Source organism: Pagrus pagrus, assembly GCF_965226575.1.
Source record: "Pagrus pagrus genome assembly, chromosome: 14".
Taxonomy (NCBI): domain Eukaryota; kingdom Metazoa; phylum Chordata; class Actinopteri; order Spariformes; family Sparidae; genus Pagrus; species Pagrus pagrus.
The window spans coordinates 21,286,605-21,357,759 of NC_140198.1; the positions used below are offsets into that span (position 1 = coordinate 21,286,605).

Genomic DNA, 71,155 nt, shown 5'->3' on the forward strand with positions numbered 1-71,155 from the left:
AAAAAAAACACATCTGAAGTGAATTTGGGACACCCAAAGCATCAAACACATCAAGTGTTTTGTCTATTATTTTGGAACCTGCACTATATTTTAAATTTGCCTGCTAATGTATTGGTTGCTTTCTTGTTCAAATTATGACAATGTGCCGTGGTAATATTGTCCTTTATCTTCCGGGTGTGTCAAAGTCCCTCTCTTGCTCAAGTGGAAATAGGATGGATGAGAGGTGGCTGCTTACTTTTTATTTAAAATACAATTTTCTTTCCTCAGTCACAACTGCAAGTGATTCCCAACAACAAATAGTTCTAGAGCCAGTCCTGGTCCAAAGTTTGATGTGGAAACGTGAAGCCTCGAGTGCACGCACACTGAGAATGGAGACATCATGTGTCCAGCAGTTAAACTTGTGAAATGGAAAATATTTGCAGATTCCTATAATCTGGAATTTTTAATGAGTGAGAAGGAGAAGGTTTCAAGGATTTTAATGGGGTTCGTTATTTCAAGGGTGTCACATTGTGTTAAAACGTGGTGGGGACATAAGGGTTAGATGAAATAAAACATTTTTAAATGGTCTTCAACATGTGCGATGTTCAGCAATGTAACGAGGGGATGAGAAGACGCCGGAGTCGTAAAATTCATAATGTCATATGAATCATTCCATCATAGTTGTTAAATAACATTTCTTCATGCAAGCTATATGCCGGGGCATATTTAACAAATCACGCTTTTAAAGGTGCACTACGCAACTTTATTTTACGGGCCTATAAACAGAGACAGAGCTCTTGATATATAGCAGTTTGCAAAAGCTAACATGAGCTTTCAATACACTTTAAAGCCAGATGTTTACATTTGTGTTTGTAAATCTCAAAGCAAAACAGGCCTACGGTTCATGACTATGAGACTTTGCAACCAAAACTGTAAACAATGAAATGTTGCATAGTGCACCTTTAAAAAAAAAATAATGGGGGCAACTATTTAAAAAAGCACCCCAGGTGTCTAAATGACACCTATTTGCATTATTAATTTTAGCATTGGGATATGGGTGCATATGTGTGTGTGCATGGATATGCAATACAAGTCAAATGAAATGTGCTGCATTCGTTTTGGGGACCAAAAATATCAGATATGTCACATAATAAACTACAAATATGGAAACACTTAAAATGTTGTGAGTGAGATTTTTCTAGCAAATGACCCGGAAATCATAATGAAAGTTAATGAGCAGAGAGGGGGAAGATAACACCCAGCTTAAATAATAAGAAACAAATTCACACTGTAAGAAATGATCTGACATTTAAAAAAAAAACAACACATTAAAACCGTGCACCTGTGAGTTTGTGCGAGTGGGGAGGAAGGTTGAGGGAGGAGAGAAAAGAAGAGGAGGAACTCCACAGAATGAAAGTATTTTGCAGTAATCCAAAAAGTAAACACGCGCCTCATGTGGGGGGAGAAAACAAAAAGCTCCCTCCTGCCCGCCCGTGCGTCATACCAATGAGTGTGCGTCGCCCCTCTTCCCTTTAAAATAGTTTTATCTGCCACGCCCACACCATAATTCCCACTCAGCTGTTACAGTAGGACGCCTTTAGCCTCCACATTGCATTGATTCGCAGATCTGTGCTGTTGGACAGCGGGGAAGTCGCGCTGAGACCAGTGAGTCCACTGAGTCCACGCGTCGGGCTGATCTGCTCGTCCGTCACTTTTGAACAACTTGTTGCGCAGCTGCTATTTCTAACCTCCTCTGAGCTGCGGATAGGCGCTGTCTTCTGCTCCATCGGTGGTATTTTCTGTTTAAAACAAGACAGATGGATGAAGCCGAGGGGGGACTTTCTCCCGCCGACCTGTTTGTATGGGTTTTTATGGAGTCCTGCAGCCCACAGTGAATTTCCGAGTGTCTTTAATATGATCTCAGAGACAGGGGATGCGGGTCATCAGCCGTCTAGACTGGAGCCACAGCCTCTTCTACCTGACTCTACTCCTGTGGACCAGGCGCATGAATGGACTGGCTGATTTCTCAAGTAAGATGGTGATGGTGGTGGTGATGCAGGAGGGAGGGGATGCATCAGCATGGTTAAAGATCACGTTTGTTGCTGTCATAAGGAGTGTATTAATAACTGTGTTCAGATGACATGTGGTGTATGTGTTCCTAAAACACCAGCCATTTGCCCCAAATATCCCATTTCAGATCTGGCATGAAGCTGCACACCTGTCTCAGAAAGGGTCGTGTAAAAGACACAGTGTGGTGGCTTATCTTGTGTCAATGTCATTTTCATACTGGAGTCAGAGATAGGCACCATTCTGCAACTAATGATTGTGTATTGTCGATCAATCCGTCAATTATTTTCTGATTAGTAGAATGGTTCATAAAATGTCATAAAATGGTTAAACTGTCATCAGTGTTTCCAGAAGCCCAAGATGATGTCCTCAAGTGTGTTGAAGCTATTCAGTTTACTGTCACAGAGGAGCGAAGAAACCAGAAAGCATTCACATTTAAGAAGCTGGAAACAGAGAAGTTTGATTTGAACTTTTTCTTTCTTAAAAACATTACTTAACCCACTTAATTTAGTATCAAAACAGTTGGTGATATATTTAAAGGTGCAACACGTAAGAATTTTAGTCAATACCGTTCAAAACTAAACTTATCAACAGAATGTGGAGAAATATCTTTTTTTTTTATGTTATGACATCTATGTATTGTTGTTGAGATATCTACTGAAGATTGCACGCTAACCAGCTAGCTCCGGCCTGTCGCGGTTCAAAACTCCTGTGCTAGCTAGTGTGACACACCAACGCTCCCAGTCTGGACCACTAGCTGCACGCCTAACTGAGCTAACGACTGAATGGCAGCGGGTTATTCTGGTGATATGCTGCCCCCTATTGGTTTGGAGTAAGAATTTTGACAGGTGGCCAATTCTAACATAATGCACCTTTAAAAGTTGACTAATCAATTCATCGTTGCAGCTCTAAAACCAGTGGAGTCAGACACCTGCCATTCTCTCTACATCGATCAGTCCTGGACCGTTTAAGACAAATCATGCAAACATCTTAAGATAAAGGACTTTGACTCAGATGTAACTTAATCACATCTGCACACCAAGTGAAAAAAAAAAACAGTTGGCGAGTTTGCCACCCAGGAAAGAAAACTGGCAGTCAGCACTTGGTAAGCAACATGAGGAGACTAACAGAGCTCCAAAGAGGCCATACACACTACTCCGAAACCACAGAAGAAGAAGATTGAAAAATGAAACCCTTCAAAATAATTTTTCAATTCTATAAGTCAAAGTTAAAAATCCTTTTCTACAAGTTTTTTAGTTAGTGGGTCTATTTGTCCTTCTGTAATAGGGGGCCACCTGGAGGCACACCCTCCCTCAGAAGGTCACTCTGCTTATGCAGCATATTTAAGTGGATTTAAGAGGCACTCTAGTGATTTTGTATTGCACTTTCATAAATTTCAGGGACTCATGAGAGACAGGATTAAAGAAATAATGGTGAAAACTGAGATGACCAAGGCCTGACTTTTAGTTTCCAATATGGGCTGAGTTCCAAAAATGTCTGGTAAATTCCCCCTTCTATCAAACTCCACTACTACAATTCATTCAATGCAGACTTTCTGTTAAAAAATGTGTCTCACGACCAAACTGAGATGGCCCTGATGACATCATAGTTTTTTTTCCCCTAAACACTGGAGAGCTCCGCCCAGAGCCACATTAAAGTATATTAAACTACTGTTATCACAGGCTGAGTTGTACTCGTCTTGACAAGTAGACTGAACTCAATGAGTAAAATTGGTGGAGTGTCCCTTTAATTCATTTATCTGTGTTGTCTAACAGACTACCTGTCCAGGATCATCACCAGTCACTCTGCTCAGGCGTGTGACGGGCATCCTCTGCGACTCCACTGTCCACGTCACTCCACCATCTCCATCCAGTCTGCCTTCTACGGGACGGGCGAGGCGAGGCTGTGCGGGGCGGACCCTCCACTCAGAGCCCACAACAACCACAGCTGCTCAGCTTTAACTGCTCTACAGGTGCATTTTATAGATGGGACATGCAGCACTTTTTACTCTCCCTGTGTCAGTTATGTGTTGGTGGGTGTTCGCCAGTTTCAGCTGATTTATTGGAGGCATTTTCTCCCCATATGTGTTTTAGTTTTGTAGCGAACACACTCGTAGATGATGACAGTTTACTTCTGATCTACATTGTGCTTGCTGTGGATAGCAACATCAAATCCTGAGTGCTGACTGTCACTGGTGTTTGCTGTGCAGAAACTCCTGTCAGAGTGTCAGAGCTACAGAGATTGCCAGCTGCCTGTCAACCACCTGCTGTTTGGGAAGGACCCCTGCCCTGGCACTACCAAATACCTCCATGTGGACTACAAGTGTAAACCAAGTGAGTTCAGCAGCTCAGTTCCCGTTCCTCCTGACCTGTTCACAACCCCTCAGTTTCCCACTGCCATTGCCCCTATTACCTCTTCATCCTTTGTGTTTTTCCCCCTCACTCAGCTGAACACAAAAGACATGTGGTGTGTGACGGGGGTACGATGATCTTGCGCTGTAAGACCCCCAGGGTTCTGAACATCTATGCAGCTGTCTACGGGAGAAGCCTGGGCCAGAGCAACACCTGCCCCTCACACCTGACAAGACCACCCCCGTTTGGTGAGTCAACTGGATACTCAGTACTCTAACAGATGATTGTTTTTTACACAAGTTATATAATATCTTAGTGAAAGAGGAAAGTTTTAGGTGAAAGAAGTTACAGCATGCTAAACAGATAATCAGCTTCAGAGCAACATTATGTAATGGGTTTGTTTGTAGTCAGCACCTAACAATTTGTTACAGACCTGGATTTGTGTTTACGACAGTGGTGTTGCAATCAGACAATGTGTGGGTGCCAACTTGCACAGAATGCCAATTTCTACATAACGTTGCAGAAAGTAACAGATTTCACTGCTTTTCGAAACAGGCAAGATAGAAAATATTTAATATCATTTAATAGTTTTTACATTACACTTGAAACCTTTAGATAACCACTATAAACAAGCAAGACCATCTCTATTTTAATTAGCAGCATCTGTTGATATTTTTAATTATGTTTTATATATACACTGTAAATATAAACAAGATATGAATAGAGAAAGATAATAAGACGTAAGAGTAAGTAAGAAAAAATATATAAAATACTAAAATATCAAGATAATTTAAAAAAAAGTACATTAAAACTATTATATGCGACAACTTTCTATATACATAGAAATATAAATAGAGATGTAAATTGTACTACACTTTAGCTACAGTGTAGATAATACTGAATCCTACTGCAATATGTTATAATTGGCTATAATAAACAGTATAAATAGATAAAATATACAAATGACCCCTGTCTCTCTCGGTGACCTACACAAGCCTGTGGATGATTTGTTTAAGTTGTTCAATGCTGCTGGACTGTAGATGTCTATGTGAAGGACCCGGGTCAGATTTTCCACTGCAGCCCAAAGCATGTGACTTGATGCACGTTCTCGAGTGCCTCTTCCCAGCGCCTCTCTCTGCTTCACTGACAGAGAGCAACAGTTCCACAGAGCCCTTTTAAAATAGATGTTACCATTGTGCGACTCCACATCTGTCAGTAACGAAGCAAATGACAATGATTAGTGGTTTTTTTTCTCAGCAGACATTTGAACTTGTAACAGCAGGACAAACACAGGTGTTACCAATAACATGAAGTGTCCCAATAAGCAGTGACAGTGTGAACAATGCCAAAGCAGATCAATGGAATTCATCATTCATTTTATTGCATACATCTGTTTTCCTCCTGAGACATGACTCAGTATGCCTTCTATCCAAAAGGCCTGTGGCAGACGGTGACATAAGTGAAGGGTCCCATGGAGATATCAGCTCGAACCTGCTCATTAAAACCAGAAAGTTGCTTCACGACACACAGCAATGGGGATTTTATGGGCAATCTGGTCTTAATTAAAGAGAAACGAAGCAAAACAATGCAGTAGGCGTTTTGAAATGCAATAGCAGAAAATGCACAGGTGTAACTAATAATGTCAGTAATGGCTGCATTCCATTCTGCTGTCGGGAGTGTTATTGGGTGCACCTGTGCTTTTCCTGGTGTGAGGAGCCAAAAATGTCTGCTCTGAAGAAGGCCTATAGGAGAGAGGTTTATAATGGATTCTTCCAAATTATACTAATTCTACACAATTCTTTACATTTATTGGACCTTGAACTATTAACTTTGATGCACTGGGAACTATTTGCTTCATCTGTACAAAAAAAAAAAACATCAGATAGCTGCCAAAAAGTGATTTCATTGTAGTTAAACAATAACCAAAGTCCTGCAAAATATTGAATCAGTGGTTTGGGTATTGCAGCTAAAGTAACTAACATATGAAGTGAGCCTTGTTCCAAAGTTGAGAGAGCATCACACACACACACACACACACACACACACACACACACACACACACACACACACACACACACACACACACACACACACACACACACACACACAAACTGTTTCTTATTCACTGACTGGCTCTCTTTGCTGTTCCCCACAGAGTGTCTGAACCACGAGGCTGTGCACCTCGTGTCCAAGTCCTGCTACGGCAAACAGAAGTGTGCTGTTGCTGTCAGCAACCAGACCTTTAGGGACCCCTGCTTTCCAGGAACCAGGAAGTACCTCAGCGTGGTCTATTCTTGTGGTGCGACTCTCTCTGCTTCCTCATTCACAAGATGCAATTACACGCCTGGTGATAAATTAGAGAAAGGGGGGGTGGGGTTCAAAATAGGAACAGAGCTACAGCTCACGTCACGTCTGTTTTTGTTTTCGCTTTATTCATTATGTGACAGTGAACTTTTGTAGTTTCCCCCTGTGGATTGTTATCTGCAGATCTCAGCCATCAGCTGTTCTTATCATTATCACACCCAACAACAACACAGTAGCTGGGAATAATAGACTGTGAGCTCAGATGTGCTTGGTTGAGGCTGACATCCTGGTAAACTTCCTACGATTGGCACAAATGCCAGTGAGGTCATGCAGCGACATTGTTCACGTATCAAAATTTGGAGCGTTGACTTCAGCCTGGCGTTGGTGTCCGTCGGCTCCATCTCACACGAAACAATGTGTGTTAACCTTGTAGACCGGTTATCAAAAAACTAGAAGAAAAAAGCATTCATAAGTTGAGAATGTCATTCCATTGTGGGCCCAGTTTGTATGTGGGAAGTGGCATAAAGACTCTCTTTCTTCCTATAGTACCACAGACTTTATTGAAAGAGGCAGACCCTCACATATTCAGCTCCACCTCATCTCCTACTGTGGACACAGAAAAAGGTAACTGCATCGTGATCTGTTGCAATTACAGCTTTTCTGTGGCATTTTTTAAAAACTTTTTATTCAACCATACGATTCGTGCTTTCCATGATTTAGTAAATTAACATCTGCAAATTCTTTTATATATTTTTTACACATAAATCTCATGGAATAGAGACATATCACTGTAGTGTTTGTAATATGTCTGTTCACAACATCCTGGCTTATATTTTTAGTTGTCATGGTGGGTGTTCATTCCTTGGGGACCAGCTGTATGTTGACAGTCATGACGCTGGGCTCATGACCCCTGTGTTGAATGCCACAACAGGTTTGGCATTGTTGAAAGCTACCTCTGGTCGGTGCAACAGGGGCTGTGTTTATGGTAGAATCCAGTGCTGGAACAGTAAAATGTCTTGTGAATACACAGTATATTGTAATAATTGAAGATATACAGTATCAGCCAGTATTTAACTATAATCCACTGTAAATGTATAGGATCAAAACAATCACTGACAGATTACCTCTATCGACAACTTATTAAAAAACAGTTAAGTGACTGTTATTTTAGATAACCTTTTTTCTATTTTACTCAAAAATCTGTATTTTGACAGGCAAGTGTTGCAGATTGATTGAATAATTATATGTTGTATAAATAACATAATTATAAGATAGCAACCTTTAAAATTGCAGACTTCAAATGTTTTTATGCAGTGAAAATGAGTGTTTCTACAAAAATTTGACCATTAAATTACAAAGAAAGTATACAGGGGAAAGCTGTAATTTTCAATATTCATTCTTGAACTTTGCACAGTATTTTATGGGAAATGTTTGGCAACTTTTGCTGCCGGACATTTTACTATTTATTTATGTTTTTAAGAAACAAATTCCCCCAAAAAACAACAAACCTGATTTAAAGGGGCACTGTGTAGTTTTTGAGAAGAAATTCAAACTCAGAATTACAATATTAATGAGGTAATAATACAAACTCTAAACAAGCTATCGTAATAGTTTTTATCTGTGGCATTTTATCTCACATCGTTATTCTAATGTACACAGCAGCTCCTCCTGCAGATGTGGAGGAGCCTCTCTCCAATGGGTCCAAAAGGCCAGTCAACTCAGGAGCTATGATGAGCAACTCCCTGCTGACCTACGCCTACATCAAAGGTAAACACTTTTCACATGCATGCCTGCACCCATGAATCTACTCTGTGTTACAACATCTCCTCCCTTCACTTCCCACACAGAGCATCCAGAAATGGCAGCGCTGCTGTTCACCTCCAGCGTGTGTGTCGGTCTTCTGCTCACGCTGCTGGCCGTCTCGGTCCGGGTGACCTGCAGATGGAGCCGGGTCAGAGATAACGGACGTGCACCCAAGTCCGGTAGCCAGACCGTGAACCACCACCAGGAGGAGGAGGAGGAAGATGAGGATGACGAGGATGAAGATGACGGAGAGGAGACAGAAAGCTCTTTAATCTCAGCCGCAGAGAGGAAGGCGATACACGGCTGGGAGGAAGTGACTTATGTGAGCGAGGCTGCCGAGCGGGCCGAGAGGATCGAGCGCAGAGAGATGATCATACAGGAGATCTGGATGAACGCCTACCTGAATGGCAGCTCATGTTAACTAAACCGTGACTGCTGGCTGCTGTTCAGCGCCTTCAGGAGTGTGTTCAGGATTCTCAGCAGCTGCTCCCAGCCTTGAATTATTAACAAAACAAGATGTTATATTTGTTTTGTTTTTTTACATTGTAAAGCAGTCTTTTGTGTCTTTTGCCATTTTTTAAGGAGCACTCAGTTTATGAAGAATGTCATTTTTGGGTGATACTGCAGTACTAGTCAGTTTTTAAAAGATTCAACAGGGTTTAAAGGTATAAAATAGGTGGTCTCGTAAATTCTGTACTTGTTTAAATGTATTTATTCACATTCTTCACCAAATGAAGCTAGGATTTCAGGTTGAAATACTGTTTACTGCCATAAAAAAAGGTAAAATCACTGGTTTTAACAGAAGTCACATAGCTGCCACATTCATTCACATCAAGTCAATTGTTTTTATAAAGCCCAATATCATTAATTTACCTCAAGGGATTTACAATCCGTACAATATACAACACCCTTTATCCCCAGACCTTTGTTTCAGATAAGGCAAACACCCCAAAAAAATACCTTTATCTGGGAAAAATGGAAGAAACTTAGGGAAGAGCAACAGAGGAGGGACCTCTCTTCCAGGGTGGACAGACATGGCCTGTTAGTCCAAAATAAACCAACAACTAACGTTAAGAAAGTTAAGATGAGCTAAGGCATCGAAAATCATGTCTAACCCAACCGAGATCTGGACTTTGAAACCTTGAAAAATCACACAGTTGTCAAGAGTTGTATTGTAGGTCCAACAAACGGCCAGTGATCTTGGAAAAGTTCAGCTAGAAGAGGTTGGGGAGGCAGGTAGGACGGCTTTAAGTGACTATGGCCGACGGCAGTTGCTCACCAAGTGCACTTAAAGTTGATGAGCCAACATGGCACATTGTAAATACACCAGCACCGACATCAAAAGGACGGGCAAGTGTTGCTTCAAATGTAATGACAAAGTGATGTGACATCAAGGGTGCTGACTGTAGCGAGTAGGTTCATGGAAAGATAGTTGTTGTTGATGGTTTTAAGTCCCAAATTGAATTGAATTTTACATCAGATTTGGAGGTTACATTGAAAATACACTTACAGGTTAGGGAAATAATTACACCTTTCTTAACCCAAGCCCGAACAAGGGCATTGGTATATGTAGTAAGAAAATGTTTGAGCCATTTCACAGACTAGTCAATCCAGACTGTGCTGAAAAATCTAATAATCCATCAGTAAAGCTTTGGTGTACTTAAAAAAAAACTAATTTGAGGGTCTTGTTGGAGCTGCAGCTTTCAGTAACAGGTCAACCTGTGGAGCTGCCAGTCGATGATGTATTGATGATATTAAAAGAGCTCATAACATGGCATAACAGCTGTATCAGTGAAACGCATAAATAATTATGAACCAGATGATGAGTCAGGGAACATGATCTGTCATAAATCCTCCAGTTATCTCCTAACTCCCTCTGGGCTTTAACTCCAGAATGAAGCACTAATTTATTATGATTAACAGAAATATGCACATTACCCTGTTTTTCCTATAGTACTACATAAGTGGTGGTAAAAATATACCCAATTTCACCTGCCACATCTATTTACTGTCTCTTTAAAGATCCATCTGAATTGAATCTACACATTATGTCCTGCTCCGTCTCACATTAGTCACAGTTCAACCTTCTTGTTCTGAACAGTTTCCACATCCCTGCTGGGACAAGCGCTGAACAACCATCTACTATGTGGCAACTTCCTGCTTCACAGCAGCACCAACTTTCAGATGGGATGGGAGACAAAGAGAGGAAAGGTGTAGCATCCTTGTATAAAACTATGTTCCAGCTGAATCACTACCTCCGAGACTCTGTTGAATGTTGACAAATCGTTAATATAAATTGTATGAACATTGTGTACACATACAAGCTACACTGGTAACCATCCTGTTAGATTTTTCTATACACACAATAAAAAATGTACAGCAAATTAACTTAAATTTTATTTTTTTCGCTTCAATAAAAATGTAACTTTTCAACAGGGTTAAAACAATTGGTAAAGGAACACATTTAAGTTCAAATAAATCAGGTTTATCACAACATCAGCTTCCATGTGACATCTTTTCCTGTTCTGTCGTACAATAAGTCCAGATGTCTTCTTCACATTTCCATTTCAAAAATACACCTACTGCAAGGCAAACCTCAAATAACAAAGACACTGAAGTGATTTCAGGTTTGTGATAAGGCATCGTAGTCAGTTGCATATAGAGCTGTAAAGGTCAGAGCTGCAGCTTCAAGGTGGGAATCTGAGTGTTAGTGTTCATCATCTCGGTCCCCATTTGATGTTGGTGAGGCCTTGAAACTGCTTTCTCAGGGCCTGTCTGTCTGACCACTCTGAGTCCAGGTGGCTATCATCATCTGCCTCCTCCAGTTTCTGAAAAGAGTTACCGGGAGAAGGTCAGAGAGGCACGTTCAGTACTAAGAGCAACATGTTCTTTAATCAGCCTTTCCTCACCTTCAGCTCCTCCTGCCTCCTGTGGTAATGCATCATCATCTGTTTCTGCTGCTCGTCAGTGATCACAGGCTCTCTCGCCGGTGCCCCCTGCCCTTTCTGAAGGGAATGACAACAAATGGTTTACAGTCTACCGAAAACTTATGCCACAAAAATACTTGCTTTGGATTTGCTAAAATCGCTCTCACTTTTTGGATTTTGACCACAAGCTTTGTCTTTTCATTTTTGCCAATGTAATCCTGTAGTTTTTTCCCCCTCTGCATTTCTTTGGCAGCCCACCATAGCTGGCACTCGTCCTCTGTAATCACCTGCAGAGATGCCTGAGGTACGGAGACAGATGGAGAGGAAAGGAGGGAGAAAGACAGATCGTCAAGGAGACAGTGAAGACAGCTTCACCTTCAAAAGTAACAAATAACTGAGAGCTGATACTTGAGACAGGTTCAGCTGTTCACCTGTGTTCCTGAGAGGTCTTCCTGGTCCTCAAACTCCATCCTGATAGGGTCATGAGGAGGCAGCCCCATTGGATATACGATCATGACCGCACCCCTGAGCTGATCCAGGGCTTCCTTTACCATCTCCATGGTGACACAAACGTTAGCTTGAGCCTGTTTCTGAAAGACAAAGAGAAAGACAGAATGAATCAAAAACAATGAGCCTTAGTAAATAAGACAATTTAAGATTTAGTGTTACTTACTTTGGAGATCAGTGCCTTTGCCTCTTCCACTGTCCTCATCAACACCTCTTTCATTTTATCATTTGGAGCTGGCAGAAGGAAAAGAGACGGATTGTAAGATTACCAAAATCCTTTAATTTTTTTCTGCTTGCTCAAAAACAAAGCTCCTTTAATCAACATATTTTCATACAAATTAAAATAAATGCTTGGCAAATTAACCTCTTACATACTTGCAATTTAACTTAATTGCAGAATTTGCAAGTCACAAGATTCATTTAATATCAAATGGATAGGATGTGTGTCCCAGTTTGCAGTTCAAAGCTACAACAACATGCAAAGGAACCCCCACAAAAGGACAGTCTAACAGGAATATGAACTGTCGACTTCTTTGTGATAATGTCAGACATGTATTTATGATAATTTCCCTAAAGTTTAAGAAAATGTAAATCTTAAATTTTAGTCTCACCATGTCCGTTCCTCCTCCCAATCTCATCCTTCCTAAGTACCGGCCCTCCGCTGGGTACGCACTTGTCTTCCCATTCATCCTGAAGTCTCAGATCCACAATCTGCTCCTCTGTCAGCCCCTGCATGTTGGGTGGCAGTGTGACGCCATGGTCTGCCAGCTCTGGGATCTCTGAGGGTGAAAACATGAACAAGAAAGTCTGTGTCAGTGTATTCTGAAAGATATTACTGCTACAAGAGCTCAGAGACATGACACAGGTAAAACACAGAGTGTTATTTAAGACTGGAAACACCCTTATACATGTAAAGAGTTAATTCTTTATCTCTGATTTGTACTAACTTAACAAGCCTAGTGGTGTTTTGCTAGCAAGCAGTTATTCAATTTAAATAGCAGTGAAGCATGAGGTGTGAGTGCAGCCTACTGAAGCCTCTCATCCCTACACAGACAGTGTGTTCAGAAAGGACTGGGTATGTCTTTCTCACCTGAACATAATCTGTCCACTTTGAGTCTCCCGTTGTAAATGGCTGTGACTTGCTGGATCACCGTCTCCAGCGGCGCGTCCACAGTCGTGGTGTAAAGAAACTGGCTCTCATCTCCACGCTTCACATGCAGCTGCACCATCTCGCCAGCTAGCTAGTTTACCTGCCAAGAGAGACGTTTGGAGAGTTTAATGCGTCTATTAGGTTGAATGAACCTGCAACAACACGAAGATGTGCCTGAGTGTAAAAGCAGCGCCCGGGTCCCCCAGGAAAACAGTGTAACCATAGCAACAGCAGTGTGTGTGGACGCTTCCAGAAAACACCAAGCTAACGTTAGCTTCAAACAAGCCAGCGGATTTAGCTAGCTGTATATATTCACTGGCTCAATATTTTAAGAGTTAATTTGTCTACAGTGACTGATAATGGTACCACTCACCTATGCACCTGTTAAGACTTGGCTCACACTTCGTTTACAATCGGTGACATGACGAGCCACACTGTGGATACACTAGGATTCAGCGGTGTACATACTTCTTCTTCTTGTGAATTAATTACGGCAGGCTACAACGGTATCACTGCCCTCTAATGGCGAGTGATGGTAACACAGTGATTTGTACAGAAATTGGAGTCCTCATGAAGTTTATTTTAGTCCCGACTGTGGCTGATATATCTGGTTTTACAAAAAGGAGGGAAATAAGGTCAGCCTGTCTAGTATCTTAATAAAATGTTTGAGAATTATGTTATAATAAGTGACTAAAAGATGATGGGATAGAAAGGGACAAAAACACCTATATAAACACACGTGGTAAATATTTATGTTGTGAATTAAGAGTGTGAATTAAAACAAGAACATGTTGATTGCAAAATATAATTTAAACAATTATACAGTAGTTAAGATGGTTTTGCTATGGGTGCAAATCAAAATATAACTATATATATATATAACCATAAAAAATAACTGCCTGGGTGCTTTGAGAGGCTATTTAGCTGTTTGCAAACAATATCAAGGACATGAAAAGGCTATCTAAATTAAAGACCATATAGAATACACAAAGTTTTGTTGTAGAAACACTGAAATAAAGCCATTCCCATCAACAAACAGATGATAAAATGTCTGCACAAGTGAATTTTGAGTAGAGGTACTTCATGAATAATAAAGTTTCAGTTTACATTCCAAAAGAAGACAAACATCAACATTCAGGTAAACTTACATTTATTTTTGCATACATACAACACAAACCGCGTCATACATAAATGTGCAATCAGCTGTGCACTTAAAATATGGAACGCTGGATATTAACATGAATCGCAGCTTCATGTTTACTCTTTAATACATACAGAATATGTTCAACGACACAGACTCTTATTTACTATGGATTACAGCCATAAAAAGGGACACCAACCTCACAAAAGGAGCAATTTTGTTTTCCTATAAAACCTCGTCTGGAACATGACATGACACAAAGCGCTGGCTAGTCACCTACTTATAATGCAGATACGGCATCTACTGCACACATTTGGATAACACAATAAATGCATTTTAGAGATGACAGCGACATGTAAGCAAAGGCAACCCGATACACTTGCTTACATAGATAGCTCCTGCTTTCAGTGCAGTGAATGGAGATTAATTGTATTTTACACGGTGATTAAACAAAGCGCTGCAAAGCGTTAGTTAGCTGGTACTTTCTTGGGTCAGATGTTTTATCCTCCATGAGACATCAAATATCTTTGAGCACATTTCAGCCGGTTATATAATCTCTGAAGGTTGGAGGAAAACAACATCTGAGTAGACACAGCTGGCATATTAGGGAGGATTGTACTCTCACTGATCCTATTGCTTGTCATCGTTTTCAACATTGACGCCGGCCACTACAACTCAACAAAAGTGAAGTAAAGTAGGTAGTACAGGGGAAGAATACCGACACGTCACCTCTCACGTCAACACCACACACACCTCATGAATGAACTCAGCAAGGTTCACTAACAGTAACTCTCAACTGGAGGAAACGGATAAGAGAAGAGTTTGACAATCAAATCACACTACTGTCTGAAATAACCCTGGAAAGGATGTGGCAAACAACTGGGAATAATCATCTGGTGATGCACTTGGGTCCAAACAGCTTTGCTACCAGAGAATTCTCACTCAGGTGGGGAAAATAAAAAGTCCTTTGTCTTATATGAACATTTTCACATACAGTGCTGCCACTCCACAGAGAGCGGAAATACAGAGTTACAGCCATGAGCGAGTGAATACAGTTGCTGTTAGTTCAGAACCTGTAAGCAAATACACTGCGTGATTGTGTGAAGATCTCCTGGGGGTAAAAAGCTCTTGATATTCCACTCTTAACTCTGTACACGCACTCACATCCAAACACAAACACCACGACAGACGATACGCACCTCAAACACAACACGTTACTTCTCACCACAGTATCAACAATAGATTATTTAGAGTAAATGTTCTTAGAAATGAAAAACACAACTTTTGCCAAACACAAAAGTGTAAGTAAAAAAAAAATGTGCCCTCTTATTATTATGTGTGGCATGTCCTCGCCTTCGTACGTAGAAGTTTACACACGCACACACCACATTCTCTGAATTTACAATGGTATGCTAAATGCTTTGGATTAAAATCAAGAAGGATCGAAACACTGCAGGAGTGGAAAGGTCAAAAAGCCCTCTGATCCGTTCAGTCCACAGGCTCTCATCTTTGCCGTCAACAAGAATACAACCGAGAGAGCACGCACAGCATTTCAGTGCATATCATTGTGCAAACCACTGATACGGTCATCACAAACACACGTACGCACATTTAAGCGAGTTGTTTCCATATTGAAAACATACATTTATACATAATCACTATGTATAGGTTTTGATATAGAGCTACAAAATATATTTAGCTAAGCGTACCAGCCCATGAGAGTAGAGAGAGAACAAAATGATGATGTTACAGAGTTTCAGTCCTGCTGCAGTGAACAGTTTGACTGTGACACTGACTCGCGCTGTTCTTGTTCACACTGTGTGCGTCGGCAAGGAGGCGATGACAAAACCCAGTGCAACATAAAGTACATTCATGATAAAAGAAAGCCCGTGTTGTGACTTTTTAAATTTTGCACCCCAGACAGAAGTCAAAGCAATTCTCTGATTGCTGCGGACTGTGTTCATTTTGAGAGGGGATATCAAACCTGCAGTGCATAGCCTTCTACGTCATGTAAACTGATAAAACTGAGTAAACAGAAGATTACCCTCGACTCTGAGGAATCCCGATCAGTCAAAACGATGGATATGAGCCGCAGCGTGTCAGCCAAAGCTAACACTGATTCTGGTGAATGCAGTCACACAGACGTGTCTTGATATTGCACAGGTGGCTACACACATGATTTGTGCGTATAGATGTACTTTATATAGCGATAAACTGTAGACACAGGCACATGTTTGCTGCCATGAATAAAAATAAACATCAGAACGATTCATATTAAAATAAATGTTAGTATCAGGGAACGAGCAAACATCTCTGCGGGGAAGATAGAACACACACTGAGACTCGTACACCGTTTCTGCTCGAGATATAAATCCTTTCCTATGCTTCAGAAGGGGGTTGGTCTATACTTCTTAAATACTGTCTCTTTTGTACAATACACACACACATATACACATTTATCATAGATCTATACATATCTGGATATGCCCTTTACATACTGAGAGTGATTTCTATCTTTCTGTTGACTCCCTGGAGAAGAAGCAGTCGTCGCTGGGTCCCTCTGGGAGCTTTGGGTTACCGGTTCTAGTTGGGATGGGAGGAGGGAGGGTTGGGAATACTGAAGGCGTTGAGGATAACCAGTCAGGCTCTGAGTCAAACACGGAATGGGAAGGCAGAGTCCGAGTTTGGGACACTAGGGAACTGGAAGGGAAGATGGGGGCCTGTGGTGTTTTGCTTGAAGGTGGAAATTCGTCATCGAAAGTGACCCACTGCTGGGTTTGCTTCCCTCCTCGGGGAGGTGGCTGGCGACAAGCCGCGAGGGCAGGTGGAATGGAGGAGGGTGGCGCCAGAGGCAAAGTGGGGGTAGTAGAATGTTCAGGGGTGAGAGGGAGTAGAGGAGAAGGATTGAGAATAGACGACGGTCCGAACAGGGACATGGTCTTTTGGAGCTGGGCGGGAGGTGCAGCTGCTGTTGGAGCAGGTGTTGGGATGAGCGGCTGTGTAAGAGCAGACATGGTCCTCTGAAGGTTAAGTGTCTGGGCTGGATGCTGGATGCTGAAGTCAGGGGTGAGCGAGCGGTGCTGCTGCTGCGCCAGCGGGCCCGTGAAGGGATTGGTGCTGCTGGGTCGGGCAGGAAGCGGGTCAACCGGGAAGGGCCCTGGAGAGGCGCGCAGTGTCTCCTGTGAGCGACTGCGAGACGGGACCGGGGGAGGCGGGAGCAGGGAGGAGGCGAATGGTGATGGGGTGGAGAGAGAGGAAGAGGAGGATGAATCGAGTGCCTGCAGGTCTGACAGAGCGGAGGACTGGAGGGAGAAGGATGTAGGGAGGGTGTTGGAAGACGACCTAGACGCAGGAATGGATGGAGGTGTGCGCAGAGAGGAGCCTCTGTTCAGTGACTGGGTGGTGTGCCAGGGGGTGGAGGAAGGGGCGAGGAAGTCAGATGCAAGTGTGTCGAAGGGGTCGGGCTTCCATTGTGCTTCTCTTTGGATTCCATTCAGTCCATTGGTCTAAGGAAGAACAAAAAAAAAAATGGCATTCAGCTGTCGCAAAAATGCTGTGAAAATATGATTCATGAGCTCATCATACTCACGTATTTTACTAAATAGTGCTACATATGTTGTTTTATATGATGTTTTTTCCTTAGCTCAGAAAAAAGTTTAAAGATACCCTTTGGAGTTATCTTGTAAACAACAGTTACATGTTTATATTGTGTTTTTTTCTTTAACCCAGTGTGTGTGTCTGTAACAAACCTACTGAATGAATTTGCAGAGCTGATTATTGACTATGTTGACTGTTTGCATCAATGAGCAGTCATATTCTCTCCTTTCACATTGCTATAGTTCTTGGTGAATTACTCTGTTTATTTTCTATCATTAATGGCCGAAACAACATGGAGCTGATTTCAGGTGTTGCACCGCTATTAATCCAGCCCTTTACATGTGTTTTATCTGTTCATGTTTTACGCCTTGAATGCACTAAACATTTGCATCACGGCCCACTGCAGTTGGCAGGAATATGTATTGAGGTGCGCGCACACAAAAGAAACCATCAAACCACTGATACATAACATCACTAGTGGTCAAAAACTCCACAGGGTACCTTTAAAAAGGCCAACTTAAAACATTCACCAACACGTACAGTGTTTATTTTTTTTACACTGACTACTGCTGACAACTCATGTATGTATCACAGTCCACATACAATCATCAACTCTAATACAAATGACAGAAATAATACAAATTAAACAAAACTGTCAAGTCAAATTATGAGGTCATTGCATATGTGCTCACTCTCAGCACCTGAACCACAGTGAGCACACATGAAAGGACAAATGAGGGGAAAATGGCCAACGACAAACGTCACATCTTCATCTGTGTTTTTCATGTCATTTATGGTTTGATATGTTGACCCACGAAAAGAAAAACAAATAATGCTCCATTTTGTGAGCCTAGCACAAAACAATGCATGGCCTTACAGTGGACTAGAGGTTAAAACAACATGGGAGAAGAGAAATGAGACAGGAGGAGGAGGTTACTGGGTATGAGAGGTGGTAACATCAGAGCAGAGGACTGTTGTGCTATGGAGGATGAGACAAAGAGGTGGTTTAATATTAAGTACCTGTCACCCTGAGGGCTTCTCCGGCTTGTGAGAGAGAGACAAATGTATCAGAGAGACAAAAGCAGGAAGAATGACACAGACGACTAAGTTCATCTGATGTGTGACAAAGAAGCAGAAAGAGGCTAACTTCTTATTCTCGCAGTCGCCACCTTTTACACTAATTTAATCAGAAAACATCTTGTGTGATAAGCAGAATTTGAGAGCAAGAACATGATTTAACTACATGTAAGCTGAAACATCTCAGTAGATAAATATGTCAGTGTTCAGCTGAAATTCTAATAATTCAGTGAAAAAGGAAGTTGGCACCAACCTGCGCAGCTGGGGCTGTCTCAGGCTTGGCAGCATCAGGTGGCAGAGCGTGAGAGGAGCGGGAACGTGGTGGGGGTTTAGGAGAGGAGAGAGCCTGTGGAGGCCCAGCAGGGGCGGCAGCAGCCTGCTGCGGCTGGAGTGGAGTTGGAAGTGTGGGCTGCATTGGTGCTGGGAGCTGGGACTGAACTGAAGGGGCAGCTGCTTGGGGCTGCATGGGTGGCTGCATGGGTGATGGAACCTGGGGTCTCACTGTAGGGGGCTCTGTAGGAGGCGGTCCTGAAGGTGGACCTGAACGGAATTAAGGCTTAAACATCAATAACATTCCAATCTTGACAGCCTACTTTATGTCCCTCTGTGAAAAAACATTTCCTTACCTGGAGGCAGATCAGTCGCTTTGGGCTGTGCACTGGGAACAGGTCTTGGGGCTCCAGGGTGAGTGTCTGGGATGGGCCGAGGGGCCCCGGGATGCACCTCTGGGATGGGTCTGGGTGCGCCAGGGTGAGCTGGAGGTGGTGGACGAGACTGAGGAGGCACACTGATTACCCCAACTCGAGGAGGAATATTCTGGATAATGAAGAAGAAATGGAGAATTTGGAAAAATTTACATTTTGGGTAAAAATAAGGAAAGTGTGTTTCTTATAATATAGGCAATATTTTTTAGACCTTACAGATATCTGAAATGTTTTCTTACTTTTATTTAAACTTTAGTTTAAACTTCTGCTTAAACATCAGGTAAATTAGTCTTTGGGAACATTCCTTGTAAAAATCAGTAAAAGAATAGTCAAAATCGAGAAATATCACGACTAGTCAAGAGTTGTAAACTTACCGGTCTTGGAACACCTCCAGGTCCAGGAGCTCCCACTGCTACCTGGCCTCGACCTGAAAGAGTTAAGATAGACAAACCAGCTATATTAGCAACAATAAATATTTCAGTGTTTACAATGGGGAGATGTAAGGAATTGTAGGAGCGTTTACTGAAAGGAAAGTTCAACTATTACCATTACTTTCCTAAATCACATGCAGCAAACCCACCCCAACCTATGACAGACCAATTTCCCTCTGGCTGACTTCATTATTAATGATGACTCAAGTCATTCCTGAGCTGCAGGAGGTCTGGAGGAGAGGCAGGCCTTGTTCTGTGAGCCAACTGCTTACCACACACCTCTTCTTTCACTATTCTCCTGCTGAACCCCCTCAGAGCCCGTGAACATGTTCCCACGCGACTTAGATGTCTGCTTCTGTGTAATACTTCACTGTACAGTCACCAAAAGTAAGTCAAGCCTGCTAACCACACACACCCTTACTGTGACCGAGGGATTCAGCTAACTGAGACACGCACACACACCATATAAATGGGTCAGGTGAAGACAGGCCAATTCACCAAAAGGCTAAGCAACCCAACCCTATCCTCCAGCCTGGGACCGGTTTAATTTGTGTCGGTGCATAAACACATAACACAGGATTATAGTGGTAGACGGGCAGGGATAATCACTCCCAGCAAGTCCAAGGAAACTCCACACAAAGACAGGCTTTCGTGGGAAAAATGTGTGCCTACTGTATATTACTGAGTAGCAATCGTCTGTCTTCATTGGCACATTAATGCTAAGTGAGGCTACGTCATGCTTTGTGGCACTCACCTGCAGCAGCATCTGGCCGAGGCAGAGCGGGGCTTTTTGGTCCTTTGCAGCACAAAGGAAACCAAACCACATTACTGTTACACACATGAAGCAGGTGCTCCCGATGACAACACTTTATAAGAAGCACTGGGAAATAGCGTGTGGTGGTAACAATGTAGCGGAGCAGTGAAGCCTGAGATGCTGTGAGTCTGAATATCTACCTGACTGAGGAGGATTTTTTTCCACTAACCATCCTGGATGAGTGAAGCTGAGCTGACTTAAGACCATTTGAATTCTGGACCAAGGGGATTTCCTTTAACTCACCTTGTCTACCCGGTTTAGTGAAGACTGTAATCACCAAATCAATACTTGTTTAGTCTATATTGAAAGAGTGCACATTTATGAGGTATCCTATTACTCATTATGTGCATCGATTTGACTCAGATGGTCTTCTGCAATATATAGCCTTGTTTGGATGCATATCCTCCCTCTTGCACAGGTTAATATTTACTTTCATACCCCAATACAAGTGTTTGCAAAAGAAAATGAGAGTCTCATTTGTAAAACAAAATGCCTACCCCTCTTGTTTTGTTGTTCTTATTAATCTTTAACACTTGACACTAATCGGTTGGGATGCATTACACTTGCATAACCTAAATATTAGATGGGAAGAAAAGTCTGAAATTGCCTCCAGTAGCACAGTAAATAAGAGAGTGTATTTGGTCCCTATAGCTCTTTAAACCTCTGGTTTTCCTGCTTAATTTGCATTAAATTAAGCACAATATTTTTCTACCAAACACATCTCTCCCACACACACATACAAGACTAAGATGGCTCACAATGATGCTGAACTGGTCCTACAGTGACCCATCAATGTCAACAAAGCATCAATAACATTGATGACTGGGTGTAAGGCTACAGGGATCAGATGACATTTAATGAAACGCTGCCAGTTACCTTCACTGCCTCTCCTACCAAGCAGTGGGCTGGGACATATGCCACAGTCTTAAAGTCAAAAAAGGGGAAAGAGTAGTTTCAACATAAAGTACAGCAGCAAACATGACAAAAAAATAGATTTTAGAGGCTGTTCAGACAGATCAACATCAGTCCTAAGTGATCCGATTACGAGTGGACAGCTTTAAGTACAGGAGTGAATATGCATTGAGAAATAATTTGAGATCCGATCACTCAGACCACATTCAGAGGTGGTCTGGGACACGTGACCACATTCTCCTAGCAGTAAATACGGACATGTTGTTGCATGAGGACCAAATTCTAAATCATTTGTGTCTTCTGGTATTTTTGGCATTATATACAATACATTAAATTGTTTCTTTTCTTGCAAAAAGTGTCAGTTTATCATGGCATCACTGTACCAGCCTGTCTGTTTTCAAGTCTAAATCGCATCCTGTCTGCGTCCGTGTCTGAACTGCATCTTCTTACCTCCCAACAGTGGTTTGAACACACTGTTTCAACAGATTCCACCATCTACACTAAATTTATTAAAGAAATTAAACATATTAAAGTTAAACATGTCAAATTTTACAAATACAGTAAACAGTAACTAATAAAGGCTACTTCTTTGACGCTTGAGGAGAACATCCCCAGACTCCCCTAAAAAATGCTACATTTTGAGACTTAATAAACTGTGTGAAACGCTGTCATAAACACACTCAACGTTTTTGGGCTTCTTGTTAATTCTGCAAACATTATACAAGAAGATTCTTTCTTGACGGGCTCAAAGCTGTCCACTTGTGATTGGATCGCTCAGGACAGATGGTAAAACCAAACGTGAACAGCCTCTTACTTGCAGTGTTGGTGACACAATATGAAAAAAACATCATAACCTGCTGCTTCCACATAAACTAAATCTAAATAAGAGCAACAATGTCTGGCACACTAATTAACAACACTTTTACAGTACTAACATATATACACCACAAGGGAGGGATAGTTGGAAATATTACTGCAAAGTCATTTATTAGGTGGAGTGATTCAATGATGCAGAAGAAGCTCTGCATTTCGGTGACCATTCACCACTCTCAACTGAAAAACCTCACGAGCACACACTTAACCTAGGAGTAGTTCAAATAAAACCAAGCATGACTCAGCAACCACATGTCCGATTTCCTCTTCTAAACCCAAGGACAGCCCAGTGACGTGTACACGTCAAGTTGATGTTTCAGTAAATAAACACAATTTTTTCGTTAAAAGTATCATACTTTCAATTGCAAACTATCTTTTTGTACGATGCCAACTGTCCAAAGCAAATGCCTGTCGTGCTGAATGGACAACAATGAGCTTAATCAAATTCATGGGCAGGCTGTGCAAAGTCACAAGGACGAGCCAGTAGACAATAAAGCATGGTCTTAAATACTGCAGTAAAACTGTCTGTGGTCATATATGAAACCCAAAGTCAGGTTTTACATGCTCAGGAGCACGTCTATGAGAGTTGAGATATGTGTTTTACTGGATTATCAGTGATGAAAGCTTACTCAATCAGCGCTAATGCAATGTGTGTCTGTGTGTAGCATCAGATGGGGAAAAAAGCAGCAGCTACATTAAATGCTTCAGCAATGTAAGCACATAACCACACATTGCCACAGCAATCACTTTACCTCCAGAGTCCTTTCTAACTGGCAGAGGGCTCATGCCTCCTTCAGAAAAGAGGCGAAGCAGTGGGATAAAGGTAGAAATGTTAACACCTGCCTAAAGAATCTGATACCATACCACACTGAGAAATGAAATATCCACACTTCCAATGTTCAGATTTTTGCAGGCTACATTTCTTTGATTCAAAAGTCTGAAAATGAGGCTTTAATCAACTGCATACCAGAAGGTTCAGAATGATTCTTTACCTGAAGGTGGTGGAGGGCGTTGAGGGGGTGCCGGTCTTGCTGGAGGGGCTCCGGGACGAGGTGGTGGTGGCCGTTTGGGCTCAATGCCTTGTGGGGCACCAGGCTGGAAGTCAACAGGAGGCCCTGGAAGGAAAAAATATAAGAGCTTAAAATGGAGTGATTTAACTGAGGTACAACTTTACACCATTTGGAACCGTTTCCAGAAAAAATTGCGACTGCACAGTCTATTCACTGTGCGAGAACTTGTTTCAGTGTTTCAGACCAAAGACAAGATGAAGCAAACACTGCACACATTTTAACACTGCACCAGAAAACATGTATCAAAAGGAAACCACACCACAAGCCTTCTAATACTAAACAGAGTTTAGTTCAACACGCAGCAAATTTTACCTGTACTTCCTCTCCTCATTGATGATGGACTTAAATCTGCTTCCATGCATTACAAACAAAACAAAATTAAGGTTTATATTCCAGTAGGAATAAACTAGAGCTGAAGCAGATGATTGGACTGTACTTTTAGTGACCTGATTCCAGGCATGTCACGCTGCAGTTACCTTGTGAAGGTCTGGCGGGTTGTCCACGACTGGGCCTGCTTGGGGCCGAAGGTTCTCCATGGGTGGGGGAGGGACAAGGACTGCTGCGGGGGGAGGGAAGAGGGGAAGATCCGGGGCCAGAGCCTGCTCCAGGCTGCAGGTGCTGGGGAAGGATCTCCTCAACCTCTTCATCCACGTCACCTGATACAGAAGACAAGTGGTGACGAATATGAACAGAAATTGTCATTCATAATGAATGAAGGATCAGGATCGTTTGACACTCTTTACCTTCCATGTCGTAATCATCGTCGCCCATGTCAGTGTCCTCAGCGAGCAGGGTGGAGCTGGCCGAGGTGGGGATGCTCCCGCAGATCCTCTCCACACTCATCTCCTCCTCAAGACTCTTGATCCAGCCTGGACTTTTCAGACGGATGTCAATCACCTTGCCAAGGACCTACAATGTAACCAAGAGACACAGACAAGTAAGAAATGGACATGTTTAAGCAGATATACATGAATGAAAAACAACCTCTGTGTGTTCAAGTCACATCTTCAAAGCACTGAGGTGAATTTCATTTAAACTCAAGTCACGTAATTGTAGCGGAGAAAACATTTCAATAGCTCAGAATCATTTAACATAATCAGTGATGACTTACAGTGGAAGCGCTGAGGGACAGAGCAGCAAGAGCAGAGTACCCTTCCAAGAAGGTCACCCACATCTTCTCCTCAACAAACCTGCATAAACAAGGACACTGTCAATGCAGTCGAACTGTCTGAAGGTGATTACACGTCTGTTCGTCTTTCTGTGATGGGGATATCAGCCTCACCTGATGAGTATGACCTCTCCAAACTGAGCAAACTTGTCCAGCAGTTCATCTATGAGTGCATCATCAAAATAGTCTTCAGGGCCGGAGGAGCACAGCGACACCAGGATAGTGCCATCTGGAGGCCCTTGCAGGGCGATGACCTCTTTGTAGACCTGGTGCCGAGCCTCCGGGTCCACCTCCAGGATGTCCACGTCCATTATGGCCACCACAGGCCTAGAGAAAGACAGGAGACATGTAGGATTGTGATGCTGTTTGAAAGAGTCTATGTGATTACTTAGTACACAGATCTAGAAGGAAGGAAATGCAGGTAAATTACACATATATTTTGTTTCCTACCTGTGGTCTGAGGTCTTGAGCTCAGCCCTGCCGTAGTATTTCAGAGACCCAGGGCTCCAGGGGTTATCTGGATCGTCCTCGTTCTCCCCAGATGTAGAAGCTGCGCCTACTACATTCATCTCCTCAGCTGCAAAACATATATAGATGCACATATATTCTTATGTTTCAGGAGTTCAGAAGACGTACATAAGTACATAACGTAAGAAGATAACTAACATATTTTTCACCCATGTTGTGATACATCTTCATCTTACCTGTTTTGTCAAAGTTCCACTTCCTCCTCTTCCAGAGTATGCGGTCAGTCCAGGCCGGCGTGCGGCACTTCTCACTGGTGTCATAATCCTCTGAGAAGAGGTCATACTTATAGGTGGGGGCAAAATCCAACTTCCCCTCGATAAAACCTCGGAAAACCTGTTGAAGATGTGCCTGCATTAGTATGGGCTATAAAACTCAGTGTTATGGTTCACTATTTTCTGTTGAGAGGAAGTGAAAGTCATAAGTGCTGTCATACCAAACCAGCAGTCTTCTGGTCCAACAACTGGTCCCCTGCTGTCAAGGCATCCCAGTTCTGCTGTTTGATTAGGTCCTTTACTTCCTCGTTGGGCATGCTGATTCGATAGTTGAAGTCTCCACACCAGAAAACGTAGTCGTGTGAGTACAGCAGACGACCCTGGCAAGGACAACATGGATGTGGTTATGCATGCGTTATGCAAGAAAATTGTTTTTAAATTCACTTGTTAATGTCACAGTGATCACCATGGGGAAGGTGAGTCTGCGCGTGATCTCGCTGTAGTCGTCGTTCCTCTCCTTGACCTGTGATTGGCCAGCAGCAAAATGGGAGCAGACGAAGCAGATGCTGGTGGTGTGGAACAGCAGCCGTATGGCCACGCCTCCTTTATTGCCTGTAGCCCCGCCCATTCCGGTTTTTACAGTATCGACAGCAACATCCCTGGCAAAATGCATTGAATGACCATCTGTTACCGTACCTGTGATGTGCAGTTTAATAAACGGCTAATGAGAATGTGAACAGTTCGTACCTGATGAAGGGTGCGTGCTGTGGGCGGATGAAAACAAACAGACACACTCCCACCAGCTGCTCTGAAGCCAGCAGCACATATTTGTGGTCCCGTGATATGTTTTTTTGTAGCTCAGCTGCCCAAAGCTTCTGGTTGGTGGTGCTGAGACAAGATAAGAAAAAAGTGTCATAGTGCAGGAAACGAAAAAGAAAGAAACAAAGGTGAGTCAGACTGAGATGAGATGTTCAAAAATCCTCTTTGTTCTTCTTCAAGATATATCAAAAGAATTTACATCTGAGTAAGTCATATTAGCTTTGTCGGATCAGGCCTAAGCAGCCTGGCTCCTGTGCTTATTGATCTTATTATCTCAAGAGCGAATTAAGTATTTAAATAATTCAGGGCCATCTTGGAGCTCAACTTTCTCATGGATGACGAAGACAGGTCAGTTACCTCGGATGGGAGTCTTGCACACATACCTGGCACTGACAATGTTGCCAGCATTTAGTTCAACCATTTCCTCAAAACCGATGGCAAAGATATCTATGGGGTTGGCTTTGCTGTCTGTGAAGAGAAAGATTACAAAATGTTAAACATAAGTAAAATGACATATTAACATCACAAGATTTTGTGAGTAGTGTAGTGAATATTGTACTAACCACCATTACTGTAAAGACAACAGACAAATGCTATACTGAAAGCTGTCTACTCTATATTGATAGTAATGTTCTGCTAACCTTTAGGGAAACTAGCAAAAAATTAAATTATAAAAAATTTAAATTATAAATTATTTAAGCTTATGTTTCAGGGGTCTTTCTTATGACTCATCTTGATTATATCCTGTAAATGATTTTCATTTAGCAAATGCTCAGCTCCCTGGAACTCAGCTACAGTAAGCAGTACTTGAAGAGTAGCTGCTCAAGGAGGCTGAGGTGCTTCTAATCACCTTTTACTTGTCCAGATTTTCGCAGTCAGCTTGAAATTTCAAAAGTGCAAGGCCTACAGTATTTTAAAAGCAACAGTTTGAGGTTTTGGGAAATAAGCCTACCTGCTTTTTGGCAAGAGTTGGATGAAAAGTTGGATACCACTTTCATACCATTATATATAAACAATATATCAGTGACTTCCTGATGTTTTCACATTACTGTGATGCAACTTGCAGACAATCTATAAAGTTATCGTAACCAACCAAGAAATAGTCTGGCACATAACCTTCCTCTATATCAGGATGAGTTATTGTTTTTTTTGTTTTATTTACGTGTTAAACGAATGAGATACTGTGTAACGTGTTAAATAGTGAGCTTTGGAGGTGCTGGTAGGTAGAATTTGTTTGAGAGTAGGAAAAAAAGTGTTGCATGCTCTGGCTTCAAATGCATTTCTCTTTTATGCTGATCTTGAATAAGGCCTCAGAGCTGAAACGTCATCTGAATATAAGAGAAATGCATATCGTGAAAGGGTGTGAGACATTTTTTGCCCAACTTTCCAGTCTACTTCCAGTGATCTGCATCACACTACAACAGTTGGTGTGTGTTACTTTCCTATCATACAGTATAGGCAGAGTTTGTTACCTTAAGCCAGAGACAGGCTTGCGGTTTTCCCCATTTTCCAGTTTTAAGTTAACAATCTGCTGGCTTTAGCTTCATATTCAGCATACACACATAAGAGCGGTATTAATCTCTAATCTTATTCCTTGCAATATAGTGATTAAGCATTTTTCACGAAAACATCAAACTATTCCTTTAACCTCAAAGATTGATAAGAGCTGCAGCCCTCACAGTCTCCAGAGATGACATTTACCACCAGGAAGAGCAGATAAATAAACACAGACATACCCTGGAACTCAGGATGCCCTGCCTTCTTTGGAGCATCCAACAGCCAGTCGTTAAGTGTCTGGTTGCGGAAAGCAATGCTGCGAAACTGTTTACCCCCGTTGACATTCCAGGTGCCCACACACACCCGAATCTGCTTGGGCCTTGTGTATTTCTGGTAGTTCTGACACATTCCCAGCAATACTCTTGGGGAGGCTGTAGAGTGGAGGAGAGTGGGATTAGAGTGTGAACTGGTTTGACTATGTGTGTGCGTGTGTGTGTGCAAGAAGGGCAGCATACAGGGAAACAAAACAAAAATGGGAAAACGCTAATGAAAACAAACAGAACCTAAGGGAGAACATCCAAATACAACGGAGGAAGGCTGAAACGATGTTCTAAAACATGGGCATGGGAGAAAGGAAATACAAACAAGACTTTCGCTGAAATACAGATAACATTCAAATAATCAACATTGGTAATGGTTCATTTCTGTCTGTAAATATTTACCCAAAATTTCATTTAAAAATTCTGCATCCTTTCTTTTAATCACCATGGCAAAATCCTGATTATATGCAACAGCGACAGAGGGTTAAACCACTACCAACACTGTATTATAAATGAATGAGTAGGAAACACAAATGATAGGACAACTGTATGATGGGATGAAAACATCCATCCACTGGGGGCAGTCTGTCAGTTACTATACCTGATTGTAAGACCGGCTCAGTGACTAAGATTGTGCGCAAGAGCAGGGGAGGGGAGAGAAGGGAGAGAAGGGCGGGTTAACCAGTGCTGCAACAGATAATGCTAGCAGAGCAGTTGGTCAGCTTTAATCTAACTGGGACAGATAGCTGACACACAGAGATTACACTTCCTGCTTGACTCAGAGCAGGCAAACCCTTCTCTTGTGATAGGTGGCTTCTGGTTTTTACAGGGCTACAACAGATACGGGTCAAAACTTGTTAAAATATTCAAATAATTCCCCATCTCCTTTCCAGCAGAAGGGCAAGTATATTCTTAATATGACAAAACACAGAAGCTGCAACATGCTATATCTAGGATACACTTTCATTGAGTACATTTTAGGCAAGATGCAATCTGTCAGCTCAATGAACTAACATGTCATATTACCCATTTTGTAAAGAATTACCGTAAAGACTGGAAGTGGTGAGCAAGGCCCGAGCTTTGTCAGCCAAATCACTGTTAAGCGTGGAGCCCAGCCTCAGGATGTCTATAGCCTCCTGCTTGGAGGTGTCAAAGAAGTTATTCTGGATGGTCCTTGTCACAGAGCGAGCTCCATCTTTTAGCTTCCCGGCCTATAAACAGACAGAACAAAACACACACACACAAAAATAATAACTACTTGATAATAAATTAATAATATTCTCATTTGGAAAAAAAAGTCTGTACTTCCCACTCAAACCATGGAAGAGAAAAAAAGGAGGAACACATCACAGAGATCCAGGTAATATAGATTTTTGAACTGACCAGGAAGGATCAAAACTGCCTCAACAGGTGCAACTTTAAGATTTCACTGATTGATGTGTGAAGTGGTGATAATTTTGATTGACTCCTTCAGGTTCATCCAGTCAAAATGGCAGATGTTGCCAGAAATAATAAATGATACAGCATCAACAAAATGATCACTCAACAAGCAAGCTGTTTTTCCTTTGTTTTTTCTTTAAAGATTTCTGTACATCAGAGATCTTCACCAATCTTTCAAGAGTTGCCAGGTCAAGACAGTATGCATCACCAAGATACCCCAAGGGGAATAAAATCAAGTCTTATTCAAAATAAATAAATAGGTCCCACCTATCCCATCCTCCATCATCATCCCTCATCATCATCATCACTTAATCCACAGACAATGAAACCAATAATGCACCAGAAAAAGACCCACAGCTCAAAAACAACATCGACTGGCTTGTTAACTTACCACACAGGTAGAGAGGTCCAGAGGACAGCAGAAAGAGACAGCACACGAGAGTTAAGAAACAGAAGCACACAGTTCTACATGCAAGGGGATCGAACATTGCATGCACAATGCACAACAAGCTATTATCATTTCATTTAAATTTCAACCTTCTGCATTTATGGTACAGTGGTTGCATCTGAGTTATTATAATTTTGTATTTTTTCATTAGTTTTTATTTTTGCTTCATTTTTAATATTTCTTTTCAATTCAGTTTAGTTTCAGTTAGTTTCCAGAGTGGCGTTGCTTGTTTCAGTACTGTTTATATTGTGTAAAGATGTTTAGTTTTAGCTTCATTTACATTACTTTCAGAATGACTTTTAGTTTTTATTTTTATTTTTTATAAAATACTGGTTATTTGCCAGGGGCAAGATTTAAGAAGTTAAGAACAGGTATTACAATACAAACACAGCACTTTGTGAAGGCATTCGACTCATAGTCATGAAGACATCTCAGTCTTAACAAACATGTACACAGAAGAACTGTTTGTCAGGATTTTCAGTTCCAGAAGTGCCAATTAAATGTTCACCATTCAAATTTTAAAGATCAAACAATAATTTGATATTTAAATGGGCACTATGTAGTTTTGGAGAAGAAATTTAAACTCAGAATTTTAATATTTACAATGTTAATGAGGTAATAATACAAACTCTGAAATATCAAATGTTTCCATAACTGAATAAACAAGCTGTTCTCAGAGGAAAATAATGTCCCCAGAACACTGAAATTGTGGGTCAGTTGGTTCATTCTGTCATGAAGACAAAGAATTTGTTTAGTTATTTTTTTTTAGACAAAAAAGAAAATCACTCAATGAAGATCTTTCTCTTCTGATTTATGTTTTCTACACTACATAGTGCACATTTAAGTCCATTTTGCTTCATGAGAACAAAAATATAAAACAACTTGTCAAAACATTAACACATTCAATACTGAGTTTTGTTGAGTCTGCTTCAAAAGATGCTGCCAATCAGTGTTTCATGTCACCAGCCACTGTCAACAGTTGGGAGGATGTTGTTACAACAGGCTTAGCTATACCATTAGTAACTTTTAGAGCAGTATTCGCTGAACTTGTGTGTATTCAGTGTCCCTATTGTGTACCTTGGCCTTGCCATCCAGTGCACCAGTGCCCGCATAGATCTTGCTGACGGAGTCTCCGTTGGCAGACCACATGGTCCTAAAAACCTCCTGGAATCTGGCCACCAGCTGGGGTTTCTCTGTAAGACCCATTTCCTCCAGCTGCTTTGGCAACATCTGGTGAGGTGAGGAAACGGGGGTTAGACTAAAAGAATTGTCACTAAAAAAAAAAAAAAATGGATGTTACTATTTTTATTTTATTTTTTTTTAACAAAACAAAGCCTTTACCTCAAGGGCAAAAAAGGCCTGGACACTGTTGGTTCTATCCAGACAGTCCAGGCAGTTGGTCCTAATGGTTCCACCCTGAGTCCTAAAAAAAAGCATGTTAAAATGTTAAGAGGCAATAGCAAAAATGTGATACTGATTAATAAAACATGTTTGTATTGATCTGTCACCTTGTGATGCCCATCTCTCCAGAGTAGTAGAAGAACCCACACTCCTCTATGAACTTGCTGAGGTAGGGTTTGAGGACACTGTGGAGTTTGTCTGTCTTGCCTCCCTTCACATTTTGATGGTAGTCAAAGTTCACCATTTTCACTGCTGACACATGCTCCGATGCCTTCAGGTGACTCTGAAAGTGAAAGAGAGAAGAGGACTTGTTCCTAATCTTTCATTGTAGTCATACAGGTAAGAGGCAACATTACCAGCTATATCTAATGAGTCATTAATAAATGTTAATTAAAGAAGTGTAGATTTCTGGTTTTATATTTGAGCAAGTTTCAACTGCAGTTTTGTGACCAAAGAAGAAAACGTGACCTGGCAAAAGTTCATGGTGCAGTAATTGTGCTAAGAAAGAACAGGAAAGGCAGCACTCTGCATCGCATGCTTTAGAGCAACTCTGTTTTGTCAGGGACGTCAGATTAATGTCCAACTGTACACCTCAGTGTTCAGGGGAAGAAAATGGTTCCTCTCACCTGAAACGCTTTGCTGAGCATGTGTTCTCCTTCCTTACTCCCAAGCAGGTTGATGATCACCTGTTTACCATACAACCTCCGCAGTGCAGTGAAGTGTCTGGAAAACACACACACACACAATGTAAATGTCTAAAATAAGATCACAGACTGATGACGCGCCAATACCAGCATTTATCATAACATATTAAACTCTTTGAGCTTGTTATTAATGCTTAAGCTTGATAAATACACACAAGATCTCTCAGTTCATCTATCAGCAGCACAACAGCATCAGATATTAACAGCTGCTGGGTTCACGCCTCTACAACACAGACATACAATACACTGTCTTTATTACCCTGGACTATAAGCCCACTGACTGGCCTGTATGTTTGTTTTTTTTTCAAACCGTTACTTGTACTTGTGGTAAAGGAATAAAATGACTTTGAATGGGGCGTGACGAATCAACAATTCGAAGCAGATTTAAAAAGCTGCCCTTTTAGATTCAACAGAGAAAAGTTGATGTGCAATAAATTCAAAAACCGTGCAAGTCCTAATGCTTATTTGTTTCATTTTTGGCTGTGACACTTGCATCTGAATGTCTGAAGGAATACATTATGTAAATGATGGGAATTAATCCTTAGACGTACCTACTAAGACAGTTGGGTATTTGTTTTGCTAAGCTGTTGAGACTGAAAGGGCAAAGGAGGGGATAATGCCAAGAAGAGACACTTAAATGACCTCAGGCCTCTGTATCAGATTGGTTTAATATATTGTAGGTATGGATGGAACGGAGGCACCACTCTGCTACTGTTACCATGTTTATAAAAGATGTTATTGTTGGCTTTGTACTATCTCAGGAATTTCAACAGAGACATATTAGGCTGTCACTGCAGAAAACAGACTAGATATCACAAAGGATGAGTCATAAGTCCTAATATGTGCACATATTGAGAAACAGTACTTTCATCACCAACTGCTTAGTGTGAAAAAATGACTAATTTGTTGTGAAATACAAATCGTGTACCATCTGACATGCCTGTCTTGACATGCTCAAAATATCAATAAGCAGAGGGAGCACTGAGCTCACTGAGTCCACTTCGTGGAGTCCAACATGTCTAGAAATTAAAGATCTTCCATAGCTTTCCTGCAATAAGTTGCAAAACCACAGGGAAATGCTAGATGGGATGAAAAGTTGTCTATTTCCACTTTAAATAAACTATAAACTCTACGAGGTGCTGCTCTGTTGCTGACCCTGCATCTGTAATGTGTCTGTAGACATGGAAAGCAAGACTGCAAATTATGATTTAAAACAATTTGCCCTCAAATTTAATGTTAATGTTGAATTTGGAATTATTTGAAAACATTTTTTTTACAAACTGCATGTTTATGATGCCAAAAAGACGTGTGTATGACAGCCTAAATCATGAGCATTTACACTTAAAATTATGTTGTGTTACTTTTAATAAGCCACTTTCTGAGGCTCGTCTTTGTCTTGTAAAGAAACAAGACAAAAGTTGTTTTAGATAAAAATGTGGGTGATTCCTAGGAGGCTCATATTTGTCGCTGCCCACCTGGTCTCCACAGTTTATTGCCAGTTGAGACAAGATGAGTAATCAGCATAGTTATTTTTGCAACTTTCTGAAAAGAATTTGGAAGGATACAATTACTGAGAGGACATAATCTGAATACAATGACAAAATAGTCACTGGATCTGAATTGCACGCATAAGTGAAGATTTTCAATACTTTTTATCGTTTAATTTTCGAGTTACAAGAAGCTTTAAGGCACAAGTGCACAAATTTAATTAAATGCACTGTATGATAATTTTACTTGTACAAAATGAAAAGGAGGGGCTTTTGCAAAGAAAGTGTCTGCAATCATTATGACAGCTAATCAAGGGCTACCAATGTGTCCTTTCTAAATTGACCTCTGAGGACACACTTCAATTAACATATTCTCCTTCAAGAGTCTGGAGAGCTTCTCTCTATTGTGGGCAGTAACTGCAGGAGACATGGCATTATGGTGTTTCCTCTGCTCCTCAGAGGACTGTTAATCTCTCGGAGGCCAGACAAAGCAGCTGAAAACTGCCAAGCACACATACACATGTGCGCGCACGCACACACACTACACAGAACTTTTTAATTACCTTTCGAATGCCGGCGCATTTGCCTCAAATCCCCTTGAGAGTTTGACACGATGAGAGCCAACCTGCAGGGCAGAGACAGTGAGAAAAGACAAGAAAGACACGAGTCACAGTGTCCTCCTTTACTTTAAATCAAATCCTTTAAAAAGGAAAGCCGTGCGCACACACACACGTCGCAGATGACCAGAAATCCTGGTGGTGAAGAATGAAGTTGGGATAGAAATGTTGCATAACATATGAACAGTGGAAACTTTTAAAGTGGCAACAAATAAAAGAATGGCAAAGGACGACAGCAACACAGGGGCAGCATAGGGAGATTTGTTCATAAGACGACAAAGACACTGAGCAGCAGAGAAAACTTGAAGCCTGTCATCTCTCCAAAACCATTATCAGAAATGTTTAATCAAATTTCCTTTTGCCCCTCTCCTTGTATTTGGTCTCACTAATATTCTCCTGGTGCTGATTGAATCACAAGAAACACTCACGGAGAAGTAAAGGCAGGCATGACCACACCCTTACAGACTCTGCAGGACCCTTGCACAGTGGCTCTTAGATGTAACTCTGCTCACTCTGCACTGCAGGTCCTGACTTGTTCCCTTGTTGCCCCCTACACATCTGTGCACAAATTCACATGCTTCTCAAATCTCCTCTCTTCCTGTCTCTTAATAGCTTGTCATCGTCTGACAAGAAGAAAATCAAATGCCATTATCACTCCTCCTGTACCTGTCACTTTCTGCCTACTCTTCCTTCAATCTCATTGCTCAATCAAGGACATTAGTGGGATCTCCTGGGCACACTTCGACTCCCAGTGTTCCCACAGTTCCAGTCTTTGCCTTTTTTTCGCGTCTGCTAATCTCTTCCTCTGCTTTGTATTCATCTGCTCGAATGTTTGTATGTGCCTATTTTGGCTCAGCCTGTGTTTGGCAGGGCTAGACATTTTGCTCCATGCTGCTGCCATTTTGTCACTCCTTCCTGTCTCCACTGTTGTGCAGGTCTATGCTATGCATATTTAATAACTTCCTGAGATGGCATCTAAAAGGGACTCGGGTTACAGCTGTACACCTCAGGCCAAAACCCCTTCACATGTTACTCCAACTCAATGGATAGCAGATAGCACCTGGAGTGGCGCTAGTCAAATCACCCTTTTAATTGTTTTATAATACTGAAATTATTTATCGTCCCCATTATATTTCAAGGTTACGTCTTAATAGGTTTGTGCTTGACCACAGAAACTGTCAATAATTTTCATAACTAATAGAAGGATTTCTTGAGTAATATGATGCCACATGTGATCATTTTTCCACTACTGGCTCTTTCCCCTAAACAACCATAAAATCCATTAACTAAGATTTTGGGATCAACCAGGAATCTAACAACTAATCGTTTAAGAGGGGGAAGTCCGACGACTGATTTACATCCTTCCCAGCAGGATTTTATAATACTAAAACTATTCAACTAACTGTAGAAAGATCAATGACTCTTATTCTGGATAAACCCAAAGCTAACCATCCTGCTCAGAGACTGAATTAGAGAGTATGGGGAGGAGAAAATAAGCCTACAAAGCCACAATCGGTAGAGGGGACTATGAGCTAAAACAAGGCCTTTAAAAAGCAGGAGGACTACAGTTATGTCTGAAAACAACCCCGAGCCCACAACCCTCTGTTTTTTGACCAAACCATAGACCTTGTGGGCTGAATACGTGTCTAATATGGTCTTGGCCTTTCTTGATATAGATTTGACAGCTCATTTTTTCATATCGTCAATTAACACCTACCCAGCTGCCTGGGGAATATCAACTGACTGAGTGAAAGAGAAGTGGTTAGAGGATGTTTTCAGACCAGGCTCTCACCTGACCAAAGATGTCTGGGAGCTGGGGAAAACAGAGAAATGCCCTTTACCAACCACTGTATCTATCATTAACCTCCCCCACGTCTGATCAAATTTATCCACCTGTCTGTGCAATGTCAGGACAAGGGCAGGAGTATCCCACTGATGTTTTTTATAGTGTGCACTTAATGGGTGATGCTAGTTCCTGCTTTAAATCTTAAAAATTGTATTTCCAGCTATAGCGACCTGGATAAATGTCCTTAATGGAATTGCTTTTCACCCCTGCCCTTTGGCATTGCACAGAGAAACCCCCATCTGCAGTATGAAAGCGCCAACACCAGCAAGAGCCAAAAGAACAAAGAAATGGTTATACCAGGTGGGGGTTCTCATCCAGCTGTTTAGGGTGCCGATTCTCATTCAGTTGCGACAAAACCCCCTTAATGGAGTTTTTCTGAACATAGCATGGACAAAATGTGTTAAAACTAGGATGTAATTGTAAAAGGAGACGTTTCATCCTGCTTCCTGTTGACCTCATCAGAGCTCAGCGTTTACACTTACACTGTGTAATCAACTGAGACTGTGTGAGCCAAATCTACAAGAAATTGGTCAGGACTTCTACATAAAAACAAGGGATGTCTTATGATTTTCATATAATATATGAAAATTCAAGGCAGATTCAAGGCTGGCTTTACAGGAAAGTATCACTGTCCATTACCTGGATTCCTGGCTGTTCCCAGAAAAGAGGAATGGACCCACGGATCTGTATGAAGGATGAGACTCTGTCATCCAGGAAAATAACCTGTTTAAAAGGAAGAGGAAAGTTTGGTTAGCACACACATAAACAAAACACACATGTAAGGTAGTTGTAGGAACATGATTAAAAACACATTCAAAGAACATAGGTAAAACTGATGGATGTTAATTCCTCTGTGACTGTATAATGCAGAGAGGGAAATGACACACAATTCACAATACCAGCTTGTGTCTGAGGCCTCTTTGTCAGGACACAAAGGAAACATAAAGGAAAAATGACAGGCAGTGTGTCACATGTAGAGAGGCTACACTTTTCTGTGGTGCACTGATGCCATATGGTTGACGCCAGGATCACTAATCAACATGACCAAAAGCTGTTAACACCACAGGGGCTGGACAAAATAATCAGCACACCTGACAAAACAATATACTGCAACACAAAATCCCTGCATACACCACTACACCTACTGTATGAGGCTTCTAATGTTTAATTTCTGTTCAGACTTTGTGGTTGAGCTGTATTACATTGTGTTGTAGCTACAGTTGTTCCAGTTGTTCCAGTTGTTCTGTCTAACCTACAGCTTCCTGTTTGTTTCCTGAAACAGGAACTATAAAAAGGGAAAATGCAAATTGAGTCATTTTTTCACAACGGAGAGATGAAAAGTAACATTCCATCCTCTGAGAATATGATGACTCAGTAAAAACGGAAATACTGACTGAACTGAATTTTACTCAATAAGGAACTTATTAATGACTACAAAGTAAAAGGCTTCAGACTGGAACTTGAACAATAAATCAGTGTATTAATATACCATCATCATCCTGCTGGTTTTCCTATAAGTTAATTATGCATCTGTAATTATCAGTGTTACGATGTTATTCTACAGTGACAGCGCAAAACGCTAGAGCAGTAGTGTTTCACGACAAGGTTGCAGCAGGTTTGCTCTTGAACAGTCAATAGATAACTAGTGTTTAAACAGACTGTATTAACCAAGGTCATGTGACTCTATTAACAAATGCACATATGATGCATGTTAAAAAAGGTCAGCACCATGTGGACTATTCTACCCATTATTTATTAACAGTGTACAGAGTATACAGACTAATATCACACAAAGCTTCACACTGCACAGGGGCACCAGGCAAGGATGCCCACTCCCACTAGATTCAATCATTTTCCAAATTCTACTCGATCAGAGCAGCTGTACAAATCCAAAATCCCAAGGAGGCGTAGAAGTGCTGCACTTTTCCCATATTTTTGTGTATATGACAGTGTATATTTAAAAGGAACCCATCCCAAACAGTCAGACAACACATCTGACACACAAGACATCAAACAAACCTTGTGCAATGACATCTAAATTACAGACCTACCATTCTTTAGCCAACACATCAAAAGTCATCATTGTTTCAAAACTTGTAAAAAAAAACAGTAACGGCTCTGACAACTTGATGGACGTTCCAAAAGATCCCAAATTGAACACTTTTACCATTTTCATCACCAAAATCTGGAATAACCTTCCGTTTTCTCTCTTGGATTGAAAAATGCAACTACATCCATATCATCAGTTAATTGGCAACAAGCTCTATCAATCAATACCAATGCAGACTTCTGGACCCCAATCTGAACAAACACACACGCAGCTCATACAAGGTAATCCACAGAGTGCACCTCACTGGGCAAAACTTGTTGGTACACTCTTCTCTAACTGCACACAAAACACTCCTGACGCCTTCTTCCACGCTACCTGGGACTGCACATCCATCCCATCTATAACTACGTTCTTGACTGATGTCATAAACTCTGCCCGGTCTTGTTTAACTCTGTCTTTTGTCATTTTTCTTGTTATATTGCACCGATAAAGAATTCTACAAACAGGCTAAAGCTCTTCAGTGGGTGGTAGAATAAGTCTGCCACTGCCTCCTGCTCTGTGTCCTGTTTGCCATGCGCTTACCTGAAACTAATGCAAATTGATTTCTAAACACCAGCTCTTAACACCTCTCAAACGAGAAAGAAACTGTCAATTATCTGAGTCACCTGTTCAGTCTCCACAAAGTTGGCCACCTGTCCATCGTCGTTTGTTCCTCTGACGTTGAATCGTGTTCCTGCTCGCTCTGAGCTGAGGCGAGAGAAGATGCAGGCCTTAGCCTGTTTGTGCCCTGCATAGATAGTCCTGATCTCCACACCACCACACATCAGCCTCAACAGCCAGTCATCACAGTTTACTCCGTAGTGTTTTAGGTGCAGGTGCAGAGACTGGTTCCTATTGATTAATGATATCAAGACAGACACGACAGCAAACACACAAGAAAGAATTATGTGAGTGGTGAATTTTCACAGCTTAGTTGCAAATCACACAGCCCCCATATCACACATTCAGTAGAAAATATCACAGCACAAAGAACGTGCAGATTGGAGAACATGTAATTAGTTGATATCTACTACTTCAGAGAAGCCAAATACCTGCCCACTAGTCTCCTTATAACCTAGGTACAGTGATCATTTCACACTCTTACCAAAAGAAACGGTTATCTGTAGTGTCTTCTAGTATCCTGCGATGTGCATTGAGACTCAAGTCCATGCTGACTCCAGTGGAAGACCAGGCAAAGTAGAAGTGTCCTGAGTTTAGGACCTTTCGCACCTCAGCAATCCGGTCCTCGTCTCCTGGATCATTCTTCAGAGATATGAAGTCTGTCTGTGTGACTCTGAAAACCTCAGAATCCTGCACCTTCCCCACAGAGCTGCATCCTGTCACAACCACCAGGCTGTGGAGCATAGTGTCACCTGCAGAAGTAAGGTATGAAAACATATGGTCCATTGTCAAGAAAAAAGAAGGCATTGTGTTAATAGTTATAAAGCACTGCATTAAGAAAAGATACAATAAAGCATTAAGAGGCTGGGCGGGAAATGGTTAATTCAGCTTTGGTGCCACTCCTTTATAGGATATCACCGAACAGTCAAATCTCAGCCATCTATAAGCCTGAGCTTTAATCTTTCACACGACGTTTTCCTTGTTGTGATAACAAGAGCCTTCAAGGTCATATAGAGGACAGGAGAAAGCAGCTTATGAGTAAGCAGCAGCAGGAATACAAACCACAGTGACACAAGAACCCAGAGGGTCAAAATCTGGACTGGACCCTGGTAACTTCTGCAACAGGGAGCAATGAATGGAGAAGATGTTTCTATATCTTACCCAGGTTCAGGCGGAGGACGCCCAGGATTCCATAAGCATCAACAATCTTTGAGTATGTGTTTTTGATGGCCTCCTTCTCTGCTGCCGCTGGATACAAACAAAAGCAACATAATGTAAGGAGAGTTTCTGTAGTACGCCTTCTTAAACCATAAAATAAATGTAGCCTGTGACTTGATCATAAAACAGAATCACATCCATCCCTACAGCTACTTAATGTAGCTGTATTTCCCTTGTAGCATCCTTATTTGGGGCAAGAGTATTTACATAATCTCTCATTACACTATAATTAAACAAGATGCCTTACACAGAACAGCAACAGCCCCTGATTCAAACATGAGGCATTCTTCCCTGGTCCTAGTTTCCACTATGACACTGTAGGGGGGTGGATCCAGCTTGTGGTAGATGCGATATCCCTTGCTGAAGGCCATTGTTGATCCAAGATAAAAAAACAACCTATGTTCTGACCTGAAACACAAAAGGAATGGATGTAAGCAGATCAGACAAGACACTTCCCAGTCAGACACAACATCTGTAATTTGAAGGCAACAAGGGAGTAGGATGCTCTATTTATTATTGATGGAGCTGTGACGTATGATCTGACCATACAGAGCTTGCTTTTCAGGATGTCTGGATCAGAAATTGAGCTATTAGATTTTGTACAGCTAGCTGAAATATCAAGATGTTACAAAAATTAAATGTAGATAATTGCAAACCACTCTGGCTGCAGGGGAAGCACTATTTAGGTTGATTTTATGCCCTCTTCATTAAGGATAAGTCTTGTTATTGGCCAATAACATTACACATTCCGTGATTCAGCTTGACGAGGAAACTTTCATTGCGAAATCAGACGCCTAACGCACTATCAATGACGGACAAAGATAAGGCCTACACAAATAATTAATCTGATTTCAAACTGAATATCGCAGGTGGCTGGAGATTATGAGCATCAGGAGCACTGGGAGCGATAACGTTAGGCCGAGAGACTGTAATATCATCCATCCTGACACGGACAGTCACGACTTGAGTGCAACTGCAGCAGCCGAAGCTAACGCTAGCGTTTACCTGCTTGCTAGCTTTAACGCTAGGATTTGTGTGATGGAAAACAAATTAGGAAACCCAGAGGGATATAATGATAGAGCTAAAACAGCTTCCTGTCTTTCGCCAATCTATCGCTAGCTGGTAACGTTAGCTAAGTTAGCTAAATTAATCACAGGGATAGCTATGATTCGCTAGCTGGCGATATGTTGATGGTGGTTCTACCTGCAAGTCCGGGATGATAAAATGTGTTGTACTAAAATATAAATTCGAGGGACTCGACCATGTATAACATGTAAATGTGCGGAAACGTTTACATTTCAGCTTTATCTCACAATTGTAGGTCTATTTAAATTACACAGAGGAAGGGCTACAGATTTCACCTTACCGTCTCCCCCCGCCGGGTTGTTACTCCGCTGTCACAACAAAATCCTTCCCGGTGTGTCGGCAGAATGGTACATTCCAACGCAAAGCACGCCTACCGCACGTTACCGTAATACCTAGACAAGTGTTTGCGTGCGCTTCCGTACAAGGGAAACGGAAACATGTGCAGTACGTAAATAAAATATGTTTCGACCTAAATTAAATGTACTTTCCTTAAAGATATTTCAAAGACACGCTAATGTGCAATAAAGCGCCTGTTACGGAAAGTCACAAACTGTTCCCATGAATCCCATCCGCCTTTACTCATGACTGACACTTTATTTGTCCAATAAACGCAGCCATGACAGACCGCTGTCCAATTGCAGAATTCGAGGGGCGGGACCTCGGCGTTTCATAATAACGCCGTACCACTTCTGTATAAAACAACTCCTCCAACAGATCTCGTAAGCAGAAATGCTGTGCCGGGGTCAACTTGCTGACTAAAACATGAGCCAAGCGATTATCTAAAAGGTAGGTGTTATAATGCCTGTCACTGTCAACATCCTGTAAGGAAATAATATAAAGGCTAAGCTAATGTTGCTAATGTGCGTTATTGGACTAGCCCTGCTCATCCTGCAGCTTACAAACAAATGATGCCAGGGTTATTATCTCGTATTTCACTCTATGTTTGTCTGGAAATGTCTGATCGATAACGTGGTGCAGAATGTAACCTCGGTGACCCTCGACAGGTACAAACAAACCATCATCTGTACCTCCACGTCATATGACTTGAGTTTGTTTTGTGTCGTTTAAAGTGGAATACAGTGGATGTCATGTGTTTACCCTGCACACTGTGCCTGCATGTTGATGTAACATGTTGAAGGCTGAGACCTGCAGCAACAGAATAATCTGAGTTAGTTGCATTTTCCACTGTAGATCTGGCACAAAAGTCTTATTTATACACTCTCATATTTTGTTTTGATCCACCTAATATAAGTTAAATTTTTATCCCATTTTCTGCATTCATGTTAATGTGCTAATTGTACTCTCTTCATCTCTTTTTCCAGGGAATTTTGCAGCCCCTCAAGATGAAGGGTCTTTACCTCGTGGAGCCTGTGGTCGCTCTTTACGCCTTCTCCAGTTTCCTCATCTATCCCCTCGTGCAGCAGTATGTGTACCGGAGGCTCTGGCAGCAGCTGACAAACACCACCTATCCCATCTCTGACAACACCTCCAGATGTGCAGCCACCAACAGCAGCAGCAACCACTCGAGCTACCATGAGGTTAGTCACAAAATCATGTACGAGAGCATGTATTCGTAACATGTGTTTTATTATTATCTTCCACAAGTGAGTAGTTAACTTTTCTAGTATCAACCTGTCTTACAGAAGAACAAGCACTGAAACTTTGCAGTTATATTAATACTGTGAATATTATTTGAGAACTTCTTTATAAACAAACTTTTAAGAGAGGATAAAAATACCCCTGCTCTTCTTTGTGCTTTCTGCCTGCTATTTTTGTGACGCATGTGATGCTGACTCATGTGTCTCGTGTGTCTCGTGTGTCAATAAAAGAAATGTCTTACTGGCAGTAAAAAGAGTCAGGATTCCTTAATGAACCTTCAGCTGGACAAACAATAATTATTTAGGCGTTATTACTGTATTCTTCCACAACTGCTGTTTGTATCTCAGCAGCTGTCTGTGTCCAATGTGTTCAATATTTACTGTCATGAGTCAGCATAAATCTTCCTGTAGCCCTCTCAGATCCCCTCTTACAACACAGGTTAGGTAAAAAGAACTGATTCAGCTTCTGCACCATGAGGTGATATGCAAGGATGACCTGTAAAAATGTCTACTGTTTTGAACATGCTGTTGTAGCAATAATTTAGCTGAAGAGTGATTATCTTATCAAACAACTCAGAATTTCAGAGCCCATAATCACTTATGGCTTCACAGCACCTGCAGTACACCAAAATATACCACATTATGAGTTATAAGAAGAATTAAAAATATTCCTCTGGTGACGTTTTATGTTTATCATGCATTTACATAAGAAACATGAAACACGACAAGGAAGTGAGAGCAAAAACACAGATCATTTGTCTGGAAATAGCCACTCCTGCACCTGTTGCTGTACGACGAACGCCTTGTTCCTTTAGGCCCTGAATGAGAAAACCTCGCATGATTTGTTCTTTCCAAAATGCTTTCATTTCGTTCGATTTCATGACATCAACTTGTGCTGTTTGCCAGAGAGTTAATAGATATAGACTGGTGACAAATTAAAGGAACTGTCTGAATAAATGAGTGAAGAAACAAACGGTTGCTTTGTTATGTTGTCTGGGGCTTTTTGCTGGCATGGTTTGAGTCACCTTGTCCCCTCTGAGGAAAAGGTCACTGTAGCTCAATCCAAAGTTGTCCAGCGCTCTCGCTGCCATCATAAAACCACCAAATGAGGAAATATCTTTTGAAAGAATTGTGTTTCGTCCCTCTAGTACAGTTCCAGAGACTTGTAGAATCGATGCCAAGGCGAATGATAAGACACTTTATATTGGTTTTCCCTGTCCGTAGCTGCTATTCCTGTCAGTCCATACATGATTTTTAGACCTGACCATGCTCTCTCTTTCTCTGTTCCCAGGAGGTACAGAGGCAGGCATCTCTCTTCTCCCTTTACACAGACCTCTTCTCCACAATCCCCTCTCTGATCGTCACCCTGATGCTTGTGGCCTACAGTGACCGGGGAGGACGTAAGATCACGATCATCATGCCTCTCATCGGCACGTTGATCTACAGCTCGACCTTCCTGGCAGTGTCCTACTTTGAGCTCAACATCTATCTGCTCATCGGCTCCTCGCTTCTCAGCTCTCTGTTTGGCGGCATTGGCACGTTCCTGGGTGGCTGTTTCGCCTACATAGCGGACTTGTGTGAGGATCATCATCAGAAGACGCTGCGCATGGCCGGATTGGACATGATGATCGGCCTGTTGTCTGGGGTGGCCGCTATATCGACGGGCTACTTTCTGAGAGCTGCAGGCTTTAACTGGCCTTTCTTCACCTCTGCCATGTGCCAGTGTTTGATCCTACTCTATGCAATTTTCATCCTAGAGGAGACTGTGAAGAAGGCTCCGGCTGATGCCCTTAACATAAACGGGTCTCCTCAACGTTCAGCCTTGAAACAGATGATCTATGGGGTCTACCAGATGTTTGCAGGAGCCAGCCGCAGGTGTAAAACTGTCTTGGCCCTCCTGATGCTCATCTTCACCAGCTTCTCCTTTGCCTATATGGGTGGGGTCTCCTTGATTACACTATATGAGCTTAAAGAACCACTATGCTGGACTGAGATTTTGATTGGCTACGGCGCAGCTCTTTCCACAACTGTGTTCCTGACCAGTTTTGTTGGAGTGTCCGTGTTCACATACTGTGGCGTACCACAGCTGCTCATTGTCCTGATGGGGATCCTGTCCGTCATGTCAGGCATGCTCCTGTTGGCATTTACTAAGACCACCTTACTGATGTTTATAGGTGAGAGACTTGTTCATAACAACTGTGCTGCAAACCACTAATGTATAATAGTTATTGATGTCCTGTTTTGCGGTCTGGAAGCCGTGTTTGTGTTGCTAACCATGACATATGTGATAACAGGTTGATATCTCTGTTAATTAGGCCCTTTTCCATGAGGGTGAAGGTGCTTTATTAAAATAATTAATGTTTGTTAAAAGACAGGACATGTCATGTTAGAAATAAGATGCATTTTAGCTGCAGGGAAAAAAACAAATAGGCACACTGAAGATTAATCGAAAGAAAATTACATAATAATGTAATAAACTTAACAGGCTTGTTACGCAGGTTACTGATTAACAGAGCCTTCATTTCCTACTACTTTTACAAGTTTAAGTATAAAAGTTTCTCCTGTTATAGTATCATGTATGTTTTATTCAATTATGTTATTCTAAGCTGATAAGAAAATATAATTATGATATCACTTAATTTAATTTAATTTAATTTAATATTTTAATTATGATTGTCATATAGCCATTACCCTAATCAGAGGAATTAAATCAGGCATTTTTTATTATGTTTGTCTATGTTAAGCAAACATAACCTGAAAAACCCATGAAATATGACTTTGATTACATTATAGTCACTGTCTATTATGTATTATAAGACCTCTGTCTTCTTTTATTTGTTTACCACAGTGAGGGTGCCGATGCTCTTCGCTATCATGCCTTTCCCTGTGCTGCGCTCCATGATGTCAAAGATCATCTCAAAGTCTGAGCAGGGTGAGTGGGTTCAGGGATTTACAGGAGCCACAGAACCGTGTCTGTGTGTTTATAGAGTCAGAGTCCATGGAAGAGCTGCCTGCTCCAGCAACTTCTCAGTGCACTTGCAAGCAAAGCACTCCAAGTTTCTGTTCAGTCGAGCAAAAAGTGATTTTAGGCCCCATCACTTCTGAAAAAATAGCTTTTTCTTTCTACTTTGTGTTTGTGTGTTTTTGCAGGAGCCCTCTTTGCCTGTCTCTCCTTCTTGGACAGTTTAACCAACAATGTAGCGAACGCAGTCTTCAACAGTGTGTATGCTGTCACCGTGGCATGGTACCCTGGCTTCATTTTTCTGTTGGCTGCAGGACTCTGTGTCGTCCCTCTCGTTGTCCTAGGGTAAGTTCATCATGCAGCGCTCTTGCATGTTTTACTCACTGATTATATTATTATATTATGATATATAAACGTTCGGGTCTGAAAAGTGAATCCCATGCAGGAGTGCCTTAAATCTGCATTATCTCTAATGGCCAGCAGGGGGCGAATCTACAGGTTTCAAAAAGAAGTCTGATTTATGTAAGCTTATGAGAAAATGACCTTGCGTCTAACTTAATTTATTACCTCAGTAAACAGTTTCCTAATGTGTTTATGGTCTAAATTATGGCCCCATTTAGATTAAAATAGACTATAAAGCAGGATATTACTTAGGCTGTGGCTACCTTGTGATTGATAAGTCACTACCACAGCATGTGTTTGCCCTCAGTCAGATCCATTAAGTATATCCTCCCTAGCTCCAGACTCTCATTCAAATATACTCACTTTTGCCTAAAAAAAAAGAAAACTCAAGACTTTAAACGAGAAGTCGACAAACCAATAGGTGACATCACACATAGTGTAGTGTACACTCCAAAGTGCAAATAGTTTGCATAATCACAGGATGTAATCATGAATTTCCAAACTCATGTCCTAGTGTTGCCAGTCATTTTCTTATGTCATCATATATCAACGTGTAGCAGCTTCAAATAGTTTCGAGATAGGTTCATTTGTTTCTCCGAAACATAAAAATCCAGTGAAACCTGTGGTTTGTCTTGGTGCTGTGCACTTGTAGAGAGAGAACTTTTTCATGTAAGCTGTCTGTAATTTTCACAATCTGTTATTTGACATGGACAAGGTGTTTAGAGAGTATTCTCCCTAAAGTTACCAGTTCATTATACAGTTAAATCAGAGCAGTTTATGCCTTTGTAGATATGCTTCAGGTGTAGGGCTGTACTCTGCGGATAGCGTTTCATTACAAGCACCTCTTCTTTCTGCTGAGTCACTGCATGCCAGCTTAGCCTGACTAGAAGAGAGAGAAATGCTTTGCTTTATCGGGGACTTCAGAAAACAAGAAAACCCAGTTCCTCATTCCTGCGTTCACCACTCTAACTTCCTTCACCAGACTGTTTCCCTCCTCATGTGTTTACCATCAACACAGATCCTCTGTTAGATAGACGAGGAAGAAAGGCCATAGAAAGACACTGAGTACGCTGTGTTCTTACATTTATTTTGTTACACTGAGTTGTCAGAGTAGTGCAGCTGAGTCAGTCTGGGAGGTGTAGCGAGAAACATAAAACCTTAGAGTGAATCCACCTCTGTCACATGCACTGCTTCTTCTGTTACACAGTGTGTAGTTATAAAATAACAAAGCCACTGGTTCAGCACTCTCAGTCTAACAGAAAGACAGTATTGCATCACATGTTTTTCTGCCTCTTTTTAACCTGTTTTTCCACGTTTCAGGGTAGTGGGCGTGATAGGAGTGGATGTTGCCAAAGAGGAAGATAGGCCAGAGCCTGTCCTCTCAGGAGAAGAGGAACCTGTTGAAGATCAGAACGACAACAGCCCTCTTCTTATTTAAGCCACGTCAGGGACTGCCAAACCTCACCAGCACTTTGTTCATTTCCTTTTACATTTAGCTTTTGTCCAAAGCGACTTACAATAATTCATACACTGATGGCGGTGGCTGCCATGCAAGGTGCCAACCAGCACATCAGCAGCAGTTTTGAGGTACGGTATCTTGCCCAAGGTCAATTCGACATGCAGACCAGGGGAATCGAACCAGCGACCTTCCGATAACAAGCCGCTGGCTCTACCCCTGAGCCACAGCCACTTTTTCTATGGTTATTTATTCAAAAGTAGCTCAATGACTCTTGTTCTCAGTTTCATAAGCTATTAATGCAGGTTACAGAGTCATCTCCTTTGTTGCCGTGTTTGTTTATGCTGTTGAACCTATATATTATGAAGATGCAACAGGGATTTGTAGGTAAACAATACAGGACGAGGCATCATATCTAAAAGGTCTTCAATTAAAAATGGTGTGCGAGCATTCTAATTTTTTATACCTCAGGATGGTTTGACTGTGACATTACTAACACATTTAAAAGGGATTTTGCGTGTTTTGACAGTTTTACAGTGTGATATAGTTGCATTTTTTAAAATAGAGTATCAGTTATGCAAACTGATTCCCCTTTTTTTTCTCTCTGTCACTCCTTTAATTGCAATATAAGACAAATCTTGTTTACTTTGACGGATATAAGCAACATCATAAACAAGCCTACAATTTAGATGTTTTTTTATTCACTACAACCTACATTAAGTGTTTTGGAATTAAGGAATTAATAAACCTGTGAAGCACATGATCCCCATAGGAAGGAAAGGATTTTAAAATAATGTTATCTATTTACAACATACATTTTAATGGTATGTTTGGTGTTTAAGGCATCATAGGAAAAGCCCTTTTCCTATCGTTATGATGGGAAAAGATTTTATATTTAAATTTAAAAAAAGACCTACACCATGACATATTGTAAATGTATCAGTAGGTTCTTGAGAAGAGAATAATGATGTAATTTAAAATAATTTAAAATTTAAGGAAAAATATGTCATTTTAACAATGAAGGTAAAACACAATGAAATGTGTGTGTGCTTTTCCCAGGAGGAATCTGAGCTTTGTAATAAGTTTTGTTTGCTTTTGGAGGGATATGGATTTTTGTTTTACTTTAGTAATCACACAGTTGGTCAACTTTGGAGTGCAATGTTGTTTTTGACTCAATCATCAATTGTTATATCATCAGTAGTATAAGTATAAGTAAGTATAAGTGGGAATGAAAAGACATAATTCATTTTTTTTTTTTGTTTGAGTTTGTCTCAAAAAGTGCAAATTAAAGCTTTCTTTATGTGTGTGTACATGTGTTTGTGTAAGTATAATTTTTTTAAATTAAAGAAATTGAATAGTTCTCTTTGCGATTCCAGTAAGTTTCTCTTACACTGTCATAAAAAGACAGTTTGTATTAGGTCTTCCTGCTTATAGCCACAATCACTAATGGACATTTATGTGCTGTGTCGTAAACATTGGCAATGACCTTTACCTTTCAAGAATCGGCTGTTTTTGCAAGGAGAACTTTGTCTTGATCCAAAGCCTTCTCACTAACTAGAGACCAAGTTAATAAGAGCATGCAGACTTTGTTATCGTGTCCAAGTTCCAGTTTGAGACGTAGAAATGAAAGAGGAATGAAGAAAAAGGACAGCACCACGGAAGTTATTTCATAAAACGCTGCATATTAAGGTTCAAGCACTCAAAAGAAGAACCATGAATCACATCCACATCTGTGATTTTTTTAGAGATTCAAATACAGAAGTGAAACAATGTGCCAGTTCAGTTTGATAACCAGACTACAGCTTCCTCGCTCTGCATTTAGTGTTCAGCTTGGCATATTCATTCTGTTGCAAGCTGTCACATATATCCGACTCATGAGAGATGTCGCTTCCCACGTGTGAAGAATATATGACGACATCCGCTTCCAAGTCTGTCGTTCTCTATAGTTAAAGATTAACTTGTCAGCAGAAACAAAACACAACACTTTCATGCAGTGAAGGAGATCCTTTCTTGAATTTGACACCAATTTGTGCTCACTTTTCTACACTGTAAGAGGAAATGATAAACGGATTCAAATTCCCTTGCAAGTGAGCTACAGAACTGTTTAAGTGATGCTGTTGTTTGCATATTGACCACTAGATGTCCCTCTTGTAATGCATACAGTCGAACTGACATGCTACACCAACAGTATCATCAGCCAGCACCATAAACATATAAAGCCCTACATAAAACACCAGCTGTTGTGGACATGGAAATATAGGAAATATGTTGAGATCTGTCTTTTGTTATCCTTTATGATCTCTTACAGTACATGAAATGAATCACAAATGTAGACTCTCCTTGCTAAAGTGTACTCTAGATGGCCTTTTTTTTTTTTTTTCAAAGGGTACATAGGGTCTATTGATGGCTCTGGGTTTAGCCATGACAAACTTTGTTATGTTGTCAGCTCAGCCATCTGAAAATTAGTCAAGCGCTGTCTCCACACAATGTCATGGTCCCTAAATCAAGAAAAATGCCATTTGTGAGTCCCCAAATGCAATTAATCTGAGATGCAATTAATCTCTGAAATTATGGTGACCAATTCCTGCTAATTAATGTGAATTAAAGGGGAAAAGCCCCCTTTTTTTCCACATACATGTCAGTTTTTAACTCAACACTGTTTCTCCTCGTCTGACACCTCCAAGTTATTGTATTTGTTTTTCCAAATTTGCCACCTCCTGTCTTTGTCCACCGCAGAGAAGGCTCGTCATTGTGCGTAGATGCATGTGTGTAAAACCTGTTTTTCTAAGACTCGCCCTGTCTCTGGGAGAGATGTGAGATTCAAGGAAAGCCTGTAAGCATGCAAAACGGTGTGTGTCTTATGGATGATGAATGGACATCAGAAATCCTGGCAGGGATCTCATCAGATTTCCATGCTCGGTTTACTCGATTGTTAGTCCAGCGTGGAAACAGAGCAACAAATGCCTGCCACTGCGAAGATAAACGAGATGGCGGCGATGCAATACTCACGTGAATCCGCAGTGAATATCCCGCATAAAATCAGATTAGACTTACACATGATGCATCACGGGTATGGTTATCAGCTCAGCTTTAATTTGGGTCTGTTTGTTGTTGGGATTTTTCATCTCTGCAGCTTTGATTCTACGAACTCTGTTGAGAGAAGTGACGCACACAGGAGGATGGCACACCTCCATGAAGAAACTTAAGTATGCTTGCTTTAAAGCTGGTTCAGTGTAAAAAACATGTAACAGACCTCCTCACACTTAAGAGACATAAAATCTTGTTGCTTTAAAACATTGTTAAAGTAGGTACATGCCAGTGAAAGTGTGTGCAATTTCCTTTTTCTCCCCCCCTTTCTTTAAAATTTACACATGGCACGTCAGTTTGAATTGGCTTCACTCACGGAAACCCAAATGACGTCTGATCATAATGTGCAGTTATTTGATTTCCACCCTCAAGTCTTGAGAACCGTGACTGCAGCTAGATTGTAAGGTAATGTCGACACTGAGTTTCTCCTCGTGGAGGTTACACCAGGGATCATCTGAGGCAGTAGGGCCCGCTTGGCACCAAGCATGAGGTTTTCTGGTTAAATTAGAGATAGAGGTGTGGTGAGCAGTGATGGTTTTCCCAGGGTTGAGGAGGAACTCCGGTGGGGGGGAGACGGTCGTGGCGGTGGCTTGCGTCTGTGTGTGTGTCTGGGGTCGTTGAGGATTAAAGTGAAGTTTGACAACGTATGGTTGAGGGGATCGGGGGTCTTTGGTTTCTGGTTTCCAAACTGGCTGAATCAGCAGTATGATCATCTGCACCACACCACATCACCAATAGCTCAATTTCTGATGTTGATCCAGCATGTTGCGAACAGACCTCTCTTTATCGCAACCTTCTGCTGCCCAGGGAGGAGATAATTCACTGTGATACAGAAACCCATTTGAGGTGGTTTGTGTGACTGAATCTAAGGAGGGCAACGGAGGGGCTTCCCGGTCTGGAGTGATTGATCATGTGAGGATCATTTGATCACGCCAGGATCCACTGCATATTTATTTTTCATTCTCAGTTTTCATGAAGTAAACAGGCTCAACAGCACAGGGAGTTTATTACACCATAAGACAGATGACAGTTCATATGAAAGTGGGTTGATTTTGATATGCGAGCAGACAATTTTCTCTCTTACTCTGGAGAGTACTCCGACAACAAAAGCTGTTTCTGAGCTGTTTTCTAGACGTCAAATTCCTAACACTGATGCATTTTTTAGAGGTTTTTTTAATGAACAGCTTCACTTGAGCAGATGCAGCGCAAACCCTCCCTTCAAAGAGCCATCTTTGACAGTTGAAGTAGTGCAGAGTATTATTGACATACTTTCCCAGGCAGGTTATGAACTTCATGGTTGCATGCCTGCTTCTCTGCGCTCCTAATGAGTCCAGGGTGTACAGTTTACAAACCCTCAACAGGTTCTGTAACTGTAGCCTACTTAGACTGATCTTTTTCAATGTATTTGTGCCCCCCGCTACTTTTTGAAATGACCAATTTTGTCCCCATCACTTTTTAAAACCATAATTGCTGAAATTTTGAAAATGAAAATAATATCTCTCCTTTAAACGTAATGTTTTCTGTACCTACTGTAGCTGGTTCAACACAAAGTGACGCTCTTGGTTTACATCCTATATAAAGTTTTATTGAATTTACATTGTTTAAATTGTGGATATATTGTAACAAGACTGGCAGTAGAAATTTAGTCAGAGCAGTTTGTTGGACTATTGTCATCAGCTTTCATTTCTCTTCCACCCCTTTACCCTTCTACAAAGGTCACGCTGCTGTGTTGGTTTACCCCTGCTGGTAGACCTGCTATCCACTGTGGATGCATGTTGGTGTGTTGGTAAGTGACGCATGCTCTCATCATGCTCCCCACATGCTCTCTGCGTCTGTGTTGTGTGTGTGCTTCACTGTCAGAGGCCCAGTAGCTCTATCCCAAAACCGTAATTACTGCATTCCCTGCTGTGCTTTTCTCTATGAAGGGTTATAATCACTTGTCGTAAGTGAAAAAATCTTCACATCATTTTTTTGGGGATTTTCAACTTTCCCCTCAATCCAATGGCATGACTGTCCCTCTTTTTTGACTACCGTTGGTATCACTGAGCTCAACACATTTGTCTACCTGTTTCTGTCCCATCTGGATCCCAGGGCTTCATGTGGTTACCCACTCCTTCCACAGATGTCTTTTTCCCGTCTTAACTGCCAATAATGTCGATTTCCCCTGTCGGCCCTCCTCCACATCCTCCTTATTTTCTCTCCACTCCTTCACTTAAGAGAATTGGCTGTCTTTTTTTATGATCTGTTTCAAATATAGATCTGACTGCCATTATTGGCACACGCCTTAACCACAGACCTCTCCTCTCTCCTTCGCCATCTCCGACCACCCTACCAACCATGCTTCAGACTACAGAAGTGGTTTCACAGTCAAATCTCCACCTCCCCCGCCCTTCGTTTCTACTGTGTGCGTCTCCTGCCGCTGACTACATACACTCAGACAGACAAACACAGCCTCAGCCAAGTGCTATATCATTCAGCTGCTTGTCTGCCTTCTGAAGTGCTATCATAAGAGGTGTGTATTAGTATATACACACATATTCATACCCAAGTTGGTAAAATGCCTGGATTTGTTGAGCTCTAAGTGTAATACATTTCTTATCAAATCTTTTATGACTTATATATTTTTTTATTAGCACATAATGTGATATGTTGGAAATACATCAGGTTTTAAGTTCTTTGAATGTCAATCTTTGAATGTTTGCTCGTTAATACGATTTTTTAAAAAACATTTTGAAAGCAGAAAGCTGCTCCTAAATAGATATACTATATCATTCTGAAAGAATAGAGCCTCAATAAGTGGATACAATACTAGATTAGGTTTTGATAAAATACAATCAAACCCTGCACACAAAAACTCTTGATTGATAATGTCACTGTATTCAGGCTTGTTTCATTGCCCATTCAGGAATGTAACATGTGACATACTGTGTACGGCCCTCTGTCAAGAGGGAGGCTGCCTTTATATGTTACCGATAAGGTGATATATGATCATTACATACATACATCCTTTAGATATATGAAGATATAGATTTAAAACACATATGAAATACTCAAAGTAAAATCTCTACATGTACATATACTTAAAGAATATATATTAAAGCATGTTAGGGGTAGAAGTGGAAGTAAACTGTCTTTAAAGGTGTACTAAATCACCACAAATGTTACCTGTTCTGCAGTAACTGATGTTCCTCATAAATGTTTCTTATAGATTGTGGTTACTTTTGCGGTAAAACATTTTGGCACCATTGAGTGAAGCCATTCAGATGGTTTAGTGAGTTCCTACCTGTGAAATCTAATAAAACACAATGTTAAAGATAAACCTTGATGAAAGTGAGGAGTTATGTCTGAAATTTCATCTTCCACAGCCTGACGTCTGCAACAAGAAACCCAAATCTGCTACATTCTAATAATCATTTCATATGTATGTACATAATAATCTACTTATTTATGTAGAGTTTGTGTTTTACACATTTATACAAGTACGTATGTTATATGTATAAGTGAGTATAGACATATGTCAAAATATATAATTTATGTACATTCATATACATATTTGTATAAAATTCTTCCAATCACTAATAGGTTTCATATTTTTTGTACATAATTGTATATATATATATATATATATATATATATATACATATACATAATATATATAATAAACTATTATTATGTCAAAAATGACTCTATTGGTATTTTCTCTATAATTCTATATTACTAAAATAACACAACAAACCGAATGTTAAAGCTTGTGTTATTAGATTAATACGTGCTCCACTTCATGTCCATAGGCTGTCATTTTCTGTAAACACGGTGAGTTATATTGATTATCGTCCCACCCCTCTGCTGAGGAGGAATGAGCTGAAGGTTGTTGTGTGTTGTTGCCACCCCGTTGAGACCACAATGATTACAATTTGGTGAGTGAAAGCTATGAATGTCATTTGTGCAGAGCAGCGTTCCTGTCTTTATCCGCCAGTCTTAAAGAATGGCAACCCCCCACATGTCTCCAGAACAGTGGCAAAGGAAAGGTCACTGTGACAATCAATACAGCATGGTTCTGCTTCAGTGAGTCAGACTAATCAGCCTGCCGCCGGATTGGAGGACGACGTCAGGACCTGGTAATCAGAGAGGAATGGAAAGAAGGCTTGACGAACAGTGATACACGGGCCACATTCAGTGTCTGCAATTTAAAGGGATTACAGTGAGCATTACTGATCCTGCTGGCACTGCCATTGTCTTCAGTACCCTTGTCATGATTTCTTTGCAGTCGTCATCATCTTCCTTAGAAATTCTCCTTTCTTTTGGTCTCCAGTCTTGTTTCTCTGGTCTCAATTTTCCTTATGAAGGTTTTAGTGTCTCTCTGGGTATATTAACAGCAACGTGTGCCTTAAGTGGGTTCACACTAATTGCATTTGGTTGGGGCGTGCTCTTAAACACAAGCAGACAAACTGACTAAGAGAGGTATCTCTGGTCAAATCAGAAGCTCTCCTAACATTATAGGAACCACAGAGCCAGTAAACCTTCTGTTTGGCCACACTGGTGAACAGTAACCCACCGTGCTGCGGAGTGATGTGTGAGCACACAGTCACATCTGTATTTATCAGATTTTCTCTGACCCAACCCATGCCTCTGTTCTTTGCAATGAGCTCATTTTTTACAGCCTGCAGTTGGCTACGTCTGGTTTTCGCTGGTCTATTAATAGGCGTTTTCATTTGGGTTTGCATTAGCACGGTTTCCGCAACGCTCCCAAGCATCAGGTTTCTGATTACAGTCTTGGGGTGGATTTTGTCAGAAAAAGTTAAAAAACCATGAGCTATGAGCAGCTCAGAGTATATCAAGCTATTATTTTAAAGATATCCAGAAAGTCACCTACATTAAGTCTCTGCACACATATTAGAAATAAAAAATACAGAAGTAGCTTGTCATATATTAAAGGATAAGTCTGGTGTTTTTCTGTATATTTGTCACTTTCAGCAGACCCCAAGAAAAGACCCAAACCCCTTTGTTCGATAAAAAGGTATGGAAGTGACAAGTTATTACCATCCACGTTGGCATTCTTTGTTGTATAACGTTATTGGTACTGTATGTAAAGTGAATACAGTACACTTCCACTGGTGGTTAGTTGTTTTTTTTCTTCCCACTGTTGTTTTGTATGTACACAAATTTTGCTTCAATAATTCATTTATAGTGTAAATTCTGGGTCCTTTCATACATGACACCATGTGGAAAAAAGATTTTAAAATGACAGTAATTCTATCATGGTAGCCTGTCTGCTTCTGGCGAAGTCATGATGGGAAAAAGAAAGTCATTTGGTCTATGAAAACATAATCTCCTCAAAGCTTACAACAAACTGTCAAAAACGTTGATCCTCTAGTGTAGTCTACTCAAACAAAGGGAAACAGTCGTACTGTAGTCATGGAGTCACTGTATTTTGAAACAGAAATAAGTAACCAATACAAATGTCAAATAGATAGAAATAATGAAAAAAAACACCAACAAACAAACAGTTTTTTGGTTTGACTGAAGTGATCACTTTGACCCAGACGGACGTGATATTTCTGTTTCTACCCTGTCTGCAGCTCCCAGCCCTACGCTCATGCCTCCTTGCTGAAGACATAGATCTTCAAAAAGTGGATAGAAAACATTTAGTTGCATTTTCAAAAAAGGCTCAGTAATTTTTTAAAACTGATGAGCACTGTCATTTTTAGCAAATATTACTGAAACAGCAGTAAACTGTGCATATAAGAGGGACTATTTTCAGCAGTGGTTTGATATACATTGGTGCTCTAGTGAGTATTTCCTGCAGCAGGATAAGTGACCTAAAATGGCTGTTTATTCATTATAATGAATGAACATATCACCCAGTGCAACTTCTGGCACACTGATGTGTTTTTAATATTTTTTGCACAACATTTGAGCTTCATGGCACAGATGAATAAAGTATGTCAAACTTTGTCTACACAGACATTTCTTCTCCCCGTGTGATTTGTAAGAACACTCCATCCTTAAAAGACAAACAACTCAAGTGTCCCCTGCAATTCATAAGAAGAATGTTAAGAGTATTTCCATGAGTGCTGTATTCACCATAAAAGCTCAGTTTTATGTCAAAAGTTCTCCAAACAACAATCTCCGACTGGAACCCCCCTGTCGCTGACCCTTTAAATATTATTGTTTTGCTTTCATTTGTCTGAATTAGCAAATCCCTGGATGTTCAACAATGGAGTCAAATGATACATCTGGACCAAGCTTTAATGAAAGCAGTTATTTGAGATAGATTTGTGTTTTGTCTATGAAGCCAGTGCCACGAACCCAAACACGAGAGAGGAAGTCTCCATCACCTTTGGTACAGCAGTAGATGATAGTAGACGGGTCGGGGTCGGGATGAAGGGGATACAGGGATATTATGGTGAATTTATTGTCCATGCATCCCCACGGGCGTCCTCCCCCTCTCCTCTCTTCCTCTCCAACAGTGAGAGATTTCTTGGAGGGAAAACTTGCAGAATGAGAACACTGCAATGTCCTTGAGCCTCTCTTTGTTCTGTCATCTCCAGTAGGGAAGGACTGAGACAGAAACCTCCTGGAGTGTGCATAGCCTTGCAGCAGAGGCATATGCAGAAGCAGAAACTACCTACCAGCAGGGCAAGTCTCGTGATACAGATAATATCCCGAGGGCTGTTTTGCCCTTATCTTCCTTTCAGAGGTCTCTTCCTCCAGCTGTTTAGACTTATTTGTGTCGACTGGAACACTGCTGAACATCTGTCCCATGTCTGTCAGTGATTGATGTCAGCAGTGTGAGTGATATCAGCAATATCACAAACACATATGAACATGAACATATGCATTTGTAGTACAGAGCAGACATCTGCCCATACATACGACTGCATATTCAGAAAATCAGACATGTGCGCATGATAGCTTTATTGGATATCCAGCTCTTATTTTTGGCACATTTACAGTCTGAGGAGCCTCATTTCCTGGGAAGCTGTGTATCTGTATTTGTATAGTGTGATGATTAAAATGCGTAGTTTTGTGCATTAAAAATAAGTTTGCCCAGCTAAGACTCTCAAATTTCTAATTATTTCTAATTATTTTTTTATGTTTTTCACTCGGCCAAACAAAACTGAAAGCTTAACCCTGACCTTCAATAAAGTTGTTCAAATTGCCTCATAAAATGTGCCTCAAAGTTATTTTACTTGCTGAAATGTAATCATTAGGTAACCCTACACACACTACTGTCATAACTATTCTCAGTCTTCAGTACCATATAGGGTGTGCTGATATGATGTTGATATTCTGATACAATTACGTAAAAAGCCAAACTAAATAATGAAAAAAACACAGAAATAGTTCACTTGTGAGTTAATATAATTACTGAGAGGAACACACCCACTGGACACTGTGAAAATAAGTGTAACCATCTTTAAAATCAGTGAAAACCACGCCCACAATTTAGATTGTGAGTCATTTTGGAGGTATGAAAGTGTCAGGTAAAGGTCTATCCTTCAGTGCTGGGAAGATGACAACAAAACGTATGACAAGTCGAGGTTTTGCCAGAAAAACAAAAGAAACACATTTTTTCTATATGCAGTAGTTGAAAGTAGCTAAATATACTCACATGCTGTAGTGAAATGTAATTCTGTGGTACTTGCAGAATATATTCCAAATACTTTCAATACTTTAATTGAATATTTTTATTTTATGTTACTTTATACTAACCCCACCTTTACCAGCTGCAACATTAAAGGTGCAATATGTAAGAATTGGACACCTGTCAAATTCACACTCAAAGCAAATGAGCACCAGTTAGCCATGCAGCTAGCGGTCGGGACTGAGAGCTTGGGGACCAGGTGTGTGTTGGTGTTTACACTGCTAGCACAGGAGCTTTAGAGCGGGAAGGGCTGGGGCAAGCTGGTTAGTATGCTAATTTCTCCGCAACAGGATAAATATATCGTAACGTCAAAACTGTTATTTGTTCATGTTCTGTTGATGAATTTGGTTGATTTTTGAAAACATTACAACTTACATATTGCTCCTTTAAAGTGATTATAATCCATAAACTGTATAATATACATATGTTATTCTGAAATGGGCCTTTTGCATAGTGTGTACTTTCACTTTTGGTACTTTATACTTTTGTATTGTTTGTAAGTTTTGTGTGGGTTGAACTTTAGCAAATAAAACACACATCTCTGGCCTAATCACAGTCATGTTTATTGCAGAATAGTTGTTAAGCTAAATACCTGTAATAACCCGAAAGCACCATCTAGCCATAACATGTTTTGCAGCCATAACAATGAACCATAAAGTAGCCTATTCCTTCCTTCCTCTTTCTCTGAAATGTCCACATAGTGGCCTTTCCCTTCGAGCTGTGTAGTGCTCCATCCAGCTTGATGTATATATAGTGTACAGTTTGTCCAGATGATGCCAAGCTAAATAGATGACAGCTCGCGTTTCACTGAGAGGAAACAACTGGTCAAATACCAATCTATGTCAGTCTTCCAACTTTAAGTATGGTCAGAAAACGGCTTTAAGAATACTCTGTAAGACCACATAAACACACACACACACACACACACACACACACACACACACACACACACACACACACACACACACACACACAGCCTTGCACACAAACCAAGATGGACACACTCACACAAGCATGCATGCAAACACTTACACCCTCTTTTTTTGCAGCCTGCCTCACTCGTGCTCATAGTCTTTAATGATGTATTTGAAGACAATATCTCTCTTTTCTTTCCCTACAAGATAAAAAAAGGAGCTGAAGGTGCTTTTTAACATCCCTGCACCTGGAAATGTCCAAACTCTGCCAAGATTTTTCCCGGATTCCAGTTGTTAAATGCTAACTGACACAATAGGGGGTGAAACCAGATGCCTTGTGCAGGACAATTGATTCATTTTCTTCAGCCTTACTCCCCGATAAAATGGAAATGACCTCTCCTTAAAGCCAAGAGACCTTAATCATAAACTAAACTTTAGAAAAAATCCCAATAAATGTGTCTGATCGGACCTTTTTTGGACTAAATATCGCTATTTGAAAAAACCTTTTGGTGTTTCCTCCAATTACAATGAAATCTTTTGCCCGAAAAGAAGCTGGCTACTTGTCAGTTTTCGACTTTACATGTGTTGCCATTTTAAACAGTGAACTTAGGCAACCCAAATAATCTGGCGGTGGACTCCATCAGTACCAGATGCAGTTTTTGTGATATGGCTTGCTTGGTGCTGACTGTGATGTTTAGCAGAGAGGGGTGATTAACCTTCATTTGACCTTATTGATTATCTCTCTATCAGCCTGACCTGCTCATATTTACTGATTAGTGTTGCTGTAGTAAAACAGAAAACAGAGATGGGTGGTGTAATGCTGACATTTCAATAAAACATTCGGCCCTTTTCGCTAAATGTAAGAATTTCATATTATAACATTAAAAGAATAACTAAAAATATCTGTGAAGAAATCCCAGTTTTGACATTATGTCAAATATGCCTATGTATTGTGTTGCAGTGATATCTAAAGTAAGCATGCTAACCAGGTAGCCCCGGCCCTTCCTTTCTTGTAATACCACTTTGATAGTGAATGAATGGCACAGTGAACGCAGCGATGGCTGAAACTCCAAGCAGCTATTAGACAGCAAAGAAAATAACTGATAGAAGAAGCAAAACAAGGGTTAACACTGGCATTGCTCTCCTCCACTGGACATAGCTCTAAGTGAGTAAAGGGATAAAACTTGCTGAACCCGCAATGTTTCTAAACTGGCAAACAGTTGTGAATGCTAATGTTAGCTATAAGCTAACAAACGTAGGCATCTTTGGTGATGGTGTTGATGTTCGGCTGACAGTAAAGTTTATCTTACCACACAACCGAATCCACTCTGTACATTGGACAAAATTTGTCTTTGGTTTTGGGAACGGAATAAACACAACACCTTCCACATGGTCGGGGTGTCCAGTGTCCCTCTTACAGGTCACCCAGCAACATCTTTTAGCCATCTCGGTAACTCATTGTTATTTTTTAGACAAACCTAGCACATAACACACAAGTTTAACAGGAAATGGGGAAGTTCATCTGCTCAAAATGGGCAGGACTAAAAGCTCAATTTTACATATAGCGCTTTTAAGAAAGCAGAGACTCAGAATTACGACTTCTGCTCTATTACATTCACTGACCAGCACTTTTAATCATTCGATCTCATTATCGTGCCAAACTCTCAATAAGGGAAGGGAAGGTCAGTTCATCCGGAACAGAAGAGAAATGCGTTTTATGACATTGTTTTTTTTCATTTCCCCTGCTTCACAATGGTTACCGTTTCCTAAAATCAGTATTTCCAATCTTTACAAAGAAAAAGCTCATGAAATTTTCGGAGCCAAGTAACTTCTGGTCTCCAGGCCAGATCTACAGAGGAACCAAAGTGCTATTGTTCTCTGAGATTTATGGACAATATGTCATCGACTGCCCTGCTAAAATATATCCTTCCACTTACTGACTGTGCCTGGGTGACCTTTCTGACCGGTTCAACAAACGTTGACCAATCAATGTTAAATGTCTGTAGTCTGTAGTACAAGGTACAATCATTATACAACACAGGGCTGCATAAGAAATGAAAGTTTGTAAACTCCTTCATGCTACCCAAATTACAGAACATTTAGAAATATACATCAACATGTAGTGCATCTTTTTAATCTGCATCAGGGTGTGTGTAAACAGCAGCAACAAGATGGTGACGATAATGTGGTCGGCATCTTTATATCAAAAGTTCAACATCTGAAACACTGTCCATCAACTTTGACTGTGTGAGTACCATGCATCGAAGTCCACCTCTCCTTGTCCAGCTGTAGACCTGCGCTCTGTCGGCCTGGAACACGGTTCGCTTGTCAAGTGCAACAGCTTGATCTGTGGTGAAGAGACTGTGGGCACAACTGTCACTGATTTCACGTTTTTGACATTCCTTTGTCCTGTGACCAGACAATAGCCAAGCAAATGTGTGTTTTAAACAAACACTTTTAAAGTGTAGGTTTTACATAAAATGAATATTTCACATTTTGGAAATAGGCTATGCTAATTAACTTTCTTGACTAAAGTTAGATAAGATTCCACTATATTTTTTGTCTTTTATATATAGGCTAAGATAGCTTAGCTTAGTTTAGCGTAACCTAAACAGGCGGGAAACAGCTTGGCTCTTAAAGGAGCAAAAAGCGAAATCATTTCACCGCTAGGTTTGCTGTTGAGCACTGCCTGTAGACCAAAACAAAGTGTGCCATTAGCCACACCTCCCTCTGCCTCTGCTCGACAATGACAAATGACAATGACAATATTTCCTTCTTAGCAACGACTTTTTAGCAAACCCCCAGCTGGATTGGAGGTTCAGTGATCAAGTTGTTAGAGCTGGTAGAAGCACTGCATAGCTGTGAGTTGCTCCAGTTGCCGATCGCAGCTGACTGCTATCGGCTGATTGGGCTAGAGCCATGGCCGGATCCTGGCTAGTGCTAGCACCGGGAGCTAATGCTAACGTTCCTACTCTTCTCCGTGAGTGAGACCGATGTTTCAGCCTGGTGTGACAGCCCGTGAGCCCCCCAGGTTGTCCGCCAGGCTAAATTTTACAATGCTAATTGAAATGTTAGCTGCCTGTCGGGCTACTCACCAAACACAACCGTAACGCCTGACCCATTGCTGAGGACCGAGCTGGTAACAACTCCAGCTCAGGACATTAACCCATGCTACATACTCATGCAATATAGCGGCAAGTGTGTAAAGTTACTGTAACACAGACAATAAAACAGACATTTGACTTTATGGTGTTACTTGCCTGTCAAGAAGAAGAAGAGCCAGCTCCGAGTCCGACTGTAGCCCCTTTAGCTCTCGTAGCTCCCTCCACCTCGGAAACGCCAGGCCAATGTTAATTCTGGTTTTATCCCTTTCTTTATCGGACAATTTCTTTGCCAATGACCGTTTTTTTTTTTAATCTGCTCCTGCTCGTCTTCATTGGAAGGTTTTGTTCCGCTGTCTGCCATTGCAGTTCGAAAATGCTGCCGCTGCCGCTGTCACTACTCACTGGCTGTCGCGTTTTACAGGGAGGGAGGAGGCGGAGTTTCACATGAACGCACATGAACGCGCGGCCGGACCGGCTTGTAAACATGAGGCTGGAGATCAACACAGAGAGCGGGTGTGTGACGTCATCCTATACTCCAGATGAAATTACACCTCTCGTTCTCCATGTAGCGATTTTTTAATTCCTTCAGTCTTAAATAATGCATTTCCGCTTATTGCTCCTTTAAGCTCACTTATGTTATACCTTCTTTGTTTGTCAGGCTAGCTATTTCCTGCTTCCTCTATGCGAAGCTAAGCTAACTGTCTCTTGGTTCCAGCTTTACGTACCAAGTATAGATATCAATCTTCTCTTCCTTAAAGCTGTGAATAAATAAAATGTTAAGTCAGTTAAAGACTTTCAGGAGCTGTTTTGAGTTAAGTTGTTATACTTCCATACCTGTTTAAAATGCTAAGCTCAGCCTGAGATGAAACATGCTGTAATTATTTTTTTCTTTAGCTTAATTTTTCCCAAAGCATTGGTTTACACTGTGTTTATGGAGGAGGTCTCATGAGTGACATGACCTTTGAAATACTCCAGGGAGGGAGTCTGGCTGGCAGCAACAGTTTCAAACAGTAGTCGAGCTTTGATGAGGTCTGCTGCTGCCCTCTGTATTTTTTGTGCCAAGCAACCAACCAGTACATACACTGCACCAGCTCCAAGCACACATCCTAAACACAGATTTAGTAAATTATAACCTGCGCTTGGAGCTCTTTAAAAAGCTAACACTTTCTTTGATGCTGTTGAATGTAAAAGCAGACCACATGCAAACACACATATAGTATATGTAAGCGCAGTGGTGGACTGAGGTCTACTAAGGTCAGCAGAGTCGGTATAGGATGTCCTGTTGATGTCACTCTGAGGACGGTGTTAAAGGAGGGAAGACACAGCTGGAGCAGCTGAGGGCGCTGCTTTGATCCTGATGTGTTTGCTGGAAACCCCTGGCAACACAAGAGTTACAGCTCACAAATGTCTCTGACAGATGACAGTTTTATGAAAACTTTGAACCTTATCAATGACACATGATGAGAAAAGAGACAGGAGTATTAAACGTCAGATCTTCTGATTGCTGTTTTGAACAAGATACTATGAATCCCTGATGCAAAAGCACAAGCCCCCATTGTCTCCAGTAGCCTGATTCTCTTGCTGTAAGCTAGAAAAGAAAACCTTGTGCTTTTCACTTCATATTTATTTAAGTGTGTTGTAGCTATCTGTGAAGATATGTACTGGAATTGTTGGTAGCGCAAAAAGTCTTGCTATTTTGTGACTATATCTGGACCTGGCGATTGAAGCCAGAGGATGTGCCGAGACAATGTGAGTCTGTCAACATGCAACCCTAACTTCCCCAAGGATCAATATATTGAATGTTTTTATGTTCAACAAATTTGGAGCAATTCTCTTAGTATTCCTACTTTCATTTTTGGAGAGACTTCACTTCACCATGTCCCAACAGGTTGAGGCGCAGCAAACTAAACTCAGATTTTTCGATGACCATGGGCACAGGAAGTAGGGGTGCTGAGGGGGCTGCAGCATCCCCTAAAGGCATTATAAAACAAAAATGTCAATTGATAGTCCACATGGTATAAAAAAACTTTCTTTGATCGTGAAGCCTAATGTTACTCCACAGTTCTCTGGTTTATCTGTCAAGTGTATGATCTACACTGCAGACTGGAGTCTCTGTTAACAGTGCAAATGGGCACATATGCGTTATGAATGCTCCTCTCTACATCTGAATTGGACATAATGTTTTTTACACGAGAAAATAAATAACTTCATGTATAACGTTTGCCGAATTTACAAGAAGGACCAAATAATTAAGATTTGTTACAGAAAGTGTTATACAAAGTTTATACAGTTTCTCCTAACTCAACTCACAAAATTAAGAGATTTTAAAAGGGAGTCTGGGGAATTTTCTCTGTCTCCCTCTCCTTGCTGTTGTGGATTGCAGCTGGTGTGGCTGCTTTGACCTGTGCTATGTTGGTGTTCAAGTTTGCTGTCTGCTGAAATTCAAAATGTTTTCAAATTGTTGTTTGTTTTTTGTTAATAACTAATAAATATAAGTTATCCTGGCCATTCAAATGAATACAAAATACATGAAAGTTTTTACTATGACATCATTATACAGACTAACCCCTCAGCACCCCAACTGTGACTGACTTCCAGCATCCCTGTCAGTGACTGAAGATGTGAAGACAAAGGAGGATTTGTCTGTGTGTGTTCTTGGGGCTGGATGCAGAAATGTGGCACTTTTATACAGCATTTTTCAGCATATCTGACCAAATCACTGTCATTTTCACACACAGACGTGTCACTTTCAACATAACTCTCTTTATTTTCGAGTAATTATCGTGAACAAAATGGGGCCGTAGTCAAGATGATTTGCAGCTTCTCTCCCACAGCAGTGGCCGTAAACTGTAAGCGTTTCTTTAAATTACGACTGCTTTTCCCATTAACTGCTTCCTTTCGCAATAAGCAACTTTATTTCTTCTGGTTGACAGTTTTCATCTTTGCTCTGCTAAAGAAGGTAAACACATTGGATAAACAGAGAAATCTTCCCATCTGCCATTGCAAGAAGAAGAAGAAACTATTGCACTGGGAGAGCTAAACCCTTCTCTCAAAACTAATCCAGGGTGTTCTGACCTGAAGGCACAACATTCAAAATAAATTCTAGAGACTTGTAAGTGTCCCACCAGTAGGACTGTCGACAGTAATAATAAAAGCGTTTGAAAATTAACCTCATAATGACTTCTTGATGTTAAAACATTTGGCATACATTGTGTGACAAATCTTTCAATGTTTTCATTCTTTAATGACTCATGACTGCCCGCTAACCAGGGCCTTCTTCTTTCAGTGCAGCTTCAGACACTTTGGGACAGACGGAGCAAAAGTGGAGAGAAGAAACAAGAGTTTGGAGAGGGTAAGTAGGGACACAAGAGTTAGGTAACGCAGAAAAAGAGGGTGGTTCCGAGTGCAGGGGCCAGATAGCTACAGAGGACAGGAATCCGAAGATGATACTGTCACTAAAATGAAAACCACCTGCAAATTAAAAATCACAGAGGCAACCCTAATCTTTTCTGTAGCCTGGGACTGATCACAGTGTCCTCAAGGGGTTATATTTGCTTTACAGAATCAGCTCCAACTCCCACACACTGTATCCAAATAAAACTGCCATATATTAACATTCACACGCACAAAAGGCAGACCTGCACGCACAGAAAGTACACTTTGTTTATTGGTACATTTCTGATAACATCCCTCAAGGTTTTCTGCACTCGCTGTTTACTTCTTCGCTCGTACCAATTCCAATCTGAAATCTTCTCGCTTTTTGCGCTCCTCCAAGTTAAGATCTCCCTCAGAGAACTACCACATCAGAGGGCGACAGACCTTTAGCATTAGGCAGAACCGAACAATACTGGCATGTTGAGCAGTGTGACAGATGGACAGAATGAAAGAAAGAACATGAGGAGCCACAAGCCATTAGAAGGGTCTTAAAATCCCAGCCCCTTCCCATCATTATTGGGCTGCGTTCATCACATGCACAGTGGAATAAAAAGTGCAGATTCCTGGTCAATCCTCACAGGGAATCTGTCGCATTCAGGAAAGTGTTTCATATTTTTCAAACCCATAATGCACAGTGAAATATTAAGGCATTATTCTATTAGTTTGAACAAGAGCTCCTGTGTTCTGCGTCAAGACCCTCTTTTATGGTCATGCTGAACACCTGGAGCGCACTGCGAAGTGCCCGAACAGTCATCAAAGTCGTTTCAGTGCGCGCCTATTTCAGTGGATCTAATGGCATACAAATGGGAAGGCCTGTTAGGCTTCCTCTCACACCTTCAACCCCACATGGCGCCCATATTTCCCTTCACACACACTCATGCACGCATAGATTGAGTGCTTAGCATAGCACAATAAGCCCATAACTATCAAAGCCCTCTGATTTTCAAACTCTTTCCTGTCTTTGTTGTCGAAAACCAACCCCAGCTCTCTCTCTGATGTTCAGGAAATTAACCAGTTGGTGCACAGGTGACCAGCTGCTCAGCTTCAGAAGTGATTACAGGCCGAGCTGGTCGCGGGGAAATGTGATAAAGCCAATAGCAACACTCGGCAAACACCTACAGCAAACGCATGTGTTAAAAATCAGGAATTTGACGACCGATCTGAGAAAGTTACAGGCAGAAAAGGGAGTCTGGTTTAGTTTTCAGTGAATGTTGCTTTCAAGTGTCAGGAGTCCAACATACAATTCCAAAAGTCCCTCAAAGACAACTGAACTTTGTATTTGATTTGATAAAATGCGACATTTTCTTTTGTAAATCCTGGGATTAGATTTTTTTCTGCAGCTGCTCAGCAACAAAAACAAACTCGGCGGACCTCATGAGAGCGACCCAGTTGCCGCTGAGATGATTCATCACACTGTGATGTTATTATTCCTTCAATAATTCATGCCACTATCTCTGATAGAGCCAGATCACTTTCTTTCTCTTTGGCATGAGTTATATAGCATCAGCATACAGGCTTTCTGCAGCACTCTGGGTCCCTTGTCTTATAGCTGAAGTTGAGAGCAAAAAAGCACATATCCATCATGTGGGAGAATTTCATCACAACTTAAGAAAACATTCCACGCAGAAGTAGAAAAAGATGTGTGTCTTCTTCACTGGTTATTGTTGAAATATTGCGCTTGAGCATTTCGTTGCTGGGGCGGATTGGAGGCAACTGGCAGAGGATGTGGCATTGTCAAAGAATGCATGTTGAGGTTTCCAGTCCAAATCATCACTGACTTATTTTTGTTTGTGTGTGTAAGCATTTTCATAGTTTATTTTCCTGATTCTATGAAAGATGGCCCACGTGCTATCTATATATTTAACTGTGTGTGTGCGCATTTGTGGCTGACACATGCTGCTCTTGTGCGCCAATCTCTCAGCAGTTTGCCAGTTGATGGGAGTCACACATAATAAATACATGATGGAGACCGGAGGAGCTCTGACACAGTATTCATTTTTTCATTCATTAAAGGGGCTAACTGGTGAGTTGAGCTAACTTTCATGACAGCTGTAACCGCGAACTCTGTAATGAATTCAGCTCTGAGAAGACTTGGGGACAAGTTTGTGGGTCTCCAACACATATGTGCGAGCTTGACGGAGGATAAACATTTATGGCTGCCTCAGCCTGTCATTACACCCAGCTGATTAACAGTGGATGAGGAAGAAGTCATCACTTAGACATGCACAAATGGAGGTGATTACGTGTTTTCTCGGCTTTCTAACGTTCTGCCCCAAAACAAAACCCTCCTTGTTCTCCGTCTTGCTTCACATGGATATCACAGATACACACACTCCTCCAGCTGCCACCGCTCTCAGACCATCACGTCTAATCTTAATCTAACTCTGTTTATTATTCCTTACAAGCAACTTCCACCCTCTCCATGGAAACACTCTCTCTCCCTGGCAATTTGCTGTCTAATCCATAGTCAGATTGCACTAAAATAGTCCTGCGTACGGTGATTACAGAGCTCAGAAATCAGTGGTCACTGTGATGTGGACAGCCGGTGGGCATCCTAAGCAGTGCAGCAGATTTTCTGGTTGCGGTTGCACACACACACACACACACACACGCGCGTGCGCGCACACACACCACCTTGCTTTTCAATTTAGGGGTATCTGTGTGTGCAGAGAATGATGGGAAACGCAGTGACCACTCTGTCCCCGTGTAAGCCCTGCTCACAACCGCCTCTATGGCATTGGCAGGATGGCGATGTGCACGTGTATGTGTGTGTGTGAAAGCTGCAGTAGTTAAATAATAACTGCCTAATGCATGGAACATTTGTGAATAAAACAGTGGTTGCCTGGAAGAGAGACGAGCGAACGCCCCCTCCCTTTGCCACAACCTCAATCTCCCCCAAATCCCCGCACCCGACACACTTCACCAACATGAAACAGACTGCCTCTGCGAGGCACGGTGATATTTCAGAAGAAAGCATTAAGCCGTGCCTCTGAGGCAAACTCGGAAAGAAAAGCAACAATTAGGTTAGAAAAGGAGGGGAGCGTCAGAGAGGGAAAAACGGGCAAAACAAAATAAAAAAGGAGAATTTGTGCCAGCTGGGGCCACGTGGGTTGTTTAACAAATGTCAGCACCCTGGAGCATCCAGGTTTACAGATCTCTCTGACTTTCAGTGACTTTGAAAAGCAGAGAGCAGAGCAAAATGAAGTAATTATGATGTCAACCTCATGCTCAAAGGTGACTGGCAGCTCACTGTCTGCCTGACAGGCACCATTACGACAAAACGGGGAAGAGGGAAATAAAGAATTCATCATTACGTTTCATGGAGGGGACTGAGGAATGAGTGGATTTCTCCAAAAGCACTTAAAATAAACAAAATGTGGCAGTGGATCACACACACACACACACACACACACACTCACAAAGGAAAACAGTTATAAAGAGCCTATGAGGAATGCATTTTTACCAAATTAACACGTCAGTTCAGTGTTGGGCGCCAACATCAGAGCTGGTAAATTCCTTTTATTGTGCTCGGTAGTCTCTGTGCCATGTTATTCTGAACCCTCCACTTATCTCACACAGTAAGTATTAGAAAGCAGTGTAGTGATATAAACCGGACACACAGAGGTGGAACTAAAACCGCTCGTCTTGTCCTACAACACAAATTTGATCAAAGAGCTCCTCTGAAAAGACGTCAAACTGATCTTTAACAGCAGTTTTTCACATTTAGCTGAACCATGTAACCGCATGTATTATATTCCAAGCTCATATGGAAGTAGGCACACTGGGTAAAAATGAAAAATTAGCTGCCAGTGTTGGCTCCTTTGGACATTCATAGTCATCAAGTCATTATTTGGAAATATTGTAAGAATAATAAGCGCGGTGCACATTTTTGCTCAGTCTATGCTTGTAAAGAAATACTTTGGAGCGTTTGCAAATATCTATACTACAAGTTGGAAGCCTCGCTACTTTTTGTTGGTGCCTGACTATTCATGAACTTGGAGGTATGTATTGTAAAAAAACACAAACGTTCAATAAAAGAGAAATAAGGCTGTAAATTGGAGAATACCTCCCTTGTGGTAGGTAACTTTTGGTAGCTCATACAGTGCTCTTTGTAAAGCCAAAGAGGCCCTATTCCAAAAAACACCTCACCATGCCGTCGGCTCTGAGCGGCCCTACCTGGACCTTGAATCGTGCAAAAGTAGTGTTTATGATTTCCTCACCAGTCAAAATGTTTTACTGACAGTATTTAACAAATGTCATACATGCATCCAAAGTTTCTCTCCCGTCTGTTTTGAATCAAAGCCATTGGGACCGTTCGGTTGTTGGTGGAAAATGCTCGCAACTTGGCCGAGACCTGCAGAGTTCTTTTTGTATTTGTGAAATGAAGCATAATTGAATAAATATGTCCTGTAGAAAGGGTGTTTAGATGGCAGACGAGGAGCAGTAAATATTTGGGTCTTACTGACTGCCAAGCTGCCAGGGGAGGAGAGAGTTAAAACCTCAGAGGACCGACTCTCCGGTCAAAACATGCTATGGGCTAAACCCTTTATGATTTCTTACACTACGATATGTGCAACAGTAGAGCTAGCTTTGACTAAAGGTGCAATGTGTAAGATATGGCCAGAATCGTAGTTAAAAACATTCAGAAAATGTATGTTATCAACAGATTGTGAAGAAATAACAGTTGTTACATTATGTCAAAGACATCTATGTATTGTGTTGAAGACATGCCTGCTGAAGTTAGCATGCTAACCAGCTAGCCCCATCTGTCCAGTCTGGTATTACCAATTCGTACCTCCAGCGGCTATAGTCTGACAGTATAGTCGCCTGTAGTTTCAGCTGGGAGAACTGTATGCTAGTGGCGAGTTCTCTACATTTCACAGGCTCTCTTAGCTTTTTAGGCTAGTCAATAAACAAAATGACATCACAAGACATCTAGAAAGTAAATATTCATACACAAATCTAACGCAAAAAATAACTGAACACATGCTGAATTCAGTTTTTCTCTTTCAGCAGACTTAGACAAGCTTAGTTGACTCACCAAAAAACACATTTCATTCAAACTCAACCTAAACAAAACTTTGTCTTTCCACAAAATGAATCCTCAACTCACAGAGAAAGATGTGAAAATATTTCAGCTCTGTTTTCTGATGTGCAACTCTCTCCGGCTACTCTCTCTTGTCCCAGCTTGCCATGTCTTGTCATCCTCAGAGTCATAGTCCTAATCTGAGCTGCTGTAAATCGCCTCCATACTGTATCCCCTGTTGTCAAACTGACCTCCGTTCGTCACGGAGGCTGTGTCCAGTCTCAGTTTGGTGTCTTACTGTATATACTGTGCTTT

General features: G+C 41.2%; 4 protein-coding genes across 17 annotated transcripts; 2 read left to right on the forward strand and 2 right to left on the reverse strand.

Annotated features, from left to right (window-relative positions):
• Nucleotides 1-1,576: 1,576 nt before the first annotated feature.
• On the forward strand, nt 1,577-10,732 carry eva1c (eva-1 homolog C (C. elegans)). Of its 4 annotated transcripts, none has more exons than XM_084373970.1 (8): nt 1,577-2,009; nt 3,822-4,018; nt 4,256-4,379; nt 4,493-4,645; nt 6,553-6,696; nt 7,248-7,325; nt 8,361-8,468; nt 8,549-10,732. In XM_084373970.1, the coding sequence occupies exons 1-8, from the start codon at nt 1,913-1,915 to the stop codon at nt 8,923-8,925; spliced, it is 1,278 nt and encodes a 425-aa protein (XP_084230096.1). In that variant the 5' UTR covers nt 1,577-1,912; the 3' UTR covers nt 8,926-10,732. The 4 variants fall into 4 exon arrangements, with proteins under 4 accessions (XP_084230096.1, XP_084230097.1, XP_084230098.1 ...); XM_084373971.1 differs by having other exon boundaries at nt 8,364-8,468; XM_084373972.1 differs by lacking the exon at nt 7,248-7,325.
• A 151-nt stretch (nt 10,733-10,883) lies between these two features.
• Nucleotides 10,884-13,571, reverse strand: cfap298 (cilia and flagella associated protein 298). 2 transcript variants are annotated; one of them, XM_084373975.1, is made up of 8 exons: nt 13,462-13,571; nt 13,029-13,188; nt 12,550-12,717; nt 12,105-12,172; nt 11,863-12,021; nt 11,599-11,730; nt 11,414-11,509; nt 10,884-11,332 (listed from the first exon to the last, which is right to left on the reverse strand). In XM_084373975.1, exons 2-8 carry the CDS (start codon nt 13,165-13,167, stop codon nt 11,222-11,224), a joined length of 873 nt encoding a protein of 290 aa, XP_084230101.1. In that variant the 5' UTR covers nt 13,168-13,188; nt 13,462-13,571; the 3' UTR covers nt 10,884-11,221. The 2 variants fall into 2 exon arrangements, with proteins under 2 accessions (XP_084230101.1, XP_084230102.1); XM_084373976.1 differs by having other exon boundaries at nt 13,470-13,551.
• A 650-nt stretch (nt 13,572-14,221) lies between these two features.
• On the reverse strand, nt 14,222-41,567 carry synj1 (synaptojanin 1). 10 transcript variants are annotated; one of them, XM_084373913.1, is made up of 33 exons: nt 41,489-41,567; nt 40,370-40,530; nt 40,066-40,152; nt 39,389-39,656; nt 38,910-39,135; nt 36,834-36,917; nt 34,295-34,356; nt 32,167-32,263; nt 31,648-31,823; nt 31,481-31,562; nt 31,217-31,369; nt 29,297-29,462; nt 28,853-28,876; nt 28,171-28,362; nt 26,818-26,902; nt 26,363-26,503; nt 26,082-26,274; nt 25,837-25,995; nt 25,580-25,736; nt 25,326-25,452; nt 24,990-25,202; nt 24,819-24,897; nt 24,451-24,616; nt 24,184-24,363; nt 23,630-23,752; nt 23,390-23,428; nt 21,729-21,776; nt 20,793-20,834; nt 19,982-20,034; nt 19,530-19,719; nt 19,157-19,443; nt 18,847-18,870; nt 17,646-17,735 (listed from the first exon to the last, which is right to left on the reverse strand). In XM_084373913.1, exons 2-32 carry the CDS (start codon nt 40,491-40,493, stop codon nt 18,850-18,852), a joined length of 4,044 nt encoding a protein of 1,347 aa, XP_084230039.1. In that variant the 5' UTR covers nt 40,494-40,530; nt 41,489-41,567; the 3' UTR covers nt 17,646-17,735; nt 18,847-18,849. The 10 variants fall into 10 exon arrangements, with proteins under 10 accessions (XP_084230038.1, XP_084230041.1, XP_084230040.1 ...); XM_084373912.1 differs by lacking the exon at nt 18,847-18,870 and having other exon boundaries at nt 14,222-17,735; XM_084373915.1 differs by lacking the exon at nt 18,847-18,870 and having other exon boundaries at nt 14,222-17,735; nt 29,297-29,453; nt 41,489-41,566.
• A 336-nt stretch (nt 41,568-41,903) lies between these two features.
• LOC311269396 (lysosomal proton-coupled steroid conjugate and bile acid symporter SLC46A3) lies at nt 41,904-48,936 on the forward strand. Its single transcript, XM_084373530.1, has 6 exons — nt 41,904-41,994; nt 42,531-42,746; nt 44,098-44,980; nt 45,655-45,738; nt 45,957-46,113; nt 47,491-48,936. Exons 2-6 carry the CDS (start codon nt 42,552-42,554, stop codon nt 47,606-47,608), a joined length of 1,437 nt encoding a protein of 478 aa, XP_084229656.1. The 5' UTR covers nt 41,904-41,994; nt 42,531-42,551; the 3' UTR covers nt 47,609-48,936.
• The last annotated feature ends 22,219 nt before the right edge of the window (nt 48,937-71,155 follow it).

Bases quoted from the DNA above. Each gene is read 5' to 3' on its own strand.
- eva1c (XM_084373970.1), top strand. From the start codon at position 1,913: ATGCGGGTCATCAGCCGTCTAGACTGGAGCCACAGCCTCTTCTACCTG. The intron at 4,380-4,492 runs GTGAGTTCAGCA...CCCCTCACTCAG, and splicing joins GGACTACAAGTGTAAACCAA to CTGAACACAAAAGACATGTG. The intron at 8,469-8,548 runs GTAAACACTTTT...CTTCCCACACAG, and splicing joins GACCTACGCCTACATCAAAG to AGCATCCAGAAATGGCAGCG.
- synj1 (XM_084373912.1), bottom strand. From the start codon at position 40,493: ATGGCCTTCAGCAAGGGATATCGCATCTACCACAAGCTGGATCCACCC. The intron at 25,453-25,579 runs GTAAGATGAAGA...TATGTTTTGCAG, and splicing joins GTGGAACTTTGACAAAACAG to CTGAGGAGATGAATGTAGTA. The intron at 19,720-19,981 runs GTAAGTTTACAA...TTCATTATCCAG, and splicing joins CTGGAGGTGTTCCAAGACCG to AATATTCCTCCTCGAGTTGG.
- cfap298 (XM_084373975.1), bottom strand. From the start codon at position 13,167: ATGGTGCAGCTGCATGTGAAGCGTGGAGATGAGAGCCAGTTTCTTTAC. The intron at 12,718-13,028 runs GTGAGAAAGACA...TTTCACCCTCAG, and splicing joins AGTGGACAGATTATGTTCAG to AGATCCCAGAGCTGGCAGAC. The intron at 11,510-11,598 runs GTGAGAGCGATT...CATTCCCTTCAG, and splicing joins TTGTGGTCAAAATCCAAAAA to AAAGGGCAGGGGGCACCGGC.
- LOC311269396 (XM_084373530.1), top strand. From the start codon at position 42,552: ATGAAGGGTCTTTACCTCGTGGAGCCTGTGGTCGCTCTTTACGCCTTC. The intron at 44,981-45,654 runs GTGAGAGACTTG...TGTTTACCACAG, and splicing joins CACCTTACTGATGTTTATAG to TGAGGGTGCCGATGCTCTTC. The intron at 46,114-47,490 runs GTAAGTTCATCA...TCCACGTTTCAG, and splicing joins GTCCCTCTCGTTGTCCTAGG to GGTAGTGGGCGTGATAGGAG.